The sequence below is a fragment of the Arctopsyche grandis genome, chromosome 4, assembly GCF_051622035.1.
Source record: "Arctopsyche grandis isolate Sample6627 chromosome 4, ASM5162203v2, whole genome shotgun sequence".
Taxonomy (NCBI): Eukaryota; Metazoa; Arthropoda; class Insecta; order Trichoptera; family Hydropsychidae; genus Arctopsyche; species Arctopsyche grandis.
The window spans coordinates 16867505-16939593 of record NC_135358.1 but is presented as its reverse complement, the minus strand read 5'-3'; the positions used below and the strand labels follow the sequence as shown (position 1 = coordinate 16939593).

Below are 72089 nucleotides of genomic sequence, written 5' to 3'. Positions count from 1 at the left end.
TAATAAGAAATTCGATTCCCCTTCTTTTCGATGGCCACAATAGTTCTAGTAATTTTCTTTGCGCAAACTTCTTTATACCTTTGTTGTGTCACGTCTTAATTAATTATTTGATTTCCCAGAGGGAATCCTCAAAATTACTTTTTCTCTCTTAATCTCCCCAGACGACTCTTATCGGTTAATTTGACGCCTAAAAGTGAACATATTCGATATCGAGATTCGGGTGGATTAATCGATATATTTACGACTGAGACAATTTCTTTAATGTTTAATTATTTATTCATATATGTATTTACATATGTATGTATGTACAAATTCTCAAATACGAATATATTTGTGAGAATAATTTAATTCACTTGAGAAATTGTGTGTACATATTATAATGGTAACTTATGGAACAATTCGCATGCACGTGTTTGTATGTTTCCCGAATTTATTAGTGGGGTCACGAATTTACTCTCAAGGTCGAGATATATTATCAAATTAGCGAATTGGAATTGGAAAGTTCGACTGCGGTTGTTTGTCAAAAGATTGTACGCTTATTAGTTAAGTTTTGCCTGAATTACAATTGTATAATATGTATCTGTTGGGAATACGTTAATTAAAAAATGATCAAACAGATCAAAAGCGAAATACCTATATTCCGAGATACAAATCAAATCGTATGAATTAAATCCTGTCTCCATTAATCTCCATCCGTTCCTTTGAAAATTATATTATTTATGCGCTTTTTTTTTCTATGAATAATTCATAAATAAATTTGCATAATTCTTGAAGAATAAAATGCTGAAATGTATTTTCGAATCAATTGAGGCACACGATGATATTAAAAAAAAATATATTCATTTTTGGGGCATCAGTGGGTGAATTAACGTCGAATGAAAATGCTCACCGGAGTTGATGGAGAATGAGAAAATTTACTCCACCTGTTCCCCAGAAAATCAATTTTCGAGTGAGAAATTCTCAAGATTGCAATATGCGAATTAGCGTAACCGAACAACGAAAATTATTCACATAGAGGGAATTTTTGAAAAATATAAATATAAAATTTCAATCACATAATTAACTCATACTTACATATGTATATTGTTTATACATTCAGTGTGGTTTTAATGAGGTTATATATATATGGGGGGTTTTGTTGACTTGTATGTTTGTCGGGATTTGGGAGGGGGTGGTATATTATGTTAGTCAATTGAAAATCCCTAAACTCCGGGTCTAAAATCCGCCGCTCTAACTTATCTGCGCCTTTAATTCTGCCACACTGGGATTCGAACTCCAACCTCTTGGTATCAAAGCGCTAAACTTGAGATCGCGGGATTAGTTTTAACTGGAAATAATTCGATTTGAGAGAGTCGGCAGCTCGGCAAACTCGTCGAATGTATATCACCGCGCGAACGCTGAAGCCGCGACCATAAATATTGGGCTCGCGCAATCTCAATCTCGTCTTAAAAACATATGTACAAATGTATTTTACATACATGTTTACTTTTGATACCAACCTGCTACATTCATGCATTTTATTTTATTTTTACATAGATATATACCAGGAAGGCTTGACAGGAAGACCCCAATGCACCTTCCCGGACAATTAATTACAAACAATGCAGCATTTTATTATTACATAAATCACTGTATTTACAGAAGCTGAAGAACACGAAATAACAATTAATTAATTAATTAATTACAAAATTAATCCATTGAGACATCTATGGATTTAGATTTTGTTCAAAATTTTTACAAATTATGCACACAATAAATACAGAAGATTTGTGACAACAGGAAAGATGATTTTTTGCTTATTTTGAAGAACCGTTTTAACAATGATCATATCAAAGTGGCAAACTCTGATAAGAAACGATCGATTCCACACTCGTCTCTCGACGCTCCGTGAGAACGGACGTGCCGAAGACGTACTCTCTGTGCGAGCGCTCATAATACAGCGATACGCCATACCGTCAAAAAACCCACACCTTTTAACATACACCACAAACACCCCCCACAAAACGAACACCAAACGAACACATGTTGGCACCATGCGAGGATCCAACCTGAAAAAGCGAATTAAGAAGACACTGATAACTACAACCGAAGCACCTCAACCAGGCTGCTCTCAGACCGCTCAGATGGAGACCGAGTGGCAGTTTCCAAAACATACGGCAAAGAACGTGAAAGATGTTGCTCCTGAATTTAAAATTCAGGAGAAAAACAAATTTGAAGGGCTCTTGGAAGTTTCCGATGTCCCCAGAAGCGGTGGAAGAATCCCGCCCATCATCATGACAGCTACTGGCACTCACGGCAGCATGATCGAGTCGATCAAGAAGTTTATAAAAGACTTCACAATGACTTACATTGGTCAAAATAATGTCAAGATACAATGTAAAAGTCTTGAAGACTTTAAAAAACTTCGGGATGGATTGACACCAGACCGACAATTCCATACCTTTTCCAGGAAGGAGGAAAAGGAAATAAAAAGTGTCGTACGTGGCTTGCCGAAATTGCCGGAAGCTGATATTAAAGATGACATCATCAGACAGGGATTCCCTGTAACCAAAGTGATACAGATGAAGACGAAGGAGCCTAGGAGCAACGCCACCGAGCTATACTTGGTGTTCTTCGAGCCATCGGTATCGGCAAAGAAGATTAAAGAAATCCGGTACATCTGTTACACAAAGGTCAGTGTCGTTAAATATACTACTAAATCACAAAATATTACTCAATGTTTCAGATGCCAAGAATATGGACACGCTGCGAAAAACTGCAATCGGCAGGCCAAGTGCGTCAAATGTGCCGGCACTCACCTCACCGCACAATGCAATCAAGGAATAGTTACCCCTGCTGTGTGCTCAGGCTGTTCAGGATCTCACCCCGCTAACTTCAAAGACTGTCCAAAAAGACAGAGCTATCTGAAAATGCTGGAATCGAGGAAGAATCGAGCATCAATTGTCAAAGCCAACCCTTGGAAACTCCCAGTGGCGCAGCCACAAAATATCCCGGTCGTTAACGATCATAACTTCCCAAAGCTACCGACCATTAAAACTCCTTCACCAAATATCCCAAATATCCCTAAAAACCCCCACCAACCAACCAATCCCAACATTCAACCAACAACAGACCTAACTTCCATGGCGTCTATGACGAAGATGTTGAAGATCCTCCAGGAGATTCGTGCCAAGGCCAGCGGTTGCACCGACAAACTAGAGCTGGCACTCATGCTTGTCGAATATCTCGATGTCTTTGATTAACGGGAGGCGACTGAACATTCTAGCTTGGAATGCTCGTGGACTTAAGAATAAGATTGACGAACTAGAGTCGGCGATCGGTGAGTACTGTGTTGACATAGTTTTAATCTCCGAGACCTTCTTAAAACCTCATATCCGTATTAACCTACCTAACTTTAACTGCTATCGCGAAGACCGAGAACAGCATGGAGGGGGAGTTGCCATTTTTATAAAATCGTCAATTAAACATTGTCGCGTAATAACCCCGCCACTAAAAAATTTAGAACTAACCGCCATCGAACTAACAATTAACAACACCCGTCACATAGTAGCATCCGCTTACAATCCTCCCCAAAAACGATTATTGGCATCCGATCTTAACAAAATATTTAACATTGGTAGTTCGGTAGTGGTAGCTGGTGACTTTAATGCCAAACATCCGTTATGGAGTTGCGTAAACACTGACCAACAAGGCACAACTCTTTTTAAATACATTCAACTAACAGATACAATCTTACTTCATCCGGATACATACACACACTATCCCACAAATAACTCACAACCATCCACACTAGATCTTGTCCTCGTCAAGAACTGCCCAAAAATATCGACACCAAATGCCCTTCAAACCCTGTCGTCTGATCATCTCCCGATAATCTTCTCAATCGACGGGAAACCCGAGGAAATCATCAAGCATAGTTGGGATTACGGGAGAGCTAACTGGCGAGAGTTCAAGTCGTACATAAATGACCAAACCATTCTAACTTCTACCACACTCACAAACAAAACCGAAATCGACAGCTCCATAATACACCTAACGGAATCAATAACTCGATCCAAACACCTTCACATACCTAAGACACAATACATTGAACACAAATTAGAGATAACTGACTTTGTCGCAAATCTAATTAAAAGTAAAAATAAACTCCGTAAAATTTGGCAAACATCAAAAAATCCAGCATTGAAAACATTAATTAATAAGCTCACATATCAAATTAAAATTAGAATCAAAGAAATCAAAAATGAAGCTTGGTCTAAAAAATTAGAAAAATTGAGCTCAGTTGATGGCTCTCTATGGAAATTAGCTAAAGCGATTCGCAGGACAAAAAACTCGATTCCTCCATTAGATGATGCAGGAATCTCAGTGACGCGTGATTGCGACAAAGCAGAACTATTATCAAAATCCTTCCAAAAACATCACACACTCACACAACATTACAATCACATACCAACGCATAATAAAGTCAACCGGTCCATTAAAATCATCACAAAAACTCCCACTAACAGTACTAAAAATATAAAATTGGTGCATCCGTGTGAAATCCAAAATATAATACGTAATTTAAAAAATAAAAAGGCACCTGGGCGAGATTCAATAGATAACATCACAATCAAACAACTTCCATTTAAAGCTTTAGTCTCACTATCTAAAATATTCAACGCATGTTTACTCACCGGGTATTTCCCAGAATACTGGAAAACAGCCAACGTAATTCCCATACTTAAGCCCGATAAAAGCTCAAAAAACCCGGCCAATTATCGACCCATTAGCTTACTTTGCACGCTTTCAAAAATTCTGGAAAAAATAATCTACACACGTTTACTTAAAGTCGTAAATAAGAAATTAATAAATGAACAATTTGGATTTCGCACTGGACATTCCACGACCCAACAACTAACAAGACTAACTGAACACGTGACGAAGAACATATTGGATAGTCCTTCGACACAGTTTGGCCTTCGACACAGTTTGGCACGATGGACTCATTCATAAGCTCCTTATTAACAAAATACCAAACTACCTAATTCTCATCATCAAATCGTACTTAACTCGTAGAAAGCTAGTGGTTAGCGTAAATAATGAATTATCGTCTCCAAAAAAAATCGCAGCTGGCGTTCCGCAGGGGAGCTTGCTTGGCCCACTCTTGTTCTCCATATATATAAATGACATACCTATTCCAAAAAACTGTCACATAGCCCTATATGCAGATGATACAGCTTGCTTCACAAGTAGCAAAAAACCAGACACTATTCTTAAAAATCTTGAATTTGCAATTAAAACAATGACTGAACACTTCACTAAGTGGAAAATTCAAATTAATCAAACCAAAACAGACGCCATATTCTTTAGTGTTAGAAAACATAAGCCAAGTTCAGATCTGAAAATCCCCTCTGGAGAAAGTCTGAAATGGCAGTCAGTAATAAAATATTTAGGAGTAACGTTTGATAAAAGAATGAGATGGGCACCTCACATTGAGGCAGCGAAATTCAAGGCGATGCGGGGTATATCCTCAATATATCCAATATTTAATCGCCATAGTTCTTTATCAACGCTAAATAAAATAAAATTATATCGCGCGCTCATATTACCATTATTAACCTATGCTTCACCTGTATGGAATAACGCCTCGAATACTAACCTTTCCAAGCTCCAAGTAATACAAAATAAATCCCTTAAAATAATTTATAATACACCCATATATACTAACCTGAAAAAACTGCATGCTATATATAATATTCCGTTTGTTACAGACATTACTAACAAACTAACCAGTAGATTCTATGAAAGAATCACTAATAACCATACTAACACACTTGTGAAGAGTCTCGGTGATTACAACAAAATGTCTATACCCTTCAGGTATAAACACAGATTACCTAAACACAATCTGCTTTAGGTCATCGACTTTAGATAGTCTTTAATTAATATTATGTATTAGATGTATTATGAACATTTATAAGGATTGTAAATAGGTTTTTGAGCTCTTTTTCCTATTATGCTTTAGATTAACATTAGAATAATATAATACAGTGATTACTAACCAAATTAAATTAAAATTGTAAAATAGAAAATGATCAGTAGATCAGTAGCTATTAAAATAGATATAAGATGTATTGTGAACATAATTTCGTAATAATAAAAAGCATTTAAAAATCAAAAAAAAAATCAAACGATCGATTTGGAGTCACAAATACCCCCAAATCTAACCAGCAGTATGGCGGATCGAACCCACTGATCACTTGGTGCTAAACTTTAAAGCATATTGCTTGTAAAAAATCTATAATTTTATTGAATTGTATTACCTATATTAATAATTAATATCTTAAAGCCAGTTAGATAACGATTAATTTATTTTGAAACTTATATGGATTCATTTACTTTCTAATTTTTATGTTAATTCATTTATTTTTATTCATTATCATTCTGTCAGGCAGTTGCAGGCTTCATTAGATTTGTTAAGGTATTATTGCTTTTTTGGAATATTTTGTCATCGAGTTTGTATATGTATGTTTACAAAACACATACATAACGAAATACTTAATTTACGAAATAAATTCTAAATATTAAGAAAAATATAGTAAGAATTGATTTTGAAACATTTTTAAATATTTTAAAGGTGTGTTTAATAGCTTAAAAATCTATGAATGATCACAAAGTGTCCCGTATATGAAATATATTACATACACGTATACAAAAAACATTTTTGCATACAATATAGAAATATTTGTATACTGTTTAAACAGGCAAAAAGTTGAGAAAACGAGTATCGAGATATTGCAAGTTGGTAAAACGAAGCGCACCGTTGCTCTAAATATTTACATATATTAGAAAGTGGCGGAAGTCCAATTATCAGTTCCAAAAACAGTATTTCTATTTTACTTAATTCACAAATTGCTATCACTACTTTTAATTCGATATGTCCCGAATCTCAGAAAAGCAGAATGCTAACCACCGAGAGGTTCCCGGGTTCAATGCCTGCGTTGGCTTCGATTAAAAATAATTTATTTGGAAGTATTTTCGTAGTACTGCTGAGCAGACTTCAATATTTGTGACTCCAAATCGATCGTTTCTTATCAGAGTTAGCCAATTTATCTGATTTTATTGTTGAAATGGTTCCTCATCAAATTGGCAAAACCATCCTACCCACTACGTCACCACTATGGATGTGATTTCAAAATTTATAATCTGTGTCGCTCAGGGGCAACTAGTAATAGCATCACGGGAAAAATATAATTAAAACAACTTAATTCATTTAAGAGCATTAAATAGAACTACCTCGAAAATCTTCCTTGATGAATTTCAAAAATTGATATTTTTGTATAAAACTTACACATATGTATGTAGGTACAAACAGAATCAATATTTTTAATTTTGGAATTGTACAATGTACATATTGCTGATACACGTTTCACGCATATCCAATCTCTTTCGTTTATGTATATTTCATTATGAAATATGTACATATGTATGCTCGATGTAGGATTAGATATTCGAGTTCGGTACATTCAGATTACTCGAATATCCTTGTTTGAATTATGGCCGACATTTTTCCATTTCGTACATATTATTCACATTGTCAACAGTGGCGTCCATATATCTTGTGTAACGCGAGATGTCCTGTCGAGCACTTGACCCCAGCTTCCCCTCTCTGTCTACCAAAAAAAAAACATTCACCCGCCACCCACTCCCATCGTCACGAAAAATACTAATTCGATGTCCCATTTTGAATTCATTTAGTATTGCAATTTGGAAACAATTTGTGCCGGGTCTCAATTTTAAATAAAAATATCTAAAAAGAACATAGCGTGCGGTAGACATGTTTTCGTCCATGATTAAATTTTCTAGAGAAATAAATTGATTCAAACTTTTGACTTAACAAATTAAAAATCTAATTAAGTGGTTTGATTCAGACGATAGGCAATGAAAAAAAAAACAGCGAGCTATTTAGTGTTTGATTGGTGATCGTTCAAAGTAAAACGAAATGTCAAATAGAGCATGCTAACGTTTCATTGCAAGTTTAATTAAAAGTAACAATAAACTACAAAAAGGCACGAAATATGGGCCTGAAAATTTTCTCATTAAGTCGTCACACGAATCTGATGCAATTTTTAAAAAGGCTATGTATGTACATATGTACTGTAAACATAAAACTATGAATTGGGTTAATGTATTAAAATTATTACCAATTTAATGCCTCCACTAAGTTATCATTTTTATTGAGCAGCTAAATTCTAGTAGATAGGATCCTTTACTTCCATCGTGGAATGAATTAAAATGAACTGAATTTATTTCAATTATATTATATTGATTCAATAAAATTAATTATATTCTATAAATATAGTATAATAAAATTGAGGAAAGACAATTTAAACCCTTTTTGTATAAAATTGCAAACATTTTGTTGATTACGAAACTGTTAAAATATGTATGTATACATAGATACATATGTACATACATAACTCGCAAATTTAATTCGCATTCAGATGGAGCTAGTGTGCATCCCGGTGCAACAATGCGAATATTGCATTTTTGATGGAATTCACAGTGCGTTCATCTCGCCTCGCCTTTTGCCACGACTATGAACTATGTTAATTAAAACCGAAACGATTAAAAAGTAGCCCTAAATACATGTATATGCTGTAGATTTCATCTTCCTTGTAGATTCCAATTTGCTTTGGTGCAATTAAAACCAGAATGCAAAACGATAAATTTATACGAGTTCGTATGTTTGCATTTGTAATCAAAGTATCCATTATGTATTTGAAATAGCAATATTCTGTACTTCAACAACATCTGTTTTATGTTGATTGAAGAAGAGCTACTTTAAGAAATTTTCTTTTCTTAATTGTGACTTTTCAGACAAAATTTCTAATCTAGCACAATGCTATCGAATATTCTTTGAAAATGTTTCTTTCGCCAGGTAATATTATAGAAAAAAAATAAGTTCACACGATATCTTGTACCAGTGACATGGCTTTTTGATTGCTTGTAGTAACAAGGTTTCGTAAAATATACCTAAACATTTTTTTATGGATAAAAAGGCAATATCGTTCAAGAAATTACATTAGGTGGGAGAAAGAGAGGAGAGATGTCGGAACTATTTTCTTATTCAAACAGGCGCACGAATTTGGTTAAAGCCTGCATCATATTTTTTTCAAGGGGGGTGAGAAAGATGAAGGCGATGGAGAAGCGTAATGGAAATCGCTCTGCTTAACATTCTCATCATGTCGAGATTTCTTACATCCTCGACGCACGAATAGTTGTTTAGCATACATAATTTAAAATGGAAACTGGAAAAAATCACACAACTTATGGTTTTTTATGTTTACAAACTTATAGTATATTTAATTGAACTAAAGAAACTATGAATATTTATTATTAACAGTATATTTAAAATATAAAAGTAATTTAATGGTAGTAATATGAAGTTTTAGACGATATTCTATGTAATTTTTTGAATTACATTATAATGATTGGTTTCAGACGCTATTGATATACATAAGCGATAAAATTTATTCCAGAAAATGACGACACACGTCCAAGCGTACAATGGGTATTTTTCATCAGGTCTCGTACTTATTATTATCCGGAAAAACAATTTTCGCGAAAATGAAAAGCGAGAGGAAAAATAAATCGAATGTCAAAACGGCCGGCAGTGTGTAGGTATGCGAACCGCGGAGCGCTTTCTTTCCTGATTTTATTTATTTATAGTTATTATTTCGTTCGTGATGTTTTTGTATTTGTTTATGTGTGTGTATAAATCAAATTTTCATATTTGTGGTAAAAATAGGTCACAAGCATAAGGTCCAAAATGAGGTTGCGGCCTTATCAAAAGATATTCAATGAAACGTACACCTGAAGCATTTCCGGATTGATATATCTAATTTGAAATCTCTTGAGAATATTTATTGTATAATAATTCTTATTGATTGCAATTTCGGCATTTCTCTGCAAATTAAGGTTGTCTTATACGTAGATATCTGTTTGCAGACAAATTGGCCGATAATTTTTCTGTTCTATAATCGATCGGGTGACCCTAGTTGTATTCCGCATGGTGTTTTTCCGCATGCATGGTGTTTTTACGTAGGGTGATCATACGTCCCGTTTTGGCCGGGACAGTCCCGTTTTTTATGTGATTTGCGTTCATTCCGTCGTTTTCGTAAAATGTTGTTTGATTTGTCCCGTTTTGTCCTTGTTGTTCCTAATCAATTTGTTTCCCCAAAACAAATATTATTATACAAATATACATTTACATAGAATATATTGATTTTAAAGTAACGTTTAAATTAGGGTTTCTGATCCGGTCGACCCGGGTCTGTCCGGATCAGAAAAATTCCGTGAATTCTCGGGAATTCACGGAATTTTCGTTGTCCCGTGTCCCTTATCTCGTATCCCGGGAATTGGATTAAAAAAAAACCTTGAAAATATACAACATTTCCACGACTGCACGAAGGGAAATAATAAATCAAATGTACAAAGAATCGTAAAATATTCTCAAAGGTTTGTTGTTTAGCAGTAAATATAGCGCATTCCCCGAACGTGGAAGTTTTATGAGCATAATGTTTCTGTGTTTTTGGCCAAAATCGTTTCTTGTAATTCTATTTTTGGAAAATCTCAATACCGAAGGAATTCACCTTACCGATGAATTATTCCAAGAATTGAAAATTTAAATCGAAGAAATAATTTTTTTTTATATTTTGAATTTTTAAAACACAAATTTTAAAGAATTCTAATTTTATACCGAATAAAACATTATTTAAATGTTGTAAAAAAGCAATTGTATATCCTACGGTGAAACTATTATGGAGCGAGTATATCCTTCTTGTATTGACGATTCCACAATGGAAGAAACTTTTTTAGATTCGGATGAAAATGAAACAATTGTGTGTTTGACGATGAATGAAGAATTAAATAAGCAGTTATCAAAGACAAATATACAAAATAACGAAAATAAAAATAACATCGATTTTAAAAAAGAATTTAAAATATACATGCTGACAGGAGAAAAAACCGATAACTTAAAAAAATTGTTTTCGCCTCTTTTAACAATAAAACCAACTTCGACCGAAATTGAAAGGGTTTTTTCCATTGCTGGAAATTTTTGTACCAAATCTAGAAATAAGCTTTCGGATTCTCATTTAAATATTTTAGTATTCTTAAGAAGCTAATATAAATAAGTTTACTTTTATAATTATATTTTTTCAAGTTAATAACTATATTATGTATTATGTACTTTTTTATATTTTGTAAATACATACATATTTTTTTATTAATAAAAAAATATATTAAGTTGAAAAAAAAATGTTATTACATTTTTTTTGTTCCGGGTTCCCGGGAATCCCGGGAACGGTCCCGGGCTCCGTCTCGTGTCCCGGAAATTGAAAAAGTCCGGGAATACAGAAACCAAACAGAAATTAAATATTTTGTTACATGTTTATGAAAAAAAATCGCTGTGCCATTATTTTCATCATACATACGTATGTACATAATTTTTTTTAAATTATATGTAAAATACAATATTACTTGAAACTAATGAAATCATAATTTTCAGTTGTACATGATTTTTGTAATTATTCTATTTGTTAATTTTACACGTTTCAGGGAAAAAACCAGCCTGTGGTGCATGAACATCAAATATTACATAATTTTTTAATGTGGTTTCTATTTTCCTTGTACACAAGAATTCTACATTTTGGAAAAAAATTAATTCCTTGTCAATATTAATGGTTATTTGAGCGAAATATTATAAAAAAATTTAATACATTTTTTATTTAGGAGATGGGACTATTTTTTTGCGGAAAGTCCCGTTTTGAGTCGTGGGAAATGTGTGTATCCTAGCCTTTCGTTTTACATAAATATATGTAGACACGTACATACATACATATATACTTAACGTAAACTGGTTATAGAATACTATATACAAGGTTTTTATTAGTTTCACCAAATACATTCGAAAAACATACCTTCCTTGTTTCCGTTAAGTCGATAGTGAAATATAATACATGTTTAAAAATTTGAAAATTGTAGCCCACCTTAAGCGTTACAAAGAATATCCAATATTGAATAGTGGTCAAATGGAGTAGGATTTTAATATTTTTTGCATTTAAAATGATAAATTTAATCTACTATTTAGGAATTATATTTTTTTATTGATTGAATAATACAGTTTGAATACCAATTCGTTAGTATTATCTGCGCTTCGTTGGAATTATTAACTTTTCAAGCCATCCTCGACGATCGTTACAGTATTATGAAGCCAGACGAAACATTCAAGGGTTCTGAAACACAAAACACATCAATGAATATTTCTATTATTAATTATAAATGCTGTTGTTGTATTCGCATAATCGGATTAGGCTGGTTCGGCTGCGATTCAACCCCTGACACGGCGATGCGCTCTGAAATATTTATGTAATTAACTGCGGATGCGTGCGGCCAGCTGTGGCCAACCTTTTTTGCCGCCATTGTTTATTTTGCATTTAAATTTTTAAACAGGCGTACGTGACGTGTTGCCGCTCTGTCGAGTTTCTATCGAATCCGCCATCGCTGATTTATGTACGTTGAATAATATCAAATCCGCGCCCTTCAAATGACATCCATATTTATGTACATAATACGTACACGCATATCACACAACCGAAAACATATTTATTTTGCGCGAGAAATTTAAACCTCATCCAAAAACAAACATCGAAAAAGATTAAAATTTACATTCGATATCGTTCCTACATATGTACATACGTAGTATGCTTAGTAGACTATGAACCTACGTATGTACATACATATGTACGTGTGTATGTAAACGAACGAGTTCAATTCATAACATCGTGTGGATATTATGTACATTGGAACACGAGTTTGTAATGTAAACGAAATCTGTAAGAGAGGAATATGGTTATGATATACGTGTGTTCGTTACGTTTAAAATGAATCAAATTGGTTTTTGTTAGAAGAGTACATAATAAATAATAGAAGAGTAACTATGAGAGTCCAAATGTTAATTGCGATAGCCGCCGCGTTGTGAAAAGCTTAAATTTTATTTATTCGAATGGCCGTGTTTAACGGGCCTGAACAAATCGTATAATCTGAAACAATCGGCTCGTTTCATTTCGCGTATATTTCTAGTGGGCGATCGTAAATTTCACCGACAAATAATAATGGAATAAATAATTTTGTAATATTTTTCGCTTGTTGTATCGGCCATTTTGTGTTGCAAATTTGAGCAATTTGAGATATAATTTATTTTTCCGATTCAGTTCATTTTGGATGAAATTGTTTGGGTACTTTCGAATATGTGATATTTTAAATTATTTAAATTCATTTGATTTTTATTATTATTTAATATTAATGCTGAACAAAATTCTTTATTCAATTTTTACTTCTTTAAAAAACACTTTCATTTTGTCAATGTGATTGAGTTGTCTTATACATAGATATGTACATATACGAAAACAGCAACTATGTACTTAATATGTATCATGTATCTAATAGTATCATTTGTTTTTAAACTTATTTTATAATAAAAATATATCATTTAATTTAATAATATTATTAATTGGCTTAAATGACATTACATGGTTTCCATTTTGTAGTAATAAAAGTATCCTTATAATAGAAATAATTCCTACGATTTCACGGTTTAGTTTAGTATATATGTATGTGGGAGTAATCTTAATTAAATTGTGGGGGATAGATGACTTATGATATGATATAAAATATGAGTTTTAAGATCAGAATGTCAGAAATAAAATATTGTTCACATTCAATAAGTTCAATTAAAAATATGCGACGCAGACGAAATTTTTTTTGGATGTTTGAGATAGCCTGTATGAGAAAGTGATGTATGAGAAGTTTGAAAATGTTTGAGAAAGAAGAATATAAGCTCAATGGGCCAGTGTTCGAAGAATAATAGCTTCAAAAGTCATACAGTTTTTATCTAAGCATTTTATGTACTCGCAACATCAACAATTGCGATTCAATATTGCAATATTGACATATTATTTTCGGCAATGATTATTGAATTACAATTGTTTTCAAAACTTGCGAAAGTGAGCGGCGCTCCCATGTGCTCCCGTTTATTTCGAGCACTGATATAAATTTCTATAATATTAATTTGAAATCATATTCAAATAGTGGTGACAAATATTAGGTAGGATGGTTTTGCCAATTTGATGGGAACCATTTTAACAATAACATCAAATAAAATGCGATTTCTGATAGAAAACGATCCACTTAGGGTCACACATGTCCAAATCTGACCAGCAGTATTGCAAAAATACTCCAAATGAAGGCTTTTCAATCGAAGTCAACTCAAACTCTCAGTGGTTAGCATTAACGCAACCACCGAGCTATACTGCTGGCTATATATATGAAAAAAATCCTAATAAAAGATCGTCTATCAGTGATGTTTGTAATTGAATTCACTATGGGGTTTTGATAATATATAAAGATTAGATTTTTCTATTGATAATTTTAAATTAAAACATTAGTCAACACAATGGTAAAAGTTCCAGTGATCTTTGACATTAGACGGCGGCCAGCCTTTGATTAGGCGAACGTTTCTTTTAAATTCAAAAATGCAGATAAGATCTTATTTTCTGAGACGTTTGCCGTTACAGGCCGTTAGTGCGTATTATAACGGCGCAATAACGAAACACTCTTTCGGTTACCTCGACTTTGCAGCCACACCGTTTTATCGCGCCATTAAGCATAAAACAAGCCACCGAAAAGCAAAACTCGCACATTTCTCGTCGGGGAAAGCGAAAAATAACCACGGTGGTGAAAAGATATGCCGTGTAGCAAAAGAGAGCGATGTTTTCTTTGAAAGTTCAAAGGGAAAAACCCGCCGAAAGGAAAAGTCGCGGGTTTATCCGCGCATAATAGGTTGACGTTCTATCGGCAAACCATATATTATACGGTCGGGGGTTATCGAGTAATAAATTTAGGTTTTTTTTTTATTGTATTTCTATTCGTGTGGACACAGATTATCCGTCTTTAGAAAGTTTATTCACTGTAGGAATGAGAGCTTTTTTTAAGTTTTCTGTTAAATGAATTTTTCCATGAAATATACATACATATGTATATTTCAAAGAAACTTTAATTTAAAAAAATACACGAAAATTTCTTGACGTTGGTTTTAGACTTCGGTAATGAATTATGCATTATATAATACTCTACTATGTACATATATGTACTTTAGGACGAGTGATATTCAAATCTTAATCGACATTTGAATTGAAGTCCACAGTTATAAACAAATATATGTGTATATAATAGTTATAGTTTCGTGCAAAGTTCGTAAAAATAATTTTGTAAAGGAAAAAAAAAAATATTCGAACAGAACAATAGTTGATTGAATTTTAATTAGCGGTTATTTTCTGAAACACTTTCAAGCTTTTGTTTCCAATATTGAACAACGAATTCCCAACAACGAAAATAGTTCATATTAATTAAGTTTTTCAGAAGTAGCTGTTTTTTTATTGAAATACGAAGACCTTTTTCTTCAATTTAATTTATGTATTAACTTTGAGAGATCCCTATTTTTTTTCGAGGAACCGCCAAACACTTAAACACTTGAATCGTTTGTTGATTCTAATTTCATGCCAATTTCAAGTCTTTTCGCATAATTTGAAAAAGGCAACATCAGAAATCCATTAAAGAAAAATTCTTCATTCAAAATATATTACGATTGTTTAAGAGGGCTGTACACCTGAAACCTTAATTTTGTTACCGTTCCTTTCTTCGATATATATATTGAGTGTATGTATATATTGAGTGAATGCGACAATATATATCAATATATATATTGAGTGAATGCGACAGTTGCGCTTCGACCAGATAAAACGTATTTTAAATTGACAAAATCGAGGTTTCGTATTCTACTATTTTCACCTCCAAAGCTGTACCAATTTTAAAAAAAAATTCATCATCGGTATGAGAAAGATAATTTCTGTGCATCTATCGGCATATTTTTTTAAAAATCGACCGTTAAATAAGCACGCTGGACTCGTTTCGTGGGTGTAAAAAAGAGGCGATTTTATAGATGTTTGGCGGCTCCTAGCTCATATAAAAAATAATAAATCAAAAAAATAAAACGATAGATGCACCCCAATGGTGGATATCCATAGCATATTAAAAAATAATTTCTCTAGTGCCATAATTGAGGAAGGGAGAAGTATAGTACGTTTGTATGGACAAGGCGCTGCTGTCCAGCCCTCTTAACGAGGGTGCTTACGAAATTCAATGAGTACATACATACATACATATGTATATAAAATAAAAATATGATTAATTTATTTTTACACATATTCAATGTTTTACAAGTTAGAGCAACAATCCTTTACTTTATTTATTTCATCGATATCTCCATTTTCTTGTAAATGTGTGATGTGAACTTCATTGGATTTTACGATAATTTATTGCTAATTATTATTCTTATTATTGAAAAGAATCATTTTTGATTTATTTAAGGATATAATTTCGTATTATTACTATGATAATATTGGATTTTTTTGTAAATTTTGAGTGACATATTTCAAGTCGTAGCTACCGCTAATGTTGTAGACATTAGTAATACACCGAATGTATGACCGATTTTTTTCCTGTACAGTTGAGTTTCTCTTGCACACGTCACAATAGAAACTTCCCGGTCGGTTAATGTCCCGTTTAGCTGATGTGCACCCTACACGGCACACTTGATCGAACATCCATTGAAATCCCGCGAGCTCGAGCACTTTCTATAATGGCAACCGCGTGGAACACTACGTTTCCGTTTCCGCACAAAGCCGTACTAAGCGTGCACTGCGTCTTTTTAATGATTTATTCGCTGAAATTTTTGCAAAAGGAAAGCCTTCAGATTAAAATGTATTCTTTGCACCAAATGTACAAAATTGTGCTCATTGTGAAATTCTCAGGAAACGTGTACAACTTTATACTTCACAGATGATTGAATTGGGTAATTACATAAATTCATAATCGTATATTCTTACATTATTTTATAATACTGGGAAAATGTGTGATTTTAAAACGAGAGAATTTAAAACAATTCAAAAATATGGCAGCCATATCTACAGATAGCTAATAAGATATCTCCGTTACAAAATGAGATTGATAGAAGATTTAAAGACATTTAAAAAAAAGAGGATATAATATTGAAGGAATAAATGTTAAGTAATTATTAATTGTTGTCATTAAAATAACTAAATATTGAATAGGTATTGGTATTATCTATGTTTATTTTAAATTTAAACTTATTTCTTGCATTAAATTGCTATTTTTCTTATGATCACTTGATTTTCAAATTGTGCTCTAGAAAATTTTCCTATAAAAAACTATTATTCCTTTGTTTCCATTTCACAAGAAAGTCGATGTGTGTATGTATGTACTTTTGTTATTTAGCGTACAATTTCAAAGCGGATGATATGACCGTAGTTCAAAGGTGTGATGATCGTTTCTACGACAAGCCGTTAATATAAACTATTTGCTGAATGCCGGTCTCAAATTGATTGTAATTCGATTTGTACGTTTCCCTCTTAGTTTAAATTCTCAGATTCCCTCCAAGCTTATGTTCGACATTATGAAACACCTTTAACCTTGCGACGTGTTTCCCCTCTGCGTATCCCGCCAGCAATAATTGACTTGGGATAAACTAACGGCTTTCCTATATATGTATTTTCATGTACGAGCTGAGCAAGAGGAGGCATACAATACGTCTAAAATATCTATATGTATGTCTGTGTGATGGATCATCAGATTCATGAGTTGGCGTTTATTAAATTAAAAAAAAAGCAATCGTACTTGAGTAGGGGCTATCGCTTGCTGTGATTTATCTGAAGTTTAGGCACTTTCATCGATTTTTGTGAGCAAAAAACGAAGCATCATTATCGGCCATTTGTCATCGTCGGATATATAATTCGATAATAAAATTTTTATATTCGATAACTTCAAATAAGATTTTTTTTATAATATTTTTCAAACGAGATACGTTTACATGTTTACACACTCATACAAACGTTACTCTCATGTATGAATTACATATTAAAATCGTGTAAAAAATGTTGTTTTTTTTTAATCTTGACTCTTCGTGTGAATTAATATACGTAGGTATACCTACGTACATATACAGAATAATATTTAAATCTAAAATAAGCTTTTCCAATAAATTTGCACATCTCTTCGATGTTTGTACGGTGTGCATATCCCCAGCACTCACGCCAGTCTGTTGTCTGAAATAACATCGTTTTTTTTTATGGGGAAGCGTATGGGTTAAAATTAACAATTCCTTCCCTCAGATTCATCAAGTAATTTTCTCTTAGCATAGCTCGTTGAAAACGATAAATAACCAGGTGGAATAAGTATACTTTTTAACACCGCAACGCACTCATTTATTGTCGAAAGCTGTTCTTCGCCACCTGTGCTCAACGTGTTAAAAAGAAAACGAACCACTCTCATGTTCTTATTTATACGATTTTTATCGTCGTTGAGGGTACATCTTGAAACACGAACACTTTTATGGACAGAAAATCCCTTTACGAGCTTTCGAAGGTCAGGAGCGGTTTTATTGAGATGACCATTAAGCGTTTTCTTATTATCTTATATGGTGACATAGGGGCTTTTATGTCGACGGTCTTTTATATCGTTGAACTTCAAATACATTGCTTTATCCTACTGATAATGATCGTCGAAGGAAGGCAGCACAGAACGTGCATAGATGAATTTTATGAGACATTTAGATCAAATAGCAGTTGTTATAAAAGTGTAATACTTATAATATTAATTTATTAATACTGAAGAATTGTACTATCTCCGTTCAATATAATACTTTTTTGCATTGTGATTTTTTATAGTAATTTTTTCTTTTATGTTTCGGTGCTTGTAGAAGACAAACGACGGAGGGGTTGTCTTTGGTCGGGTCTTTTAATCAGGCCTGCTTTCTTTCGAAAGCATCACCCACATCTTCCATTGTCCATATCTTGATTTGTAATAAAGACGGAGAACCCACAAAAACCCAATCTTGTGGCACGAATGAATCTCACAGATTAGGGTTGGCGCACAAATAATGGTCGAGTGAACGTTTCCATAACATCCGAAGCCAACGGCCACGAAATGTCTGCCTATGGAAAAACGTAAGGAAATATGGAAAATTTCATACAATCTATAAAAACATTGAAATGGATTTTTTCTTGAACATAATAAGTAGAACGTATTGAATTCAATCTGTATGATTACGAACTCGCAGAATACTATTTTTAATTTGAAATCCAATTTATTGAAATATGTAAATAAAAAGTCCATAAAGCCTGACTTACGTTTGTATGAGTATTCAATGTATTGTTTTCGAGTATTTACCTGTAAGCGGAATATTAAATTTCTTATAAACTTTTTTGAATTTGGAGTGATTGAAATATAACAGTGTATATACATACATATATGTATCACTGCATTGAGGTAAATATTCAGTAGGTAAAATTGTGGACCAACTTACGTTTGTTTGGCTGTCAACTTGGATTTGAAGTTTTAAAGAGATTTCAAGTTAACCCCATCGCATCGCGGTTAATTAAAAACATTTCGCGAAACTTTTATACTATTGGCGCCGAGTTTCAGTTCACCCCGTTAAATATTGACGTTCGGTTTGCGCACATAAATTTCAATTCAATTCACTTCGGAAAGTCGACCAATCGAACTATCCAGGCCGGATTCAACTAATGTGTTCCGCAAATCAACCGCTTGAAAGTTTCATTGCAGAATACATATTGTACTAAAACAAATCCGCATCCATATTTCCATATTTACAAAAATTGAAAAAAGTGGTCGAAACAAAAGCCTTTATCAAAATTGCATATCGGAACCAGATTAATAATAAAAGCACTTAATCATCGTATCGGTGTAATATGTTATATGCATATGTACCTAGCTTAATTTTAGATTAAAATAACGAAATATGCATGCATATAAATTTAATACTACTAATGTAAATGTAAATTTAAAAGTTGGTTTGGATTCATTATATTGATTATCGCAAAGTTTTAAGAAATTTCATGTTTATTTTAAAGAATAATGATTTCATGTTACTCACGAATATATGTATATACATATGACTAATATATTTATATAAAAGTTATATTATATAGGTTTGGCATATTTACTTATGTACGTACAAATCGACCAAACAAAATCAATCAACAATCGACCATTGTCAAGTTGGACGCAAGTTCAAAATGAACTTACTGGCAAAACTTGTTACGGGTTTTAATAGAATCATTGAGAAAACTTCGTCGATCCATTCCTGAAGGAGTTGCCCGCTAACTTTCCTTAAATTTTGCACTTCCAAAAAGAGAACAACTGTTAGATGCAGTTTTATATACATTCATTTTACTCACAATTTAAATAAAATTTCCTGTTTCATACAATCAGTAGTTAAAGATCAATTGTAACTTTTTCTTAACAGTCAAAATTATCATATACATCATTATAGAGGTCATATAATATTTAAAATCAATATTTACTTATTAATATATATTATAGTAATCTGCTCTAGGAAGATCAGATAGCTATGGAGAAATGTTAGAATAAATTCAGGAAAAGAAGATCGTGATGACAATAAATCATATATGTATGTAATATGTATGTACATATGTACGTACACGTCAGTCAATTTTACATCGGATAAGGTCTAGAAAATATTATAGTTATGACCAGACTTACGGCTAGGATGCTTGTACCCTCAAAAAATGGTCAATAAGAAAGCTGGGAGAGGAGACATAATATTTTGACATCATCAAGAAATACTTAAAAAAAGATCCAACGGTATATAATATACATATGTATATTGCATATGTATATGGGTGTCCCGTCATTTTCGCGCGGACAAAAGTGCGCCGAAATGACGCCGCGCTCATATGTACCGCGCCGAAATAACACCGTGATTTTGAAATCCAATCAGAAAATCCTTCACAAACACGTAATTTATACGAAAACAGCCCACTCGTCCGCTAACATATACATACTAATTTTAATTTGCCGTAAAGCTAGTATTTCAATTGCTTAGTTCTACTCAGGGCTGGCCCGAGGCACCCCTAGGCAGTTTGTTTTACAGTGCAATTTTTTTAAACAATAAACTTTACATGTTGAAGAACAATATATTTAAAAATAAAGTTATTTTATAATGAAATTCTTCATTCTGCATTCCTGCATAAATTACCAATGAGAGAATGAGATCAGCATTCTGGGTTGCTTTTAATAGTTTCGTTAAATTCATGATGAATATTTAGATTAACGTCACCTTTCAGTAGTATTTTACTAAAATGCACTACCAAGTAACCATTTGTACCGACGACAGTTTGACAATTTTTATTCGCGTGTCGTTGATATTTGACAGTCGACTTCCCGCGTCTTGTAAATTGTAATATTTTACAATGAGTATTATTACTTCGAGTAGAAAAATTAAATTTAATATAAAATGTTTTATAAGTTCAAAGCAAGACATTTTTTTTCAATTTTATAACCAAAAAAAGAAAAAATGAGCGCCTCACAGCGCCCCTAGGCACGTGCATATTCTGCTGCCTCTTTGAGCCGGCCCTGGTTTTACTAATATGAAATTATGCGATGACGTGACAGTGCACTTCCGATTAACGCTTATTTACGAGACAGCTATAGTAGCTATGGACATATTTTGAATACAAATACATATCTGTCGATATATACATATGTAAATGCAGTTTGTATTAGGTATGCGATACATATATTAACCAGCAGCGTGGTCTAGTGGTGAATGTTGAATTATTTCGTACTTGATGTTACGAGTTCGATTCCCCGCTGAGTCTCGTTGTTGGCCAGACTTTGATTTGTCTAGGTCGATCGTTTCTTATCAGAATTTGCCAATTTTTCTGATTTTCATTGAAACGATTCCTGTAAAATTGGCGTTTCCTTCCCAATTTTCTGTTGCGAACCTTTAGTTATTGTTATATCTTAGGTTTCGCCATATTGCTCACCATAGATGTCTCTATGGTTGTTTATCGAATATAAAATTCGTATTGTTACATGAAAGTTATTCATCGTTATTTATCGTATTAATACGATGTTTGTAATATATGTATACTGACCATAGATGTCAGATATTTAGATTTACATGTATCTATGTAATAATTATGTGGACCAGGAAGGCGCATTTGGGGTTTACCTGTTAAGCCTTCCTGGTATATTTGTATATATGTATGTGAAAATATGTATGTAAAAATAAAATAAATATGTACACATACAAATTTACCTATTGAAAATTTATGATTACATATTATAAATCGAGTAAATTCATACATACATACTATTCGAGAAAATAGGAAATATTCACTGCTTAAAATCCAATAGCAACATTGTGGTATTTAACTGTTGAAATATGAGTTATACTAATTTAAATTTCAGTGAATTAATTTGATTCACTGTATCCACTGGCTCTCAATATCGTACTTAAAATTAATATTCTCATTGAGTTTACACCCTTTATTGATAGATGTGCATCCAACTATTTTTGTCATTAGCAATAGATATTATTCAGAGGCAGTTGATATGATTCCAAATTCAAATAAATATCAGTATCAAAAATTTTTTGGAATTTTAAAATCCTTTTATTAGTAGTACATTGAACTCCGACATTGATAATCTAACTAATTTAACTACATATTTAATATATGATTGTATTTAAGTATGTAGATACATACATATATATGTATGAACCGCAGTTCTTATAAAACGTTAATTTTATTTTTATTTATTTTGGACAGATACACGATGCAGAAATTATTGAGAATCATTTGTCCACAACAAATGTGCTATGAAGTGAACTGGTTTTTATTTTCTAAAGAAACAGTATTCTTTGTGAATCGATTTCACGAACTTCCGCACGCATTTCAAACGGGAAATTTCGCTTCAGTGCTGACTCGCATTTGTATTGGTCCAATAAGTGAACCAGTCAAAATCAATTCACTCGATTGGTTGGATTCCAAAGGGTTATGTTTAACGTTGGTAAGGGGGAAAATCAGAAGAAGCCTTCTGGTCCAGTTTTCAACACAAAAGATCCAATGTGGCGAATCTAGAACGATAGATAGAAAAGGAGTATGAGGAAAGGAATGGGGTAGAAACGTTTCGGAAAATCTGGAGTGGACGTCGACTTATCGGAGACAGTGATAGTAGTTAGAGTATAGTAGCAGCACTAATTGCCGGAACAATTAAAAAACTTTTTGTTAGGTATGCGGGTCACGCGGACGGGAAGGGGTAAAATCGTATAACCCATTCCTATCTCTATAAAGAGGGTGGATGGTGTTTGGGGGTGAGTACCGTTAATTATCTCTAGTATAGTTTGTCGCAAAAAATATGCGCTAAAACAGTATGTCTTTGAGATTTTTAATACTGTTTCCTATCCAGTAGGATAAAAAAATTGTTAGACTCGTTTGGAAAATATACATATGTATACAAAAGTATATAACGTTTAAATCGTTAACATGCTAAACGGCTATAAATTAAACAATCTCTGATCTTCTTTCTAGAGAGATTTTAGCACTTTAAGATTTATTGCAATAAATTATGCATTGTGTCATTCGAAAAATCACGCATATTAAAAAAAAATTATTAAAACTATTATTACCTTCATCGTTGAAATTATTTTTGTTTGTGTTCTTAAAAATACGAAATGCTCTCATATACAATATTTAAAATTGATATCATAATGAATTATGTTATAATGTGCAAACAATAAAAAATACATATTATTAATAATTATATTAATTAATTAATATTGTATTATTAATTAAAATAAAATTAACTTTATTAAATAAATTAAATTAAATGAACAAAATCTGTCATCTGGACTACTTCTGAACTGAACTCCAATATTTTTGAACGATTCAATATCTCTGAAAATAATAATTGTACCTACATATGTATATAGTGATATCCGGTATTAGCAGGGTTGCAAATAAATCCAAGAAGTTCAACTCGAGCCACTAGTTAGTAAGTTTGAGTTGGTCGGAACTTTAAATATTATTTCTTAAGAAAAAAGCTCCGCTATCTGGTTATTCCACAATCTTATACAAACTGAATTAATTAATTACATCTCCTCTTTTCCAAGTTTTTTTGACAATCTGTTCATAATCTTTCACTGTTTGACTGTACGGTGGTGATATCAATCCGTTTATGATCCGATACGTCTATTTCTAGGAAGTTGCTCTAATGAGTGTGTAGTGTAATGTCTTTGAATATGACAAGTAACAGATTCCACGTCAAAACCATACAATGTGATAGAGACAATACATACATAGCTACGCTTCAGATCTTGTTAACATTTCATTTAATCGATAGAAACGCATCTCCATTTTCAGAATTGCAATTTATTTTTAAATTATAGAGATCATAAAATCGGTCGTTTATGCACTGGAGGGCGATATTTATGTCGTTGCATTTTATGATGGTTACTTATGCGCCATTCGCACGTGATTTATACCGGATATTATGCTATCACATGAACGATAACTTCGAAACTATCGCAAGTCACAATGGTAAATTGTTTGCGTTAGAAGGATTTTCAAATTTTTTCTGAAAAATATCTGTACACAATTCATTTTTTTTATCAATACAATTTTGTTCGATAATCATAATAATTTGGATTTAAAAACTAACTAAATGTTCAAAAAACAATTTAACGATACGTTAATTTATGTCTTTAAGGCTTATATATACAAATTAAATGGAATAAAACGCTTAGTTGCAAATACAATTTGTGAAACAATAATAATTTTATTAATTTTGGTTCTGATAATAATTTTAAGAAACAATGCACTTCCGCATATCTATCACATTGATATACATATCTTCTAAGCATTAAGAATAATGAAATATTATACACTAGTGTTTCGGAAAATTAATTGATACATGAATTAAAATAAAGTTATATGTATTATTAATAATAACAAACAACAAAAATTAACATCGTTATCGTCATCATCGGAATCAAAATCAATACAATAGCTCTTGATATTTCTAAAATTTGTTTTTTTTGAAATCTCCATACTTGTCGATGCACTCACCACATACCCACATAAAAACATGTATGCCTTCCATTTTTACAAGCTTTTTATTAATTTCACCATATACGTTCGTTCGCAAGACATACTATCCTAAACTTTTCGTATTGAAACTTTGCCAACTTGCCGATAGAGACTTCAATTATTATCGCTTTGTCGAATTTCGATCGTCACAGGTATGTTTAAAAATACAAAAAATGTGGAGACAGTGACAGCTAACCCATTACCAAAGGCTAGTAGCCTTGTTTGTTTGACTTTCCACCTCCCACTCGTTATCTGATTTCAATTCTTTATACGCTTATAAATTTATCTTTTTAACACTATATCTCATAAAATTTGCATTATAGGTTCTCATTATCTCTAATATATTAGTTTCGCTTCACTTCACGTTCCTTACAAAAGCCTTTTAAAAATTGTTGAATTTTCCTTAACTTTATTTCCCTTAATGAATTGTCCTTAACCTTTCCTTATGCCTATATCACATACCCCCCCCCCCCCATTGAATGCATATTTCAATTAATGAAAAATATGTGAACCATTGAAATGACCCATTTAAAAATAGAAAAATGCATGCATGCATTTATACCAAATGAAACTTTAAAATGAACTACGTATTTACATATACATATACACATTTATGAATTTTTAAAACACAAGCCCGAGTTATTAAAAGAATTGATAAAAATTGATGTAATTTTAATTTCAATAATACGTAATAAATATTATTGCATAAAACTGCCAAAATTCTATAATTAATATTATAAAGCTTTTTAGTTTTAGTGAAACAAACAAGTGCAACCAGCTTTTTTATGTAATGAAACAATTCTTTATATATGACCTTCATTTCCCCCAAAAAAAGGTCACCATATTTACATATGTATAATACATAATTCGATTCTTCGTTATATTTGGAAGCATTGTAAACGCTAAAAGTAAAAAATTTCCTCTCGGAAGGGACTTGAAGGGCGACACTAACGCTAAAGATTATATTTAATTACATATAAATTACATGTAAATATATGTACATACATACATATAATAAAGATATGCCACTATAGTATAATATGTCAGTACACGGTAGCTTTATTATTTATTTATTTATTTATTTATTTTAAACAGACCATTGTGGCATAACAGGAATTCCTAAAGCGCCACAATGGTCAAAAAATATAACACAAAAAAGAAAAAAAAACAAAATAACAATTAAACATAAACATAAATACATCTACATACATAAAAAATAGCATTTAAAATAACAGATAAAGTAAAAATATCAAATAAAATATAGCATAAGGAATGCCTTGCACCTACAGCCAGTTTCAATAAATATGTAAGAAACAACTACAAATACAAAACATCCCTGTAAGGCCCAAATGGAAGAGAGTTAATCAAAATTTCACTCATAAATCACAATCATAAATTATGTAATGTATGCACGACAAAGGAAGTGAAACATTATCTTGCTGTATTACAATAGATGTACATATGTAGGTATGTACATATGTATGTATATTGGTTGATTTTTGAGCATTTTTAAAGACTTAGTTTTTTCCTTTATCTACAATATATATATATATATACGATTATGTATGTATGTATGTACATATGCTGCGTACTGAAGTAGCAACCCGTATTATTTTAACAACATTTTTCGCTATAAATTTTTACAATATGTATTGTACGGCGAGCAATGAATCAATCAGCTGCAAAAATAAAATCTGTTTTTTGTTTTACTATACGTATCAAATATACGATCCAATCAATTTCATTTTGTCATAGTGCTGAATTTTTAACCGAGGCGAAAAGGTTGGAGGTTTATAAAACCCATCGATTTGATGGTGGGGCAGAACCAAAAATGGACAACGTGTAGCGCTCATGAATCAGGTGAATAGCCAATAAATAGTTTCGAGCGAAAGGAATATCCCAGAGACCCTGCAATAAGAGATCGATAAACTATCGGCGGTGTATGAACGCAACCGTTATCACCGAGGCCGAATGGACCGTCGGGACGCGAAGGGTTAACGCGGGTAAGCAGCCCCGCATAATTTATCCTGTACTTCGTCCCCACACCCCCAATCTAACCTCATCCAAACACCTCCCTACCTCGGAAAGAAATTTATTGTATTGTACGCGTCTAGTGGTAGTAGGTGTAAAGGGTAAACGATACCATTACCGGTAGAGAGGTACCGTATTGAAATATTCTGATCCGTATTTCTCTGAAAAGTGATACGTCCCTGAAAGCATTGGAAGTATTGAAAACATCGAACGGCCTTTAAAAACCCCGAACGACTGGTTTGTACATTTAAATGTCGTTCTCGAAATCCATTTATGAATGTTAAATAAACCTGTAGTACCTACATATGACGACCTTAGACTGCAAAGGTGATAATTCTATGAGGTCTAGTTATTCAAAGATCAGACTTTAAAATTAATCATATGTAATTCACTCCAGTTAACTGTTTTCCAATTATAAGTTTATTTGGCTTTTATTTTTTACTATGTACCAAATGTCTATCTAAGTGAGTATTTGAATCAATAGAATACCGTTCAAATTAATAAATTTAGATAAAAAAAATATTGCGATAAAAAACCAATCCTTATAAACGTAATAAAGTTAAAAATCAACGAAATAAACTCATAATATATGTATTATCAAAATTAAAATTCACTAGATCATAAGTATTTTCTAACAATAAAATCACTATCAATATAAAAAAACATGTCACTATTGATTCCTATACTCACTTGTGACAAAGAGAATTTTAGATTTTAAGTTAGTGTGAAAAACCCAAAAATCTGTAAAAATTACGCATTTTATTATATGTACATTCAAATGTCATAAACGAGAAAAAACTTTGTCATATTCAAATTTAGCGAGTCAAACTTAGTAAAAATTAATTAGTCTGCGTTAGTAAAAAATGTGATTTAATGGTGCTCAGTACTAATCAATGCAACAAAATTTTTGAGTTATCACCGTTACTCTCTAAGGATGTAATTTTTAGATTCATGTTTTTTTTAAATACTGTATGCGTCAGAAAAACAGTATATTTTAGATTAATTTTCAACATACATAGTCGACATATTATTAAATTACAATATAAAACAATATATGTAATTAGCAAGTTCATTTTCTACAGTGTACATAATATATAAGTACGTACATAGTGTGTATTTCTTTTTAAATTAATCCCGATGGTATTTTTGTCTGATCTCTTTTTTTTTAATGTTAAATTTAAATTTGAGGAAATGTGTAGGTTTAAATTATACATTATGAATTTTGGTTACTATTGTATTACTTTTTTAACAATTGCATTTACAGGAATCGGCCATTATCTGATATTTGCAACAATTTGTATAATAATATCTACAGATGTAATATTTTAAATCTATGTATGTATGTACATATATTCTTAAAAAAAATAGTAATAACAATATTTAAATCAATCATTTTATTGTATAGGTATAATCTATGTACATATTTTATAATTGAAAATTTTCAGTTTTAAGAACATTACCTTCGTTGTTTTCTAATCCCTATTCAAAATTATGGTTAATTTATAAAAAAATAAACTAAAAACAGCATACATATTGTTACGTCGTCGAATGTGAAATAATATATACATATTCTATGTACATATATAATAAAAATTCACGACGACATTTTTTATCCCCAAGAGGTTTTGATAAACAAGGCAGATCACGTTTTACGAGGCACAGAGGATACATAACTTATTCATAATTATGTAAAAAAATCGGCCAAATATACATACATATATTGGTAAAATTAATATATGAAATTAAATACAGATTTTTACATTATGAAATTAATAGGATAATAAATAATATATTTATCTATTTATTTGTAATATGCTATTTAATAATACATATTTATTAATTTGTAACTATTGTACACACACACATGTACCACAACGCTTTGCTTGAAAATATTCACTGATATAAATACAGGTCTATCTGTCTGGAATGGAGAACTTTTACAATTTCTACGTAAAACTTATATAATTAAATTTACATTCAACGCATGGATGTCGTCATTCGCGTTTTCCATGCCTAATCAGGTTAAATTATTTTAAAACGAAATGAATTCTCTATGCGCATATTGCACAAAAAGAAAACGTTGAAATATATGCATACATACATATATTCATTCAAATTCCATTCACGTCTATCAAATTACACAATTTTGACAAAAATTTAAAAACCTTTACGATATAAAAGTTTCAACAAATTGGGTTATATTCCTTCAGTTAAGCGATTTAGCTACTAATTTGTATTCAATTAACATTAAATCAATTAAAAATCATTGTGAAATGGAATGAAATACGTGAAAATCATTAAAGGAGAACATTTTTATTTCAATTGAATCTGAAACTGAAGGCGAATTCATAAATTTTCACTTACAATTCTCATTTGACTAAACCTATGTCTAGTTGTAGACAGTTGCACTCCAAACTTTAAAGCTTGAAATACTTTATAAAATATATACATATATTAAACTTTATATTAGATTAAAGTAAAAAAACATATTATTTAGTGACACAGGAAACGCATCGAGCCATCGCATCGTGAATTGTGATGAAAAATGTCGTGTGAAAAGTGTGTCGCGCATGGCTTTCAGCATCCAGGCAGAACGGTTCCGAAATGACACGGCTTAGCTTTGTCTCATTATTCCCTTTGTGCAGACATACGAACAGATGCAATTTTTTTTATCTTTATTTACAATTTACACTATGTACAGATATCCATGTATGAACATAAAATGTTTTGAGTTTGCTTTTACTGGGGATGAGGGTGAGTTGGAGGGGGATCAGTCTCGCGTTAAAAAAACCGGCCAGTCAGCATCAGAAATGTGAAAATCTCTACGCTAGTGATCTTTTGGCGAATATTCTGTGCTAAATGCATACATTACCGTTGAAAATTTTAAATGCAAACGTTCTTTTTAGATTTACTCTCGTTTCCATTTGAACGTTTCCATTGAACTACTTGAAATCTTTAATCAAAGCAAAAATATCTACTTTCAAATGCGTAAATCACTTTATGGTTTTCCCACCCATAGAAAAAATACATTTTCCCCCCGCAGTATATTGTATATAATACGACAGACATATTAAATGTCGAAAGAGCTATAAAAGAAAACAATTTCGCACAATATGTATTACGAGAATATTGAATTTTCATATCATAAATTTTTCTTTGTCCCGTAAGTACGCACTGTCAAACGTGTACAATGTCATGTATTGACAATACAATACGAAGCAATTTACACGAAATTGTTGATATTCCGTTACAATATCGATTGGTTATATAATTTCAGATGGATTTGGGTCGAGTGAGGTATGTTGAAGCGGCTGTTTCTGTTCCCATTTGTCCATTTACCTGTCCAGACGGGCCGTTAGAGCTTTCTTGCTTAGCAAAATCCCCACAAACAACATTGTACATACAGGTGTACATCGATCTCTCTAAATTGTATTTGAGGCTGCTAAGTGGCATCAGTTCGTGAAAGCTGGCCGAAAATACCACCTGAGAAAATCTACCCCGTCTGGGGTGTAAATACCCTACGACATTTCAGGTACGATATTAACCCCCTCATGGATAGTGAAAAGTACTAGATTGCTTTTTTTGTATGTAAATTATTTAAAAATTGAGTATTTATCGTATACTAACTGAACCCGGCAAGCGTTGCAATGCCACAATAACGCATGCAATTCCCGTTCCCGTTCCCGTTCCTGTTCCCGTTCCCGTTCACGGTTTTCGTTCCCATTCCCAATTGTCGGAAAAACGCAGACAGTGAACAAATTTAAAATTATTCAATTATTTGTTTATTTTACCCTAAAAACATTTGAAATTATTGCATTGCAATGCCACTCATTTTCCGTTCCTGTTTTTGGCCGATTTTTTTCACATTAAGCTTCCCGGACATGCATACAATAAATCCTGAAAGTTCCATCGTTCCATCGTGGTATGTAGGTTCATAAGTATGTATATTTTTTTGTATACTTAACCTTCAATTCCATTATATATATATATATATATATATATATATATATATATATATATATATATATATATATATATATATATATATATATATATATATATATATATATATATATATATATATATATTTTCACATTAAGCTTCCCGGACATGCATACAATAAATCCTGAAAGTTCCATCGTTCCATCGTGGTATGTAGGTTCATAAGTATGTATATTTTTTTGTATACTTAACCTTCAATTCCATTATATATATATATATATATATATATATATATATATATATATATATATATATATATATATTTATATATATATATATATATATATATATATATATATATATATATATATATATATATATATATATTTATTTATATATATATATATATATATATATATATATATATATATATATATATATATATATATATATATATATATAAAATAAACTATACAGTATTCACCAGTCTTGACATCTCTTGAATATTTTTTATTAATAAAATGTTAATTGTAACGTGGCGATCATTAGCCTGAACCGTTCATACATGTATGTACGTAGACGTCACATGTCGATAACAGGGCTATCGAGCCCTCATTCCCAGTATTCCCGGACATCGGTGTTCGGTGTCGGACCGAGACTGGTTTCGTGGTCCGTGTTTATGTGTTTCTGGATAATTGACAGCGGCCAGAAGCTGCGGGCGAGAGAGGTGTATCCATAGGTGTGGAATGGGGTAGGTGTAGTCGGGTAGAGAGAAGGGGATGTAATACTGTGGCGTACCGGCGACACGCCCCCGGGGCCACGGATCAGTGTTCTGTCCGTCTAGAGTCGATACTGTGTGTCCCCAATATCCCTAGGGGCATCCACACCGAACACTTGGATTTGCCGTTAGTCTCTCGATAGGCGAAAGAAGCTACATATGTACATATGTATGTATGTATCTACCTAAACACGAATAGATTAAAACAAAAATCAATCGATGCAATATGTAGAATTTTCTACATGCAGAGTGATACGGTTCCACGACATAAGGTCCGAAGATATAAGATCCAACGGCAAGGGCACATTATATCTAATATCATTGGACCTTATGTGGTGATACGGAGTGATACATGGATGTGTGGAAAAATAATAAGGAATCTAAAATTTTAAAATGATCATAATATGTAACTTACTAGCGATTAGGAACAGGTGTATGTGAATTTCCAAGATAGAATGTGTCACAGATTGGAAAATGAATAAAAATTTTAATAATTTCATGTTCAGGCGATTTTATCAAAGCCAACTTAGTACATACACGTATGTATGTATTTATAATAATAATACGACAACATCTGAGCGTAAGAATACTTAACTCAAATGTACATGTTCTCGGAGCAAATAAAAATATTTGAAGTAAAATGTAGACTACAATATATGAGCCTTATATTTGAAAGTCCAATTTTCAGTTCCAAAAACACTACTTCCGCTTGACTTAATTCACAAATTGGTATCACTTCTTTTAATTCGATGTGTTCACAATCTCGATAAAGCAGAAGCCACTGGTATTTTTAAATATTGTTAAACACAAAACATTATATTTGTTTTGCGAAATATTTTTCGAAATTAAGTAAAGTGAACTTTCAAATATAACGGCTCATATGTACATGTGTTTGTATGTATCGATAGTAAAACATTCTTATGTACATACTATGTATTTATACTTTTTTTATCACGCACCTAAGATACATATATCTACTTTGGTATACATGTATGTGGAGATTTTTGTAAGGTTAATTGCAAAATCAATTATTATGTCGTTATTCTTGACCTTTCAAGGTCAATCTTTTATTTTTTAACTCATAATTTCAACTCTTCTTTATTTGGCATTAGAATAAACATACGTATGTACTTACATATGTATATAATGTTTAATAAAAAAATACAATTTTCCAAATGAAAAGCAAATTCTATGTGAAACATTTTTCCCTTTTTTGTTATTTTATTCAGCATTTGTACGTTTATACGCCTGAATTTTTCAATCAATTTCAAAAGCTTTGAGGACAAATGATAAAAAAAGTAATAATCAAAAAAATATGTACATACATATGTATATGTATGTATGTACATATGTATTTCAAATATTAGAAAACTCTTGTTAATATTGAATTTATGTAAATTTTTCTATAAATATACATACATATGTATGTATGTACATACATATAATATTATTATAGAGTAATATGACAAATAGTGTTGAGTACATTATACAAACTTAATTTTAAGAAATCGTGTTGAAAATATGATACTAATCTGCAATGTCAGTTTTTTTTAACTTAAATTTTGTACCTTGCTGCAATCCATATATCTAATATATAATTTGGAAAGAGACTTTGCATATATGCATGTATGTATGCATATATGTATGTATGTAATCTCCGTTCGTTGGTTCGTAGACGACAAATTCGATTTTTTTTTCGATTTATAGGCGCCGATTCGATTTTTTTCGATTCAAAGGATTTGAAGTCCCCGGGGGCGAAGGCGCCGAGGGCGCAGGCACCACCAGGGGCGATGGCTCCGGGGGCACAGCCACCGAGCGCGAAGTCTCTGGGGGCGAAGGCTCCGGGGGTGCAGGCGCCGGATTCTGGTATATATGTAATTTCGAAAGAGACAGTATATATGTTTGTTTGTTCGTGACAGTCAATTTAATAAAAATAAAAAATGAGTATTCAAATAAATTTATATAAAATAAAACTATTCAAAAAAATTTAATAAAATGTTTACTATTAGATTAGTCATGTTTAAGCGGTTTATATTACAAATACCGAGCGAAGCCGGGTAAAACCACTAGTATGAAATAATCGCTAAAATCATGTCTTTATTAGTCATAAATTATATCATTGCCCAATTAACCTTCAGTATCGGTTTGGCTTCATAACTTTTTAATCGTTCTACGTGGACCAAAATGTAAGTTTACTTCCGGGTGAAGGGTTGCGAATTGGCCACATGCGCTCAATTAGCAGCCTCATCCCCCTCCCATTCTCATCCCAATTATCTCACCGTACTGAATCCAAACAAGGGACGGACGGAAGGGGTGGTTTTAATAATTTAATACACGTCATCCGGTCATGCCTCGCTGTCCCCAGACGAGAGCAATTAACGATCCCATCCCCGGTATCTCCTTATCGGGTAAATCGGTTTTGCGTAATTACCTGTTCTCCCCTCTTGCGTCCCTCTCCTATATGCTAACCTTTTACTATTATATGTGTATATGTATGTACGTATGTATGTTTTTATGCATAGGTACATAGATGGGTGAATATGTATGTAAAGGCATTCAAAAAGTTTCATTTGACGAAGGTTTAATCTCGGCGCAATGACGATGATTTGAATACAAATTTTTCAATGTTCGCTCAACACAAATTCATTTTAATTTGTTCATACAGTACATATGTACATACATATATGATTTGTATATGTGATGTTTTTTATTTATAATATTAATTTGGTAACGATTGTGGTTTATGTGTTATGGTTAATTATTATTTATTTATGTAAGATATACATACATAGCTTAATTGCTAATTATATTCAATCATACAAAAAATAATTGTGATTGAAGTTTTTATTTTCTCTTTTCACGATCTCGATGCTAAAATTATATTGATGAAATGTTATAGATTATTATGTTATATCCTGTTGTTTGCAGATAAAGCCATTCAGTTTGCCCGAGGGGCGGTAATATTTTTTCCATTCCTCGGATATCCTTTATAAGCATGAACGGGTACACTCTTGGTCATACGCAATCGAGGATTTGGAAATCAAGTTTATTCCAATATTTACCGTTCGATCTGACGCCAATATTTACGAAGCTAGCGTCCTTTCTGCTCGCATACCAAATTCCATGGTCGATTTTTGCCAAACCATTTTGTCATAGCTCCCTGCCGCGTCCCCGGAGCCGTGGAAAATTCTCCGACGTCCGAAGCGATAAATTATTCGCGGGGTTCTTTTTTATCATTTCGACTATTGTCTTTCCCTTGAAAAAAATTCAGCGTTTCCACAGGGCCGGCGCTAAAGAATAAATGGCCCGTTCACGGATGCGACTCGACGCTAGATTTGTGTAGTTGGTGAAAAGCCTCTTTCCGCATCCGGACTTTGAGACCGAAGCTTTTCGGTTTTGTTTGCTAACGTCGCGTGAATATACGTATAAAAGTGAAAAAACTCATTCCTACCGGCTATTAGTGTCGAAAAAGGGTTTTTCACAAGGCAAGGATAATGGATATAAAACTGAAGTGCATTTCGTAACTTAATCTGCCTTTAATATACTTATTATAATACTTTATACGAAATAGCATAGAATTTCATTCATATATACATCTATGAATACCAAAAACCAATCCTTATTTTAAGCTTACTGTATTACACATTTTGCAGAAAGTACATATTACGCTCCTTCTTTATTTTAACGAATTTTACGTACTCTTAATCTTCTTGCATTTTTTCATTCTCATACAAATACATACTAGAACTAGCAGACAGCATTCGTAGTGAAAATGTAATATGTAATATGTATGCACTTTATTCGCATGTTGGTCTTTATTATTTTTACGAGTACGGAAAAGCTCAATGTTGCAATTTTGACTCATCGCTCATTAATATGTTAGGATGAGAGGGGTAAGATTACTATCGTGACAGCTCAATAGGTCGCAGGAATGGTAGGGGGTGGGATTACCGGGTTATGGTGTTCAGGATCGTTTAATCCCGGCTCACGATTCTCCTCCTCCATATTGGTCTTTAAATCCCAGGGAGTTCCGGCGATAAGCCAACAAAACCACCATAAGAACAGACAGTATCAGTGGACGTTTATTGAAGAAAAAAATTAATAAAAATAACCGTTATATGTTGCGACAAAAGAAAGCAAAAGGAGCCCAAAAGAATAACGTCGTATTTATTATACGCATCTTTTCAGTAATAAAAAAAATGGTAAAATCGTATATACAAGAATATAAACACACTATTTCCCATAAGTACGAATATATTTATATGATTAGTCAGTCTTTCCGATAATCAATATTCATTTTTCTATTTAACGCGTCTTTAATTTTTGATATTACCATTTCTGTCCACAAGTAAAACTATCGCAGTAGATAATTCGGTTTTTACATACATTATTGCTTAAATAATGTATTGATTTAAAATTTGTCATCAATTTGTTTGCAAAAAAATTCTCTCAACTTATATTTGTACTGCATTTTTCTCTCAAAGTTCTTTAAAAAGAATGAACAAACCCAAAGCTCGAAAGTTTTGCTTTATTAACTTTTGCATTGTATGTATACTTTATACACAGTTCGTACTAGATTTCTAACTACAAACTTGGTTACTTTACATATTCAAGCAATGTATTCATTTAACTGTCACCGTTTTTTAATGAAATTGAAAGATAACCTGAAAATACTCAAAAACAACCTTTTTTTTTATATGAAATATGAAAATTAAAATCAAATGAAAACATATTTTATTTTAACGATTTTTTATTCATTAATTCTTTATCAATCGACAAATACACCACTATGCTTGAAATACGCCGAAATCCGGAACAAATCCTCCCGAATGTACATTTTTCACCTGTAAAACATTCAACCCTGTATGTACCGTGTATTGAAGGCACGTTTTCAGTGACGTAACTAAGAAGATTATAATCACTCGAAGAGCTTATTTCTGAAGTCAAATTAATACTAAACAGCTACTAATATTGTTCAAAAACTGAAAAATCATACTAATAAACTCATAGCTGTATGTACGAAACTCATAGTATGTACATACATAGTTACGTCAGTGCAAATATCAAATTCCGAATTTCGACGTATTTGAAACATGACAAAATAAAAATGACAATACTTTTAACATCACTCCTGGTTATATACAACATTCACGTACACTTGGCGTAAAAATTAAATCAGTTCATTATCGTTTATATATGTACGTATTAAAAACTATAGTTACACTTTTTTATTATGCTTAACACGTTGATGATATTACATAATGTATAACATATTTTAAATTGATTTATCTAATTCGAATGGTCGTCCAAATGTCCTCAGCTGCAGGCTAGGAGAGCGAACAGTACGGCTAGGGCCAATCCGGTAAAAGTAGGGGGACCGCAGGTACTCGAGCCCTGCTGCAGTTCAGCTAGGCTTTCTTCTGAAACAAGTAGATGCTTTCAATTTCCCGATGGATTTAAATGGAATTCATTTTTTATGGTTTTTTTATGATATTTATATATATTTGCATGTATGTACATATATGACGTTCATTAAACCATACATTGAATCTAACGGAGCTTAAATTTTGGTCTCCTGAATATGGTAGATACAGCTATGCGTCATCTTTTCCAACCTATTTTGACGAGAACGTCTGCTTTCACCAACTCGTCTCTTGACTCAGGCTCTGGTTCCTCAACGACTTTTTTTTTTCGGCGTACTATGAATTGGCCAGCTACGTGAGATTTAACACGAATTTGTTTGAATGAGATGAATGAATGCTAATTTATTTTTTTACAATAATACGTCTATCATTTGTTGTTTCACATGTACATACATATATGTATATACGTTCGCCTGTAACCTGCCAGGTAATAGTGGTCAATAATTGTAATTATTTTTATGTATTAATAATAATAATAAATAAATATACTATTAAAATGAATGTTTAGTCAAATTCTAAATTCACGTTAAACAATTATTTCGCTGCTGACAGCTATCGTGACACGTTAGTATGCAAATGTGGTATAAATTTAATGATTCAATCGTAATCAACATCGACAAAAATTAATAAATTTTATATGTGAAAGCCGATCATGTCGACTATGATAATCGGATTTGCAAAAAAATTGAATTAGGGAGATCAATTGGTAAATAATTTCGAATCAAATGGTCATTTCGTGGTTATTAACTCTGTATTATATCCTGGATTTAAATTTTAATAACGGGTTTTATTACTTTTTCAATCAATAAATAGTTGATTTCATACTGATTATAATCAAACCAAAATCATTTAAATAAAAAAAGCAATAGTGATACAATATTATAATGATTCATATTTTCGACTTGTATTATCAAAAGATTATCAACAAATGAAACGGAATTTTAGTTTCTTACACAACGGATGCAATCAAATCAATCAATCAATTTTAAATTGAAACCAGAAATTTGTAATATAAAATAAATTCTTCGAAAGGCCTCTACTACGACGCCAATTAGTTATGGTGAAACCGGCGCCAAAACGAGCCGAGTGAAATAATTCAGACCGCAGTTAATTTTGCGCGAAACGATATCGTTAAGTGAAATTGAACGCTGGGCGCCAATTAAAACTAGTTTGCAGAACAGAAGTGTAGTCAGGGCCGGACTGGACTAAATTAATTACGACTGTACACCAAAACAGAACACGATTTGAAAATTTTCTCAAAGCATTTCGCACACCGACCCCGGTTGCTAATTGTTTCCATGGCAGTCAAAGTAGACTAGTTATACTCGTATAATAATGAGTAAATTTTCCACCGTTGAATATCAGCGCAGAGTTGGCTCGTTATCGCGCTAATCGGCACACCAAACGTAGGTCGTTATGTGCTCGCTCTAATTAATGCTCTGCACAATATTTTCAACTTCATAATCGATGCTAAAAGATTGATCAATTTATTATGATGAACTTGTGTGTACTTTCAACTTAAACGCTGAAATTATAAAAATCGTACAAGCTTGAAACGTTTAAAAGTTTCGAGGTAATGTCAGCTCTCGGCGCTTAATCGGAAAGAAAATTTCGTGGAAAACTTGGATTTTTCCATACAAAAAGTTTGAAAATGGATTTTTTATGCGATAAAATGCAGATATATTATTCTGAAAAGACGACAGATGCTTATGAACTACACTATTTATAGCTCCATGTTCATAAAAATAACTTCTAACATTATTTAAATAACGTAAAAACGCATACAAATTAAAGAACTACTACTTAGACGGCAATGGCTTAAGTTAAAATTCAAAAATAAGGCTTACCTTACGTATGCTAAATAAGTTTATTCGAAAAGTCTTCCCAATGAATAAAATTCTTTTATCTCTTTGAATACGGTCTAAAATTTCAATTTCTTGTCAAAATAAATGGTTTTTCTCTTTACTGACAGCATTAACATACCTTTTTACGTAGCATGCCATAAATAGCTTTAAAAAATACAAAGATAACCCAGAGGTAAATATTTAGATCGATTAAATTTTAAATTCTTACCTTATTATAGAGAAAAACAACCGGCCAAAAACACACCGAACATATTTATATTTATAAATGTACAAAAAAAATTTACCTTCATTTTCTTACAACTCGAAATATTCGCGCAATTTTTATTTTGTCGTCATGATTTTCAATGAAATGTCAATATCATACAACTTACAGTCTAACGATAATTACCATTGAGTACATGCACCAGCACTGTATACGTGTGTCTATGCGGTAGTACACAGGTATAGTTTCCAGCATCAGTCGGGGTCAATTTGCTCAGACGAAGATGGCTGTCGGCGCCTCCTCCCCCAGGAAGTCTCTCGGTACGCACTGAGACTCCACCCCTCCTGGTGTCCATGTGCAAGGGGCGAAGTCCATGAAGCCACCATATAGGCGGCCCGGCTCCTTCGCCTCGAACCGTGCATCGCAGCGAAAGGGTTGACTCGGCTTCGTAATACTGCTCGCGCAGGGGACGACCTGCTTCATCTACTATTGTTACCTCAGGAGCTGTAATTACAAACATTATATAGAAGCCATTCAATACAAACATTATATAGAAGCCATTCAATACAAACATTATATAGAATTATGATTATAATAACTATAAAGGGCTGACCGCACTATGCGTCTGCGACACGAACGGCAGCGTGCGGCCAAATATTGTTTGTATGAAATTGTATGAGATATAACGCACTACGCGTCACGCGACAGAGTTGCCTTTTGTATCAACTTTGCCGTGTTGTATCGTGGTGCAGCAGTCGACGGCCGTATAGTGCGGTCAGACCTTAACTCGCTATTATTATAAAAATAATATGTACAAACGACCCGCATGAATGCTTTTCAAACACACTCTTCTGAGAAACACTCATTGTTCTAAATTCACACGTTTTCTTTATTTTGTATACCCATCTCACTTGTGACCAATATTGTAGTGTTTAAGCCGTTTATTCCTTTTACACTCTCTCGGGTACCATTCTAGTGCTTTTCTTATTCACCTTTCGTTCAATCTTCTAAACACATTACCCACCCGTTGGCATTTCAATCTATTCAATTATATTATTCTAACTATGTACTACTTCCACTACTTATCTTTGTCACACCACGCATACAACGTTCCATATTTATGCAAAATTTGGGCATTCAATGCCCAAGCTTCACATCCATCCGTAGACGTTGATTAATTTTCTTCTTCATTTAAAATGGAATTTGTATTTAAACACTACATACATATATACCCAAATGAGCTCAATCCTAATTTCAAACTGTAATTTAAATACAAATTTTTTTGCACAAAGTTTTTGAATTTTGAGAACATGCTTTATGACAGTGCAAATTATATATATATATATATATATATATATATATATATATATATATATATATATATATATATATATATATATATATATATGTACATACATATGTATATATACATTGTACATGTACATATTTATTTCAAGAGTTATCTCTGTGGAGATTATTCGTTGAGTTCAGTTGATGCTTCAGTTGGTGCTTCCTTTGACAAGTATGAATTTCTATGTATTGATTCTTACTATACATATTTTACTGTAACAGCATATATTGACATAGTTTGTCGATAATGGTATGAATGTTCTTGTATACGTATAAGATCCCTTTGCGCGTAGTTTCTGTGGGTCTGATCTTCCAGCTGAGCTGTTATTAGCTCAAAGGCGTACCGGAAAGAAGCGGGCGATCTTTCAGTGATCTGTACTGATATTGGAAGGTACTCAAGGCTTTCCACCGAAAGCAATTTTGCTTTTATTCGAAGATGCAGCTTTTCGTCGCAAGCTGCAATCTTATTTGAGAATTTCAATATCGTGCATATGTGCATACATACATACAAATCATTCTTTAAGTCAAGCATTTAACATGAAAGTTCTGAGGAATTCTATTTCAATACTGGTGCAGGAGACAAAGCTGAAACTTAATATTGCATCTGCATTGTGTGAAGCTCATGAACCGTGTGCGGTTTCCGTAGTGTATGTTTGTAGTAATATATAATATTTCCTATAATATAAAGGTCGTGATTCGACACGCTTCACTTAACCTAACCTAATCTAATTTGACCTTTTGAGCCGATTTAATTTATTTTGAAACCATGACCTCACACAAGTATTTCATTAACTAAGTAAAGTACATTTATATTTCATTTAAATCGAAGGGAAGCACACACTTTTTAGTAAATTCAAGAAATATAGGCTATGTACTTTTTCAGCTTTTTTTTTAATGGTATTAATGGAAGAAATGCGACTAGCAAAATTCGAAAAACTATCTAGTCGTTAGAATATCGACCTTGTCGACAGAAAGCGTGCGCTTTAACTTGAAAACAAAATGCAATTATATTTATCATAATTAAATCTTTCACCCCATTCCTAGTTAGCGAAAAACATAAATTTGTGTTGAAGCGCTCATAACTCACGTATATTTTTATATTTTCTTTTCTAAACTTTCTTCCGAATTGATTCTCTACAAATTTAAGGGTAGTGAGTAGCGCAGTGAAAAATCACCGAGAAAATTTCGATATATTTTTCACAGTCGGAGAAAAAAAAACGAAAGCACCCAAACAATTTTCCAAATTATCGCCAAATGGCATGTCTGAAAAAAATATTACCCAGTAATAACGGCCAAATTTTTCCGCGTATCATTATATTATTATAAATGCGATAATTTACATTACGATTCGTACCATTATTTCGATAATTATTTTATTATTTCTATTTATAAACGCCCATCATTATTTATTCTGTGCGCTCCGAAAGCGGAGACACGAGTAATAATAAATTGTCGGTGGTTTTATTTTTTGCCCTTCAACGAAGTCGTATGTGAAATATTGGTCGACACAAAGCTGCGTACTTTCAACGTCGACCCCTACTCGTATAACAAGTGATCTTTTGTACGAGACATTGTTAAACTCCTATGTTTATATACGTACATATGTGTGTACGTTGTGTAACAATAGTTTGTTGTCATTTGTAATGGTAAACATTTATTTAAAATTTAAATGCATTGGAATATCAAAATAAAGCACGTAGCTAAAAATCTTCGTATAGAACAGCATTTTCAAAGCTTCTTGAATATACATATCGTTACCTTATTTTGAAAGGCTTCTAACTGCACCTGTTTTAACTGTTAACTAGAACCTTTTCATATGTTCATATGTATGTACATATGTGTACATACATACATACATACGAACAAAAGAGCAGTATACAAAAATATTCATGAATCTGTGGATGTCAAAAAGTTACTCCTGTCAGCAATTTCCATTTGAAAAAATGTATAAGAGGTATGTAAAAACGGCAGACGTTTGATTGATGCAATGGAATTCCTTTATAGTAAAATATATACATACATATGTATATGTTTGTATGTACGTAAATTTGTTGATGTAAAGATGATCAAAACGACTAATTTATATAAAAAATATTTTTCTCATATAGAATTATATATATGTATGTATGTACGTATAAAAGTATTTTCTCCATATAAAAATATTAATTTATAAATATAATATTAAATTAATAAAATACTGGATTTAATTTATTTTATATACATTTGTACATACATATACATATATGTATATGTATAATAATTCAAACACCATGATTTTCATTGAGTTACTATTGATTGGATAACATTCGATCCAAGTTTAAATAATTAAATTTAAATTTTTGATATATTTTACCAAAAATATATCTTATAGATATATTTTTAATATGCGAAAAATCTGTCAGAACAAAAACATCTATATGTTGGTTGTTATTTTTTAAAAATAATTGAATAAGAACGTACGATATAACAGGTTTGATTTCACATGGACACAAAAAACATGTGGATCGAAAAATAATAAATATTTAGCAATAAATAAAGACATGTACTTTTATGTAGAATAATATAAAAATATCAATATCGGTAAGTTGGAAGTCCCGATAGTAGTCCGGCCCCTGGAACTTTACCCCGGCTCCTCCCCCCCCCCCTCCCTCTCGTCGGCCTTGTATGTACATAAATTTGTAGGTAGATTAATGGAAATGAGAATTTTTATTGAAAAAATGGGAAAATTTACAGCCTACGGGAGATGTTGCTGAAATGCACTTAAAGTGGTTTCTGTATTGAAGATATAAGAATTTTCTTTGTGACACCTGTTTATGTCGAAAATAAATTTTATCTTAGATGGTTATTTACTTTAATTTGAAATATTTTTCTTTTCAAAAGTGTTTGATACTGTTTTCTGTATTTTATCGATGAATGGGCTTCTTGTACATATCTATCTATCTTTATTCCATTCAATGGATCATAATCACATTTTTATCATCGTCAAATTTCAAATGTTTCTTTTTCTTTTTTAAATATTCGTGCACGAGTTTTCAAATAAAAACATATATATTATAACAGCTAATACAATGAGAAAACCTAAAAAAAAACATAATTTGGTATAAACATGCGACTGGCAAAAAAATGTACTTATAGTCACGAATGAAAACAGTCAGTGTAAAAACTGGTATGAAAATATATAAAACTTACAATCACAAAAAATATAAATTTTATTTACGATAGCATAAAACTTTTCGGCACATTTTGCAGGACGTTAATACTAAACGCATCCATTTTTTTAAATTTGCAAAACATTTACGGTTTAATATTCAACAATTCTACCTCAAATTGATATTTGAAATTTGTTATGAATTGTTTGAATGAATTTAAGAATGGCGGAAAATAAAATGTGAATGTAATATAATACAGTCGTAGATACATAATACGGGATTCGTTTACCCTGCGTGATTAGAAATAGTTTAGTTTTGGTTTGCTTTGCAAAGTTCACATTCCAACTTTCGCCGGTTTATTTTTATGACACGCATTATATGGCTAGTAGTAACTATTACGGTCCAGATAAGAAGAATTCTCAACAAACTCACATTGCCGAACAATTTAAATAATTTTTACCGCAAACATACAACTGTAACATATTTTCGCAAATATTATACATATGTGCGGCAGAAATACGGGCACTTATGAAAATCGACTTTTCCGCATGCCCTTCGAGCAAGGAATTTTTATGAATTTAGTAATACTTTAGCGAAAGCTTTTTGATTTAGATGACATTTCGTATAATGCGCTATATTTTAAGTACATATATTAATTGTATGCATGTTACCGTTGACCGACAGGTAGACTCTGATGACGCTCGGTGGATGTGTTGACAGTTGACACTCGTAAAGTCCTTCGTCCGATTTATTGGCATTTGTGAGCTGCAATCGCCAGTTTCCAGGGTACCGGAACTGCACTGTATATCTGGGGTCCCCAGTATATGTGTGGGCCCCTACAGTCAATAGACGTGGTGCCTCACCGGGTCGCCTTCTGAGCCATGATACCTAAAATTAAATTTTAACATTAATCAACTATACCATAACAAGTTTATTCCTGTAATTATTTTCAATATGTTAGATATTATTTAATCAAAATTTATTCGTTCCGCTTGACACTTAGCTACGTCCATAATATATTATACTCGTATGTGTTTGTCATGCTCGGACTTTTCGCCAAATTGACACTTGGCCGACGGACGGAAATTTTTAATTGCTTTAATTTATTTCTAATCAGCAGTAGAAGGCGAATAGTTGTGAATGATGCTGCTGATGATAAAAGGGATAAATAAAATAAAAAGAAAATATCGTTGCAGATTATTATTTTATGTATTTTAATAAAATGCATTTTAAAAATAAAAATTGTACAAAATTCAATAATGGCTATGAGATCACACTTTTGACCGCTAGTTTAGGGAGAGTCATATAATTTAGATTTTAAATAATACAACAGTTCTATTCCAATAATTTCAGTTGTGGGATTTTGTTCATAACTATTTCATTACTTCAGGGAAGATAAGATAGATAAGATTTGGTAAACGAAATTAGGAAAATGTGTGGGGTGAGATGGATGAGAGTTGCGCATAGGAGTGGAGGCGTTTCGGAGATCCCTTCATCCAGCAGTGGATGGTGAATGGCTATAGATGATTCATGTTGCTATAGATGATGATGATGATGAATATCATTATATGTTAAAATGTGGGGGGGGGGGGAGCTTTCCATCACATTCGAAAAAAATGAAGCTAGTCTGTGAATACCAAGCGGTATTTACCGGTCCGCAACATGAAAAAGTTTGAGTAGCACTCGGCTAGGGCACATCGAAGACAGCAAATTTTGGAATTTGGACACAACTTTAGTTAAAAAAAGACGTTCCATATCATAATAAGCTCATCAAAAATAATACAAAAAGCTTCGCACTGCTGCCAGATCATTGAGTGCCTTAAAAATCATTTTAAAAATATTATATTTTTTTTATATTAAACGATAAAAATTAATGTTTGTGCATGAAAATTACTCAAAATGCAGTAATAATAGATACATTATTAAGAAATTACTTCGACGTATCATTTAAATTAAAAATTTCATTCGCCCAAATGCTCATCGCGTAGTGTCTATCGGCCAAGTGTCCATTTGGCCAATAGTCTGTCAACCGTGTACATACAGGTAATACCATTCTGGAGCAATCTAGAGATCAAATTTAGAACTTTCACCTTCCTAATTCTAATATTTGTAGTTCGAACGTTCTAATGATTTCATTCTAATATACAATATTCGTATACATACATACATACATATATGTATATTCGTTTAAAAATAAACTGAATGTCTTATATAAAATTGAATATTTCCAGCTTAAAAACTTTTCATCTATATCACGACATTTAACTGCTTGAGCATTAAATTAATCGCATTATTTTTAACTATTCTAATAAAGTTATTTTTATGTGTAATTATTACAATAGATTTAACATAATATTTCAACTAGTAAAGTCATCGTGTGACTATGCGTAATAAAGCACAACATATGTAAATGTACATACATTGTGTAACAGATTACGCAAATCTATCCCAATTTTATAAATAACCGTGTATAACACGAGTAATTTTCATAATATCGATTAGCATAGCATATATACATGTCTATTTTTGATTTTATCGCTTGTTTTATTTCCAATCAAACCGCCCCAAAATAGGCGCATAATAAATTACACGTTACCATAAATATAATATATATTCGACTGCCTACTACGAGAAAAATTATTATTTATAATTTTATTATACGTAAAAAGCGTAACGCTAATTCGAGTCTTATAATTCCGCCGAAAGGGTTAAAATCGTGCAACAACAGCATAACACGAAACGACACATTGCTTCCGTGACAATGACGTCTACTTCCGGTGGGTGTTTACCTGCCTCTAATCATAATCAGCCAAAGTCGACTATTAAAACTATTAATTAACTCGTTTTATTACACAAATTGTGCCACCTTAAACTGTGTTTGAATTGCGAAACTTTTCGCTTAATTATCCTTAAGGTCTTTAGTGAAATCGATTCACCTTTCGTCTCTACTTTGGTGTGTCGTAATTTACCTATAAGGTAATGTTTTACCTGTGGTACTTGGAAACGTGTTGTAAAGCTCCGATAGTATTTATTTATTTATTTAACATATTAGCCAAAGTGACATTACAGAGATCTCCAACGCGTCACTGTGGCCGGTCATTCAGTAAAAATAACATCATAACAGTAATAATAACTTATAAAAATAACAATATTGACACAACATCATTAAAATCATAAAATCATAAAAAAAAAAAAACATAGATAAAGTAATAACAATCATTCATATTTAATAGGCAAAATCAACCACTGGCATTCCTCAACAACCACTCAACCAGATTAGTATATTTTATATTGAAGAGGTCAATTTCACCAGAAATCCGGTTGAGCAGATATATAGCCCTAGATATAGGAGCCGTTGTCAACATATTTGTGCGAGCCACAGGAGGAACAAACAAATCACGATATCTCAAGTCCCTGAATTTGCTAGGTGCATTAAACCTAAATTCATTTAGAACCTGAGGATTGTGAATTATCCCATTCAACAGCTTAAAAAAGTGCCTTCCCAGTAACATATTCCGACGAGACTCCAATGAGTTGAAACCTAACGCCCCTAATAGGAATGCACTAGGATATAGCCAAGGATAATAACCATACTGTTTCAAATAAAGATATCTGAGAAACCGTTTTTGGATTCTCTCAATCTTCAATGAATGAGTTATATGGGTAGGATTCCATATAATAGAAGAAAATTCTAGAATACTACGTACTAAAGATTCATAAAGAATTTTAAGCACCAACGTACTCTGGAAAGGTTTGCTAACTCTTAGTAAGAATCCCAGCATTTTTGTGGCTCGCAAACAAATATTGTCTATGTGTCGTTTAAATTGAAAATTATTAGTATGTATATTTATGTACTATACATACATATGTATGTACATATACATCTGAACTAAATACTATATCATGTTAGCTTTTGAAAAATATATACCACAACCTAGTGTGAATGTATGTAGGTACATATAAATTCGAATTTCCATTAATCTTTTATTTTTATTCCTTTTGCTTTTTGTTAATAGGTTTCCAAAGTGACAAATGGTCTAATATCAACAATACAACGAAGCTTAAACGCGTTGTATCAATTACTTTGACAGTTCAGATAAAATAAATATTCCAAATGGAATAAATAATATTCCAAAATTTTAATATTCCAAATGGAATAAATAAAACAGATACATAAGAAAAATAATAATTAGACTCACAAATTTAATTTATTAGTTTGTTATTGATAGTAATGCTTTTGGCCGCTTTTTTTTCTAAATTTAATTACCTACATGTGCGCTTAGTATTTGTTATTTTTAAAAACCATAACAAGGTTATGTAAAAAAGGGAATCAAATATTCATAAAATAGGCCCGTTTTAATTTAATGAACGCTGTATAGTGCGTTCGTAAGTTTGGTGCAGATTTCTCGTTGATAAATGGCTGTTAACGCTTCAGCGTCGTTTATCAAATTATACGCGTTTGTGAATAAATTCTTTTGAACGATCACTTTTTAAAACGCACAAGCGGTTTTGGAAATCGTCGGTTTCCGCCGCGACCATTAGCGATTCGTCGGTGGAAAAATCAAAACCGTTTTCCGGTCTCGCTTTTCGCCCGCTCTCCGATTTTCTTTTCGCATGTGCGCAGCACTAGTGAAATATCACCGTCATTAGTTATTATTATCGGTTCGAACGAATGCTGCTGCGGAATATGCGCACGCATAATTTTTCCTCTTTCGTCGTTTTGTTTTAATAGAATATTTCGATGATTTTTTCCTACGGATGGATGAATAGCCAACGTTTCCAAAAAATGTACTTCTCTCTGGAATTTATATTATAAATATCAAATTCAGTGGCATTTTGTGATTCAACTTGAATGTTCAATGTGTTAGTTTTGTGCATAAAATAAATTATGCAAAATTTAAATTCTCGTAGACAGTATGTAGATACGTATATAAAATGTACATATGTATGTATATATGAATAAATATTTGTGACCCATTTACAATATAAGAGTTACCATTTCTATGGTATATATGTATGTACTCGTATATCATTCATTGAATTTAATATAATTTTTATGTAAATATACAAATAGTGCTACCAACATGTCCCTTTCTTTAGATAAAATTCTTTTATTTTCTTTTTGTTGTCAAATATGCTCAATATGTTCTCTTTTTTGATTTAGCCGACTTTTTTGTAATGATTAAATAAGCATTCACTATTTTTTATAATATTTTGTAATGATTAAATAAGCATTCACTATTTTTTATAATATTTTGTAATGATTAAATAAGCATTCACTATTTTTTATAGTAAAATAAGCATTTATAGTATTTAATTTGGAGCGTTCGAATTGCAAAGTTCTAGGAAATTGAAAATGCAAGACCGCGTTTTTTAAATATCAATTAAAGACATCATATAAGAAAAATTGAAAAATTATAATCTGATCTAACCTTAGTTAAATAGATCAGATTTTAATGTGTTTAATATTAATTTATGTACATATAATTCACTTAAAACTATTTTGTAAAAAAAAAACGGTTCATAATATTTTTCTAATGGTTAACTGAAAGTGAATTAGTTGACACAAATTTCAAACTTTACGCCAGAGCCCACACTATTGATGAAATGCCACTAAGTTAATTTCATATAATTAAAATTGAAGTTTTTTAATCATTTTTTTACAACTGTACTTTATACCTTTTTTAAAAATTCATCCGTGGGATTTGCAATTTTGAATTAAGTAGTCCGTGAGGTTCGAAAGGTTGGCGATTGCTGTTCTAAACGAACTTGTGCTAAATTTTGAACTACATGGTTTTTAATGTCTAGGCTTATTACGATCTTTTAATAAAATTAAATATTTTTGAAAAATGTCCTCTTTTTTTTACTTCCCAGTTGGCAACCCTAATATACATATAAACTAATGTATAACAATTCAAGAAATATACATTCTATAGAAAATGTGCGTGTATGCAGATTTAGAGTAGGTATGTATATCTTATATATTTTGCATATACATAAGTACATAATACATATGTCTTGTTTATAATTTCCTTAAACGTGTACATTGAATACATCAAATCTGACCATCATCAGATATAAATTGGTGGTTTTGTAATTTTTATATTCATTGAGTGATTTTTATTCTCCGTATTTTATTGTATCTTTTAATATACATATGTATATTAATTTAATTTACACAAACACAATTTAATCACAATTTAATTTTTAATATTTTTGTATAATTTAGATTTTATTTCGAAACTTAATCACTTGTTTGAATTAGTAAAAATAGTAAAAATAATAAAAAATAAACTATTTATGAAGATAAGAAACATCACCAGAAAGAATTTAAAAAAAATGCCATAGATTGAAATTTCTATTATTCATATTAAGTTTACTATACATCTACCAATGTCTAAACAGACTTCAAAAGTTTAATAACGACCATATAAGTACAACGCGAACAAACTGCGAAATATAATAGTTTATGGGTAGAACAGCTCTCAACTGGAAAAAAGTGTTCTCTGACGATTGTTATATGAGATAGTTATAAGTTTATTCTTAACTATGTAGATCAAGTGCATGAGAAAATAAAATAAATAGTTAGCAAACAAACATTTATCACTAACGCTGTAAAACTGCTATGATATATAATACATATAAATTAATTTAACAAATACATGCGACTAACCGTTTTGTCCCGGAGGAAACTGACTCTACAATCGAGATGCGTCGTATGACCCAACTGCACCGTCACCGATGAATTATCCGACGACTCATCCTCAAAGTGTGGTCCATGTCGCCTATCATGCTCGTGCTGAGTCCTCGGTCTCATCCAAGGAAACTGACCGGTCCCACTACCCGTATGTTTAACGTTCTGCTTTTGTTCTGGTACTACAGTCTCCTCAAAGTCCTCCAATCTAGGTCCTTCGCTAACTCCTGTTATAGAAATCCGTCTTCGATCCTCGTGAGTGGACCTCTGAGGCAAATCATCACTCTGAGGCACCTTGAACAACGTGTTCACATCCACGGTGTGATTACCTAATTGGAGATACCTGGGCAGCATTGTCGTACCACGATATATATAGTAATTATCCTCGGTGACGTAGTAATTTGATTCAGTGCTGCTGGGTGGTTTGGAATCTCGACGCACGTGAGATTTCATCGCTCTTTCTGAAAGAATACAATAATGCGATACTTGAGTCATCATTTATGGAAACTTCAGTCTAATTAACATGTTTATAGGTACATATACATGTATTATAATATTAGGTAGCTTTTAATGGAAACATACATTTCTAAAGGCTATATTGTATGCCGGAGATTGTGCAACTATTCGCCATTGTTTGCATTCGCGATCTCGTTTGATTTAAGCGACGACGTAGGAAACAAACGGCCGTTTTGAACTAGCGCGCGCGTAAAGTGCATTTGCAGGAAATTGCAGCGGCGTGCAACGGGCCGCTGAAAGTGCATAATTTCCACATCAAAATCAAGGCAGTGTTTCTAGGTGGTATCTCTTTTAGGTGTGTATAACAAATGGCGTGCATATCTATTTCGTCCAACGTCACTTTCATGAAATTGCGGAAGCTTGCTCGAGCATTCAAACCTTCATTGTGTAGATTGGGTGATGCGTGATGGAAGATTATTCTCGCTTCTTCTCACTTGAAAGGTCGTGTCAGATGATGGCAGACGGATATTCGTATCGTTTTTTATATTAGATGCTAAATATTTTATGTTTATTTTCATTTAAATTCACAGATTTGAATATCTTCGGTCGACCACAATACATATACATATGTATAGTTTTGGTAATTTAGATATTTAATTTTTCTACACATGTACGTAGTAACAATAGATGAAGTTTTGTGGGCATAGGAAAATTTGAGTGATTTAAACTCTCTCACTGATGCCGTTTTCATGGTTAAGAAAAAATGTATGTATGTCTTTGTATATTGGAGAAAATTTGAACGATTGACGGTAATCGTTTCAAACTACACTTTGGTACTACATAGTTACTGACATGAATATTTTTCTATTTTTATTAAAATGAATCGATATAAACAATGTTTATTGTGCGTATTCAAAGGCAACAGTTTAAATAGTCAATATTCTATCACCTTGTTTAGTTATGCACTGTTCTATTTAGTCATGTTTTAGTTTTTATTATTTTCTTTTTCATCTATTTATCTATATGTACCATTTTATGTAATTTGTAAAAATCTCTAATTGCCCTCGGATTTTATTTTGTTACATTTATTCTTTATTTTTATGCATTTCTACATCTGTTGTCTGTTGATTTTTCAATAAATAAATAGTTTTATTGTTTTTAAACACGCAATCGTCAAGCAGTCAGTAAGCGATAATATAACTTAGTAACCAAATAAATATAGACCGTATTAAAAATGACTTTCTTTATTAAATAATAACCGTTTATTTGAGTCTGTATATGTAATTATGTAGATTTTATGCAGTTTTTCCTTAACCCTTTGACTGCTACAACAACGATAAATCGTTGTTTTGAAATCGGCGAAGATTGCTACGACGATCGTTGTTGTCGTCATTAATTGTCGTATTTCAATACTTTCTTTGAGCCGCCAGCGCATCAGTGGCACAAAACATTTTTTTTATATCCGTATTTATATTTATTTTTCAATCAAGCTTTATAAATATTTATCAATTTTTTAAATAAAAGCTCTTCAATTTCGGGTTCACCATCAAAGTCATATAAGGAGTTATTACTTGGGAATTGATTATTGTCGATAAATTCATTTTCAGAATCAGTAGAGCTGCTGATTTGTCGAGTTCCTCGGCGAGGAGCTATTATTTCGCTTTCGTCACTTTCACTGTCCGATATCATTTTGCAGAGTTAAAATAAATGGCAAAAAACAATAGAAATCCGCTTTCAATTATATAGGTCACGAGACGTCACGAATTCGTGCAATCAATCAAATGCAACTGAAATGCATTCAAAATGTTTATGATACATGTTGAAAAATTATTTGATTATTAGTAACTTCGCATCCTTGTGTGTCTCGCTCACACGTACACAATTAAAACCAAGAAAGAAAGAGAGAAAGACCGCTACCTATTTCGAATGTATCGCATGTTGTAAGGATACATCGATGTCTAAAAATAGATTATTGAAAAAAATAAAGCGTCGGAAAACAATCGTCAAAACTTATTTAGTGTATATATGTAGGCATCTCTTTCGCACGCACGCATGTAAAAGCAAGACAGAAAGAGAGAGCACGAGTCCAAAACTGCTTTTTAAAAATGTATATAAAGTATTACAAAAATTACGCGCGTTCGGCGAAGTAAGTATGTAAAAAAAATTTTTTTTTTTTTTTTTCAAAATAATTACAAATGTTAGCATTTTTTCGCTTGGACACTGAAAAACCTCGTAGCAGCCAAAGGGTTAATAAACCAATATATATACATTTGTAAAAGTTATAGATATTATTACTAATTAGTGGGATTTCTAATAGAATATTATTCATATTAATTTTTAACCAAACCTAAGCTAATCTAATTTATAATAGCCTGATTTAAGATTACTTAAGTTACACTCTTCATTATCCAATTAATCAGATTAAAGGGCTAATATATAAGTAAAGGTTTTACTTTATTAGTTTTGTTTTATCGTAATATTTTATTATATATTTGTAATTTTCTTCAACGCAACCACATTGGGCAGTTCATTATTTGATTTTACATTCGCGTTTACGTCTCTTCAGAGATGAAATAAGAAGAAGCAGCAGCTACAATTGCGTTCGATAACTCTGGGTAAGTGATCTTTTCACGTCATGGATTTTGAAAATTCACTTTTTACCAAGTGTAAAAATGTGTGCACCAAGGCAACTAGTACAGCATTACAGTCGATAAAACAGTTTTCGTTCTTACCTGAAAATTTTTATTTCAGTTAAAGCTAAATTTAGATACTCATAAAACGCGATTGTCGCATTAAATTAAAAATAACTAAATATTTTTATTAATAAATTTATAAAATTTTACAATGATAAGGCTATGTATATATGTACAACAAATATAAAACAGATTAATTTTTCATAAAAAGGTGGATTCTTCTCAGTAGGCTAGAAAAACTTATGTATTTTGCACAACATAATCAGTTATTTGACCGACAAATAGCGAATAAAAAAAAACAAATTCAAGACATTAAAATATCAAGCGTCCGATAATTTTACTCGCAAGTTCAAAAATAGCACTGAAAGTAAACACTTCCATTAAAAACTAATGACAGTTCGTGTTCTTTGCGAACACTCTATCGAGCTCTTAAGAATTTACTAGAACACTTATCACTTTTTTTTACATACCATTTTCAATTAAAAAGTTTTATTTAATGCTGTTTTATAAGATTCACCATGCAAATTTCACATTTCTTACTGGCAATTTATTTTTTGACGTTTCAGTTTGCCGTGCATAGTCTATTTCTGTCTTGCAATGACTTTGTCTGTCTTGCAATCGTATAATCATCCGTGAAATATCTATTTTTGCCGAGTAAAATGTTTAATTGGTAAATGCCGGTCCAGCATTTACCAATTCTGTCGTTATGACTACCTATATTGTCGGTAATTTTGTCGGGCAGATAATTTACAGACTTTAATATTGGCAATCGAGCCACACATTCACCACCCCTGTAAATGGAAACCTTTCTGGTGATTGCCTGCGCTTTTAGTATGTTTCGCGTAAAACCTCCATCTCGTCGGGTTTGTTACGGCTTATTAGACGTGGGCGCGCACATACGGAACAATTTCGAAAACTGACGAAACGTGTACGCGTAGGACATTTTTTGCACGCAATTTTTGCGATATTTTATAAACGTAATACGCACACGTGAGACTTGCCATTTTTCGCAGGTGCTTTTTACCGTTTCGGCTTACGACTTGACAACGTTTAGATATAGGGGGATGACGATGCGGTGGTTAAGAGTGGGGAAGAGGAAGCTTTGAGCTTTATGTTAAGTGAGCTTTCGCAGGCTCCCTTTACGGCCGGGACATAAAGCATCATGACTCCAGTGTGCGCTTGTAATAATGTTTTCTTCTTAAAACGACCGCCATTTATTTTTGCGATTGACGTACACTGTTAACGAACACCGAGCGCGTTGTTAATTAACAAACGACTCGATTGTATCGTCCAATTTCCCTTCTGAGTCCCCGAGATGACTACAACTGGCGTGTACAAGTGTCCAACCTAAAATGCGGGCCATACTAAATTCACAATTACAAACGTAGTCGTGGCCAAGTATTTTGTATATTTTAAAATTATCAGATTACCTCAAAAATTTTGGCAAATATCAAGCTAATTTCAAGACATACATTTTAAAATTTTGACTTTGTTTCAGGCTTTTTCTTAGTAACGCGTATAATTGGGGTTCTTGGACTTAGGATAGATTATCCTCGTTCAAATGAGCCAGAATGAAAGCCTTTGGTATAATGAAGACACCAATTTATCGTATGTAATAAATACCTTTCATGTTCACCACACAAAAAGATTCAATAAACTATCGTGTATTTATAAAAATGATCATTAACTTGCACGGAATCAGTAATTTAAAAAAAATGTCATTTTTCAAATTAAGTAGATAATTTCGATTTAAAAAAATAAAAAGTACCCAAAGAAAAATGCTGAAAGCCTTGATTTATATGAAGAGCTGTTTAGCTCTTTAAATCTGGATTAAATCTAATTCGTCACGGCACGCACGTCTATTGAGTACGTACCACATATATTTAAACACTTAGCTATAGTGTTTTTTAATCTAAATAGGATCTTAATAATCAATGAATCCAACAATGTGGTCACTTTTGAACGAGTCGTGTTTGATAGATTTGCTGTTGACTTCCGAATACGTTCAAAGAAATGGTCTGTTGTAACGTTTGCTGGGAATTTTAAATATTTGTAACCAAATCGACGGGTCGCAAGGTACGACTCTGATTGCGTGCCAAGTGGCCATATGACAAAGGGAGTAAAACGTGGAAAATAAATTCGACAACGGCAATTTATCCCCCGGTTGTAGGATATGGATGAAATGTCGACGTTGCAAACCGGAAAACGCAATAAAATGCTTCTCGACATACCTGCTGTGCGCTATACTGCCGCACGCTTTTTTACTCTGAACATATGTTTTTTTACGTATATACATATGTACATATATGTATGTGAACATACATATATGTGTACGTTTATTCAGATTTCTAGTCATAATATACAATAATTTAAGAAAATCCATTTTTGGAAAAAAACATAAATATCCAAATATACAGCTCTATAGAAATACTTTCAAATATTTTTTCTCAATCGAGGTCAACACAGAGCTTAAACCCGGGAACCTCTCAGCAACCACCGAGCTATACTGATGTCCAATGTATGAGTTTAAGCATATGTATATTCTATTTTCATCTCAATTTTATATCAGTTGAATTTACTTACCAGTACCAATACCAGCGTTCATCGTTTGATTTAACGTTTACCCAATAAAGTATTTAAGGATTCCGAGATTTATTTCTTTATATGTGTACATAGTATCATCTGTGACAGACACATATGTTTTTAGCATGGAAATATTCTTGACAAGATCAAATAAGAATGTTTTTAATTAAAAATTCACCTTAATTTGTATTATTATGAAAGTATGTTAAGTGATATTGATTTTATTCAAAATTGTGGTTTTTAGAAAAATGTCAAAACCAATTAGAAAGGTTGTGCAACACAAAAGATGGCTTTTCTTATTTTGGAGATTTAAATAGTTTTTTTAAGTTATTTTTTCATACATATATAAATACACATATAATTACTACTACTTCATATACAATAAATTATGTTATAATAAAAAATTGTATTATTATGAAAAAAATATTTTTTTAATATTAAACAACTAAAAAAATCAATAATATATTATTAAATTTGATCACTTATAGGGATATTGGGGATATTGTTTAATTTCCCCCGAAAGACTTCCCTACTATTTCATACGTTTTTTTGTTATTTTTAGAATTTATTTTGTAACTTTTTTAACCGTGTCTGCTTGTAAAATAAAGCACTTTAATATGCAAATGGACAAAGTTGCTTCATTTGATATTCGACAGAACCGGGTGGTTGGTGGGGGTGGGAGGCTTATACGTTAAACAAAACCTGTATGCATTTCAACTCCACGAACATGTAGGCACCGAGCTAGTTCACAAAACGACCACTTCATCTAAATTCAATGGCTTGTAATGTTTGCGCATGAATATCACATTAATTTACTAAATCGTCGAAATTTCACATTCGTCGGTGAATGTTCACATTTGATAATATTCATTTACACCTGTGAAATGTGAGATAAAAAAATATCTATAAACCTTGAAATATACATAATTCATATTGAAATATCCACTAAACTAAAGTCAAGACAACTATATGTATGTACATATGTATGCACACGATTTGATGTCTAAATTTTATATAAGTTTCAAATTTTGTTTCAAACTATAAATCTTACTTTGTCTTTTTTATACGTAATGTAATACATTTATTAGTTTACATATGTATGTAGATAAGTAGTTAATTCTAAAGCAGTTGAACGACAAACATGGTCGCATATCCATATGTACATATAAAAATAAAATAAAATATAATATGTACATACATATGCTGTCTGGGAAGCGCTTCACTACGTTCTCTCACACAACTCTTTGTGTCAATTTAGGTAACAGGTTAATCTTATTAGAAATCTGAGATTTGTTTGAAGATATTTTTTGCCTCTGGTAGACGCGTAATCCCGGGAAAAACCCCCGTGGGACGCTTTTCCCGTCCTGAAACCCACCGGACAAGAGACTTTCGTGCCAAATTTATATCTCCCAGATAAAAATCAACCCCCGTTTCTCTTCGTTCTTCACCTTCTCTCTTCTACCTGAGTTCGTGAGATAGATAGACTTGCCCTTGTAAAGACGGATAGGGAATTGTGCAACGAAGCCTTATTAACAGGCCAACGTTGCTCATTAGGGATAGTCCACTTTCATATTTTTATATGGTTAAAATGCTGATTATAACGCTTAAGTTCATTCCAGTGCACAAGTGGACTAAATCCAAATCAAAATCCATTTATTATAATAAATAAGTAATCTTCAAAGGAAGCTTTAGCACATTTTATCGCCGTTATCTTTAAGGCATTGGCCACATTGGATTTCGATTCATTTTTTTAACTTATTCTAATACTTTCAATGTTAATTATAATCAAAATAATAAAAAAACTGTTTTAATTAACTCTCCAGTAATGTTTTGCGTACATGAAGACCTGAAACTCAAACCCTATTAATTTTCCATAATGTCGAGTATTACTATAGCTTTTGGCACGATTCTATTATAATATGATTTTAATCCAAATTGACAACTTCCTCTTTTTGTTTGACCTAGCCATGACTTAATCATGAGATGTGTTTTGACATTTCCATACAAATTTGGATCTAGATTTAGCAACGCTTAGTATCAAATACATGCGTCACTTGTGCCTTAAAATTTTACACTAAATCACTAGGCTTAAATAAAAAAAACGCATTTATACGTACATATATTACTGTATATTGGGTTTGGTTCACTTTCATGCTGGACGTTTGAAATAATCGTTTTCCGAAATAGCGTGCCTACGCTACATAAATTAACCCTGCTATGTTCTGCGCGGTAAATTAATTATTATCACGTTATTGTTTGATTTATTTGGTTTTCCATTCGTTTCGATAAATACACTATTTCGGTTTTTCAAAATCGCTTATCACAATTATAGAATACGATGGATTAATTTATGTTGCGTTTTGAATTGTAAAATAGGGAAAATTATTTCAATACTATTATTATTTTTATTTATTTATTTATTTATATATATATATATATATATATATATATATATATACATATATATATATATATATATATATATATATATATATATATATATATATATATAGGATCCGGATGTGAAGGATTCCAAGTGAAACGCAGATTAAGTCAGAACTATGTATGTATTAACACATTTCTTCGGGCCTGTTCTCCAACAAGTGACCATAACAACACGCATCCGGTCTCTCCCATGCATACCACACACACTCTATCTCGGCTCGTTTAAAAATCATCCCTACATTCGGTCATTCCTGACTGTCATTCGCCCTCGGATGACATTCTTCGTCTTTTATATTTTTACAGCATTTCATCTTCTACTCTATACAATGTATCATCTTACATTCTTTTAAAACATTTCCTCTATCATCCTCAACAATGTTTCATCTTACATTCTTTTAAAACATTTCCTCTATCATCCTCAACAATGTTTCATCTTACATTCTTTTAAAACATTTCCTCTATCATCCTCAACAATGTTTCATCTTCCATTCCATAAAATCATCTTATATTCTTCTAAACATGCTTTCAATTGTCACAATTACAATTTACATCACAATTAAAATCATCATCACCACTACATTTCAATACACTTATACATCAATCATTTTACAATTTACATAACAATTACAATTATAACAAATTAATCGTTACACATTTCACTACAAATCAATTTTTACATTTCAACACAATTCAATCTTCAATAAAGTTACACATAAATCATCACAATTAAAGTTACACATAAATCATCACAATTACAATTTAAAATTATTTCAAGCAATACAAAACAGAAAGGTATCACAATTACAATTTAAAATTATTACAAGCAATACAAAACATTAGAATCAATACCTTTACAATGACAAGTTAAATCTTTACATTGGAAACAATCACATTTTAAAACATTACTAGAATTAGCAATAAAACATTAAAATCAATACCTTTACAATGACAGAAGTTAAATCTTTACATCGGAAACAATCACATTTTAAAACATTACTAGAATTACATTTCAATACAGTTATCTTATATTCTTATAAGCATGTAACCAAATTAACCCATTTGAACCCACGCGGTCAGTTATGAACTTACCCGATGTATGCCAGCGCGGTCATTCACGGCATTTTACAATTTTGCGTCGTAAAATAAAAGGATCACTCAGGCCGGCCGTAAAACCTTTCGTTACGCTTGGTTAGATGTTGGTGATGAATTTTAAGAAAGTCACACGAAATTAAATCAGTTCCTTTTGGAGTTTTGAGGGAATAACATCGAGCGCTTTTCGACTTGCAGATATGTCGAAGAGAAAACATACGTAAGTTTTTTATTTTTACATATTTTTTATTTATCTTTTGTTTCTAATACAGTAGAACTTATTGTATAATATGCATAAGAGAAATTGCGTTTATATATCTCATATTCCTGAAAAAAAAAATCAAAAGTCGACGGAGTCGTATATGACTCCTTGGGATAATGAAACATATTTTTTTCCAGAGAATGCAATTTTACTACTGCAGAGATACGGGAAGAAATTGATAATTGGGACGAGTCTCAACTTCCGGATTCCACATACATACATATAACCACCCCTGGAAACTGATATTCGGTTAAAGAAAAAAGTAGGGTGGAAATCAATCAACCATTTAGAATAAATATGTATAATAAATATATGGGTGGGGTTGATCAAATGGATAACCATATTTCTAACTATAATATAAGTATTAGAGGGAAAAAATGGTACATGCCTATTCTGTTTTGAAACATCGATGTAGCTGTGAATAACGCTTGGATTCTAAGCAAAAGTTTTGGTTGTAAATTTGATAAATTAGGATTTATCAGACAGGTAACAGAGACGTTGTGCAAGTGTTGTGGTCAAAAACGAAAACAATTGGTCCCATTCAGACCCGGCAAAGTTAATCAAAATCAAAAGGAAGTTGGAAGACATTTGATATTGATCAAACAGAAAAGGAGAAATTGTGGACACTGTAAAAATAAAACGTTTTCCGCTTGTGGTAACTGTGAAATTCCATTGCATGACAAATGTTTTGTACCGTATCATAATAACTAATTATTTTGTCTTCATGTATTTTGTTTTTACGACTTTTGAACCCAAAATCTCGTTTATGACATTTCTTCTTTTAAAAGGGTGCACCCTTTTTTTTGTTGACGATGTGTATATGTCACAATATATGTACCTACGTGTGTTATGTTATGCGATTTGAAAATATCATTTTATCGAAGAGATGCGTGTTTGTTATTTTTAAAATTAATTTTATAAATTTCTTAACAATAAAATTACAAATAACCAGTGAGAGAGTATTATAACTGATTATGTGACTCCATTGTGATTTTTGTTTTATTTTAAAAAACATGTTTCATTAGCCCCAAAGGTCGTTCACGACACCACCTTGAAAAAAAATTTAAAATGTTGAAAAATCAATTAATTATCCATCCCTATCCTATAAAAAATATTTCCCATGAAATAACTCAAAGATTTTGGAAAATAAACGAAAAAATAGTCCTGGGCACATGGGACATGTGTTTTCACGCGAGCTCTGGGTTCAAATGGGTTAAAACATGATTCAATATACAAAGCACTTCCCAAAAAATACTAGAATAAGCAATAAAACATTACACTTTTCAATCATCAAATTACAAGTAACGCACACTTCACTTCCATCGGTATAACTTAAATACTATCCAATGCCAGCGGCGATTCTCCGTGACCATCCGATGAATCTGCCGTCACCCCACAGATTTTCTGCTAGTAATTTACCATAAATGAAGTCAACACATATTGGTTCTGGCTCACTGATACATCCAGTAAGTCTTTTCTCAATCCATGGTTCTATTTTCTTTTCCATTGAATTAACATCAATCCGACTACGACCGAGCTTGAAAGTGAATACAGTGTCTTTTGGTGTTGAAATTTTGACTGGGTCTCTTAATCCTTCTTGTGATTTAGCCATATCTTTCTCTTTGTCTTTATGTTCCTCCTTTTCTTTATTCTCATCTTCAGAATTCTTCAAATTACTATAATCCTTAGATCCTTTTCCAAATTGATCATCGGGTGGTTCATCTGTATTTGAAGACGGTATGTCTCCGTAGTCCCAAAGTCTTCCTCTTTGCAAACCATCACCGTCCATACTTCCATCAGCCAGGTTCACACCTCCATCAGCCATGTTCGCATCGTCCTCTTCATTATTGGAAACAATGAGTTCTCTTTGAGCAGACATCTCTCGTGAAGCCCGTTGCTGCAAAGGTCTTTTGTGACATTTAAATTGTCTTTTACATGCCTGTTGCCACACTTCCTTACGATCCCTCATCTCTTGCTCTTTTTTTCTCCTCGGCAGACTCCATTCTAAGTTAACCTCCATCAAAACACACGGTTTATTAGCAAATTTCACTTTGTTGCCGTCAATGCACATAAGAACGGATTCTGTTATGGGGCTACCCAACAGGGCGGCACCCGGGATACTGACTTCTTTTCTTATTTCTTCTTGTATTGGAATACTGACTGGTTCTCTTATTTCTTCTTGTAATTTAGTCATATCTTTTTCACCCGTGTCTAGTCGCACTGAAGAAGCGTCTAAAGTAGTTTGAGACGGCGATGCTGCAGGCTGTGTACCGTTTGACATCTTTGGTGTTTCACCGGCCCCACTTGAATCGGAGTCAATGGGCTCTGCTTGAGCAAGCATTTCTCGTTCTTCAAAGACGAGCTCTTCGTCATCCCACTGGAACTCTTCTATCAGCTTCTGCTTAAGGATAGTCCATGATCTAATTATCCCTTCTGAATCCAGGAACATTCTCGCTGTTCCTACGCAATATACTCTCCCGTAGACCAGTTGCTGCAGGGGCGTCCAGTGGAAGAACTTCGCAAATTCTTCCATGGGCACAATCCACTGGCTGATTGGCACACCGCCGATCCCCTTAAACCGTGGCGCGTAAGTCTCGAATTTATCTCTATCGAAATATGGCACTTCGTCTTCTTCTTCCTCTTCATCCTCGTCGTCATCATCTTCGTCCGCGAACCTCTGCATCTCCACGACAGTTAGCCGACGTACAACTGACGCTGACAATGGCGTTATCATCTTGGATATCATCATTGTTGTGTGGCGTGTTCGCTGTCGTGACGTCACCGACGTCACGGGCTTCGCCTTTATGCTCGTACGCGTTCTCGTCATCGCGCGCGCGTCCTTAACCTCAACTGTCAAAACTCCGCGTCGTCGTCTGACCGCACCTGGCTGTCACTGGAATGTCTTCAGGCATCCCGGACAAAACCCCCAAATATAGGATCCGGATGTGAAGGATTCCAAGTGAAACGCAGATTAAGTCAGAACTATGTATTTATTAACACATTTCTTCGGGCCTGTTCTCCAACAAGTGACCATAACAACATGCATCCGGTCTCTCCCATGCATACCACACACACTCTATCTCGGCTCGTTTAAAAATCATCCCTACATATATATATATATATATATATATATATATATATATATATATATATATATATATATATATATATATATATATATATATATATATATATATATATATATATATTAGCTATCAAGCTAATTTAAAAATACATCTTAATTATTATACTTAACTCTAAAATTTATAATTAACTTATATGTACTGTCCCTCACAGAGGTGTCTCTTCGCACCTCGCAGGAATGCATCCATGTTTTTAGCTGACCTGATGCACTCAGGGAGGGCATTATACATGAGCACACCCCTGTGAAAAACACCCCCAGCCGTCTTATTTTTTCTTACTCTACTTACAACTAGTTACAATGTTTATCTCTATTCCTTATTATATAATCATCAAAATACTTAGGTAATAACTTATGATCTAACTTATAAACAAAAGACAATGTACTAATATTTAGACTAATTCTAATACTCATCCATCCTAATTCATCTAACATACTTCCAATACTCTACTCATATTCAAATCTACTCATATTCAAAATACCTCTCATAGCTTTATTCTGTATTTTTTGCATTTTTTCTAAATCTTGGCCACTAAACAAATTAAGCACAATACTAAAATTTTACTTTTTTTACTTAAAATATTTCTTAATCTACATAATATACCAACTTTTCCTGCCATTTTTTTTAAATATATAGTCAGCGTGCATTTTAAAATTTAGTCCTGAGTCTATGTATACTTCTAAGTATTTTATATTTTCAACTTTTTCAATTAACTTATCATCAATTCTAATTTCATTCAATATATTTTTATTTTTACCATTCAACAACATCATTTTTGTTTTATTCACATTCATATGTATATTTATGCATATGCACATATGTATACATATTTATCTTAAATAAAGACATACATATGTACATATATGTATGTATGTATTTATCTTTAGTATTTACTTCGCCAAAATTTAAATAGTAAAAAAAGTAAAATATGAATGGAAGAGAAAAGCACTGATAGATTATATGTATTTTTTTTCTTTTTATACTTTGGTCACACCTCGTATGTCCAAAAGTGCTTAGCTATGCTTGCGACCCGAAAAAGTCCTATAATTCATTACGGTTTCGAGTCGTGTGTGTGTGAAAATCGATTTTTACGGGACACCATCTCGGTTTCGAAAGCCGCATTTTGCGACACCTGCCATTGAAGGATTGTGAATTATGTCGGTTCACATCAATGTCGATGATTTATTGCAGTAGATTTCATACCCGTTGATAATTTAATTGCAGTATTATTTTACCTACGCAATTTTAGCTGGGGATGTTCAAGAATCGAATCAACGAATTTTTTTCATACAGGGGAGGGGGACACGAAGTAATTTTATTATATAAAATTAATTTCCCGTTTAAACAGCGACGCTTCGGCATGGCGTGACTGGCAACATTAGCGGTGATTGATTAAAACAACATTTATTTTGAAACTTAGCGTTGAGTTTGCGAACTCTGGAGTATTTCTTACTTTTGTTGAATAAAATTCATAAGAATTTGTGATTAAGTGATTGCCTGTTTATAAACCGAAGAATTAACGAGAAAAATTTAAACAATTTCAATGAATGTTCGACGACAATATTAAAGTGAAATATGCCCGACGTCAATCTACGCACAAGACAAATTAGCCTCACATTTACAAATTGAAATCATAACAAAATCGCTTATGATATATAAATATATATTATATTGTCTCATTTAAAAACTATTTAAAGTAGATACGTATGTCAAATATGTTTATACATATGTGTTGTAAAAACATTGAAATATCGACGTATCTATTAACATATTGAAAATATAAAAAAGTCCTACTTTCACTATTTTGAAATTCATCATCAGTTCCATTCACTATTTTTAATTCCTGTTTCCGCATACAAAATTGTTTTATTTTCTCAAAAACTTTAAAAAAAAGTTACATTAAAAATGTAACCTACCCTTTATATACAGGGTAACAAACATGCATACATTTTTAATGTTGACGGAAATGTTTTCGGACATATTCTCACAATCTGATCATATGTGAGTATTTACGTCTGAAAAAGGAAGCTTTTCAAACTTTACAAACTTCGCAATGCCAGCACAATGGCTGTCGAATTGATCGGGTTTTTTTATTTTAAAATTTCTATGCTGGTAGTTTTCTTCTATCGTTCCGCACCGCAAAGAAACACAAAGAAGTGGTAAGAATTTCGTACGCGGATGCGTTCCTCTTTTCATTCCAGGAAAATGAAACGAAGGGAAAAGCTTCAAGCAAACATTTTCCAACCGGAAACGAAACGGAGAACAGAAATTTAAAAACAAAACTTTTACTCTATAAAACTGCAATTTAAAAAAAATCTGCAATACTAATTTTCTTCCGCAATTTCCATTTCAAGTAAACAAAGATAAAAAAAAAGCAACCACTTATATACATAATATAGAATAGTTATGGATAAGTGCTTGATTTTAATATTTTCCTTTCCTTCGATATTTTTTTTTTGATTATTCATTGAAAATAGCTTTTTATGTATGGATCCGAAGAGAAAATATTGCAATCACATCATGCTCGCTAATTATTTTTTTTCAATGGATCTTATAAAAAAACTATAAATCATAATTGGGTTTAAAAACATATTACAGCTGTAAGTATAAAATGAACTAAAAAAGTATGCCTGTGCTTTGTTACAATAGGTTTCTCAATCTTTACTGGCAAAAAATATTCTAAAACTTACAACTTTTTACATTGCCTTATACGTTTTCAAAATAAAAATGCAGCACATTACATAAAAATAGTACTAATACGTTATAAATTTAAATTTCCATATTCCCTATTGAATATGTACTGTGATATTTGAATATGTGTGAATAAGAGTTGTTTACCAAATTACTTCGGTTGACGTAAAGTGTTCTTATCGTATTGTTGTATAATAAGATTTCACGCGTTTGGAAATTAAATTGATTCGGCTTATAATCGCATTTGATGGATAGCGTTTTGCACTTTGACGCTTATTTATGGATTTTGACGGATTCGTGAAATTTTCTTTAAGCTTTTTCAAGCGTTTCTTTGGAGCCGTCAAATACGACGGCCCGAACGGAATGTAATTTATAGCAAAGGGATTTCTCTGAATCGCAAATTTCGCCGTCCAATCGAAAAAAATATATAAATAAGGTTTTCAAAAGCGTTTTAACATTATTATTATATTTTATCATTATTATTACATTTGTTAACATTATTATTACATTAAACATTATTATTATATTTTGTGAAGTGTTTTCACTTTCACGACCTAAAAATTTACGCGACGAACCATTTTTTCCTCACCGACAAACTTCGGACATGTTATACTACCACGCTCGTCAAAGGGTTAAAATACGATTAGGGTCTGATAGAATCTGTCACAGACAGGCCAAATATGATTTATTATTATTGATAAGTTTCAATTTAACTTTATTAACACTGTTTTCGAAGGATCGATCACAAATTCACTCGCAAACCGATAAATTTCCTTTACTTAATTCAAAGATCATTTGTTTAATTTAAAATATAAATACGATATAATATAAGTAAACCTCTATAAAAACTAACAAAGAAAATTATGTAACGATCGATAAATAAATGACGTATGTAGATACAGTAATAAATTATGTATTGTAAAATATTCTATTTTAAAAAAAAATTAATCACTTAAAATTGATAGTTTGATTTTGTAAATATATTCTGTGACATTTTCCGATCGTGATCAAATCCTACCAAGTTTTCACCGAACACATTTTACATCGTACATATTTATTCGTCAAAGTTTTCACGTTCAATCTTCGTCTCTGCAAACATCACTTGTCGTAGCTCGGTAAAGTGGTGGATTCCCCAATGAATTTCCCGTGAAAAACGTGACGCTGCACTTCCACAATCTTTGAAAATCAATTTTTCATGTCGCATTATCAATCCAAACTGTCAATATTCACGGTAAATATGTTTTTCAAATTTCAAACGACGCGTGAGAACAAATATTGATTAAATTCATATGGAATTATGCTTTAAATATTATAGAATTATATTTAAAACTCAATGTATGTATAATGAATTACGACAATCAATATAAATTAGCTCATTATCTTTCCAAATAAAATTCATGAAGTGTATTATACTTTCAAAGAAATGTCAAAAAGTACGTCCTTTCTTTACAGAAAATATTCCTATTATTCGCATCACGTATCAAGTTTTCGCGACAGGTTTTGAGCGAATTTTCCACATTCGATGCACGTGTGTGGTTCCAGCTGCAATCAGTGTCCGTTCCAGCCAAGGTGCAATCAAAAATTGCTTTATTATATCGCCATTTTGCACGTACAAAACATTCCGAATTGTATAGCTTAGGTACTCCAATGTTCTCGATACAATGTTCCATTACCAAATTGGTTTTATACAACTGGAAATTTTCGCTCGGGGTTAGAGTAACAGGTGTTTTATTATAAGTACATATGTAAATGCGGTATGTTACGTAAAAGGACAGTTGATTTAGGTTTAAAGTTTATTAATTATGGACATTGTACGTATCGTACTTATACATACGCTTGTCTTCTCTTGTTATGTGTGAATTTCTACTTCTACGTTAATTGAATTAATTTTAACTGTTCATAATTTTGGAACTAAAAATATGATATGTTACCTGTTGATATGTGGCACATTGACAGTTCGATGACGACGATAAAGATAGAGCAGATGCTCTTCATTGTTAAAAGCTACACTGTTTCTGAACGACACTGTATATTCGACACTCTCTTCCTAATCATTGTTGTCGCATTCGAATTTCTGAAACGATAAAAGTGAACATTTAATAAATTAATAATTAAAATACACACATAGTACATGACATCTAAATTCGATTTTCAAACACATTTTGTGCTTGAATATAATTTACATTTTGATTATTCCACAAAACTCTTTATACCCGACTCTTATCATTTTGATAAAATAATTTTAACCCTTGGAAATTTCCCTAATTTAAATATATTTAATATACAGAAATTTACATTGAATAATACGAAGTATATTAAAAGCTTCGTAGTACAATGTTTACAGAATACCAATAAAGGTATTTAAAATAATACCGTAACTTAATTCTTCATTTTAATTAAAATTGCTCAAGAATTTTCAACTCAAAAGGTGCTCTCAACAAAAGCATTCATTATAAACTTGATAAAAAAATATCTCAATTCCTGAATAATTTTAGTTCCAATTAAATATTTACATTATATAAATAATTTGCTCGTTTTCCGGTGCGATTTCTTGTCTGTTTTATTTGTTATTTTTCTCTTCTCCCCGTTCGTATTCAAAAAAATTTAAACAAAAACTTTTAAATTAAATAGATTGTTTAGATTGAAGTTGATATACATATATGTACATACGTACTTGTTCATACATTTTAACATTAAAAAATTACTTAGAAGATTACAACCCATAAAAAAATTCTCATTTTGACCAAACTTGTATCTCATCCTATGCATTATATGGGTCTACGTGAGGAGCCACAATGTTAAATTACAGAAAACACAAATATCGGAAGGCAAAGATCGAAAATCGAAAGATCTTAAGTCAAAAGATCAAAAAAAAGGTACGGTACATACATATATTTGCGCGAGCAGGGTACAACAGGAACAAAAGGAACAGGCTTTTCCTCCCGTATTAATGTGCGCGCGTATTAATACGGGAGGAAAAGCCTGTTCCTCTTGTTTCTGTTGTATCCTGCTCGCGCAAATTAAGTGAGTATGTACCGTTTACCATGCACCCTTTTTTTATCTTTCGACTTAAGATCTTTCGATTTTCGATCTTTGCGTTCCGATATTTGCGTTTTCTGTAATTTAACATTCCGGCTCGTCACGTAGACCGGCATTATATAGTTCAATGGTCTCATCACAAATCCGTTGATTAGCGGAAGTACGATGACAGAATAACTTACAACGACAATTATTCATAGACATACATATGCACATATGTACGTATGTATGTACTCGCTCCAATACCTAATAGGTAGATTTGGGTATATTAAAGTTTAAATGGAAAAAGTTATCAGACTGTTCGTAACCGCTTGAGTGCGCTTCGTTTGACGTGCGTCAATTAGACGAGCAAGCGCGCGCTCTGATTGGTTAATTTTGGCGGAAAACTCGATGCGGTTTCCACTTCCTATGAAATGCGATGGCTTCCGTTCTCATTACGAATTCAAGACTCCGCGAACTTTTTAACCAATCGAGAACAAACACTCAAATATTCACGCGCACCATTCTGTTTTCCTGTATTAAACATTCAACCCGATGATAACACAAATTTAAAATGTCTCGAACCGTATAAAATCCTTTCGTAGGAAACATTCTTCCGACGTCTTCGGTTGGTTTACACTGGCATTTGAATTTGAATTTGTCTGGGGCTCGATCAATTAATTAATCGTTAAATATAACCCTCTCGATGTTGAAAGTACGTGGCCCATAGCCGCCACCTGGCCATTTTAAATTTCCTAAGGTAATAAAACCGAGGGACGTCTCCGTAAAAGGGCCGCTCTAATTTTTGATTTAGCGCCGACACAAATTAACCTTCCGGTCATAAACGCGACGATTAATGACAATGATACCGTAATTAAGACCAATTGTGGATTTGTTTATTAATTGATATCGAACGAGTTTAATTTAATCGAAACTATTCATTGTAGAAATATTAAAAGCTTGACAAACATTACTAAAAGCAAGGGCCGCTCGTCTTTAAGGGCAACCCACGCACATTTCTGTGTATGGAGTGTAGACAGTCATTCGAGGCATTGAAAAAAGATCCATATTTCCGTATACAGAAGGTCGCTTTTAGTTGGATGCGTAAAAGTCTCTTTGGGGCAGAATAAGCCAGCCCCAGTCGTCGATATTCTCTATAAAATTCGATTAAATACGACACCGTCAACGTTTTCCGACATTTCAACTACATATTAAGCTACTACCACTAATCCAGCAGTTTGGCTTAGTGGTAGCGTATATATTTAGCACCACTGAGGTCAAAGGTTCGTATCCTCGCCACTGCTGGTTAAATTTGGGGGTTTTGTGACTCCAAATCGATCGTTTCTCTATCAGAGTTTGCCAATTTTATCTGATCATTGCGAAACGGTTCCTGAAAATTGGTATAGGTCTAATCCTGTTGTCACAAAATCTGCCTGTGTATAATTTGAAATAATTATACACAGTAATCTGAAATCTATAGATATCTCTATAGACATCTCTATAATTTCGTATTTATTATATATATAAAAATTTTATACAAAAAAAAATCTAAAAACAATCCATAGATGTCTCTATGATTATTATTTCTGATTAATTGTTATATGCTATATATTCTGATTGTATATGTATGTATTACTGTATTTCTGATTTCTGATTATTTATGCATTCTGTATTTCGTTAACGTACACCCGTCGCATTGGAGCAAATCTGTAATGGCGAGTGTATATTGATTTGTAACAATAAAATAAAATAAAATACGTATGTATATTTATCATTTAAATTGTCAACACAATATGTCAATTCTTTCATTTCTATCATTAAATATTTTTATTAATCACATTTTTGCTTTTATAGAACACATAATGAAGTTAATTTTTTGAAAAAAAATTTGTATGGGGGGCGGATTTAAGCTCTGCATGCCCCGAGTCACGAACCGATGTGCTTTGGCTAAATTTGTGTTTTGATAGTTCATTTTTAAACAAGGTACAATTTCCAATTAGAAATCTAGACATCTAGTCGTTATATATTTCTCTTTGCCACCTTTGATACCGAATTTCTTCTTCGACGAAATAATACTAGGCTGATTTTTCTTGAGTGCTGGTGAAGAAAATTTGATTTTTGAATTATACTCTCAGTAGCATGAAGCAAAATATTCAATTTTTGAGCACAATTCCTATAATACTTTTTTCACAGATAAAATAAAGTTCGACAATTATCAACGATTTTGCTTTCAATTTTATGGAATTCAAATTTCAAAATAAAAATTTCATATGAAAACAAATGAAATACAAAAATTAATATCTTTCACTTGTTCACAACGAAAAAACTACCATCACACGAGCTAATGTGTATATCGTGTGCGGAATACGCTTCATTTATTATAAATTTTCCGATCAAATACAATTCTGCAATATGCGAATATAAAAAGTGTTATACATGTAAGTGTGAATTTGCATAAGCATTTTTCCGTCAAACATGATTCTCTCAACCTGCACATTTTTCAAAGGTATGATATTTCTATTATTGATTTATTACATCTACTTTGAGACGTCTAAAACGTCGTCAAATTCTCAATGCTAATACAGACAGTTTATTTGTCTAAATCATCGAATAATTTAAATTGGAAGACCTCGAGTTGCATATATACATATATGATCTGTATTATATATCAATACATCTGTATGTATATATGATCATAAATGTCCTCATAAAACTTTATTTAAGCATTATTTTCAAAGGGGTATTTATATATTTAATTTCTAACTTAAATAATTAATATTGTTATGGCGGGTACATCTCATTTTTAGCAACTCTTTTTTGAAAAAATAATACTTACATGAATGGTTTTCATATAATGCTACAAAATTGAGCTCAGTTGATGGCTCTCTATGGAAATTAGCTAAAGCGATTCGCAGGACAAAAAACTCGATTCCTCCATTAGATGATGCAGGAATCTCAGTGACGCGTGATTGCGACAAAGCAGAACTATTATCAAAATCCTTCCAAAAACATCACACACTCTCACAACATTACAATCACATACCAACGCATAATAAAGTCAACCGGTCCATTAAAATCATCACAAAAACTCCCACTAACAGTACTAAAAATATAAAATTGGTGCATCCGTGTGAAATCCAAAATATAATACGTAATTTAAAAAATAAAAAGGCACCTG

General features: G+C 32.2%; 1 protein-coding gene across 1 annotated transcript; it reads right to left on the bottom strand.

Moving 5' to 3' along the window:
• Positions 1–37164: 37164 nt before the first annotated feature.
• On the bottom strand, positions 37165–50885 carry LOC143910256 (zwei Ig domain protein zig-8-like). The gene is made up of 4 exons (XM_077428647.1): positions 50511–50885; positions 44509–44725; positions 39525–39842; positions 37165–37268 (listed from the first exon to the last, which is right to left on the bottom strand). The coding sequence occupies exons 1-4, from the start codon at positions 50883–50885 to the stop codon at positions 37165–37167; spliced, it is 1014 nt and encodes a 337-aa protein (XP_077284773.1).
• Between the last annotated feature and the right edge of the window lie 21204 nt (positions 50886–72089).

Excerpts from the sequence above, each read along its gene's own strand:
- LOC143910256 (XM_077428647.1), bottom strand. The coding sequence starts at position 50,885 with ATGCTGCCCAGGTATCTCCAATTAGGTAATCACACCGTGGATGTGAAC. Across the intron at positions 44,726-50,510 it reads GTTTCCTCCGGGACAAAACG|GTATCATGGCTCAGAAGGCG; the intron begins GTTAGTCGCATG and ends ATTTAATTTTAG. Across the intron at positions 39,843-44,508 it reads AGTCTACCTGTCGGTCAACG|CTCCTGAGGTAACAATAGTA; the intron begins GTAACATGCATA and ends TTGTAATTACAG.